Here is a 63,624-nt window from a genome sequence, read left to right as displayed (position 1 = left end):
TCAGTTACACCCGGGTCACTTGAAGACAGTATAGACCTGTCTCAGAGTTTTACTACCTGAAAGATGAAGAATCTGAGGGATTTATCACTCTGCTTCTACCTGCCAACGACTGATGCCTGCCACCAGAGAAATTATATGGCTCATACATAGACTGAACATATTCTAGCAGCAAAAATAAGCCCTCATTGTAAGAGCTGGTACTCTACACAGACAAAATGATTGCCATGGGTTTGTAGATAGGGTACCACTAGCCTATACAAGAGGGTAACTCCAGATCGAAAGAAGCCTATCTTCCTAGAGATCTAAACCAAAATTTTAAATTATCAGTATTAAAGTTGATTTAATTCCCATCTTTCTTCTCCCTGTGCCATATCTGTGTGTTCACTGCAAACCCATAAAAGAAATCAATTTATTGTCAGCCTCCTAACACTTGCAGTAGCCTGATCTTTGGCTAGAATATTTAAAAGAAGGAAAGGTGAAAAAGGAAAATGTTTTGTCCATAAAAACAAAATAAAATTTTAGTAGAGACTCTGATTCTAGGAAAGATTAAAGGCAGGAGGAGAAGGAGATGACAGAGGATGAGATGGTTGGATAGTATAACTGACTCAATAGACATGAGTTTGAGCAAGCTCCCGGAGTTGGTGATGGACAGGGAAGCCTGGTGTGCAGCAGTCCATGGGGTCACAAAGAGCTGGACACAACTGAGCGACTGAAGTGAACTGAACTGATAGTTCAAGTCTCAACAGTCACAGTAAATTAAATGGATTAAATCTGCTGTTCATGTACATAAATTACATCTTAATAAAATATGGGGGGGGGGTGACATGAGTTTCTGAAAAATGCATCCGTGTGCTCCTCAACATACCAAGCTATGTCCCTGTGGGCAGTTGAATTGTTTCTTCCCCAGATAAGTGAGGAAAGAAAAATTGACTGCTCTCATAGGACACCTGCTCCCCCAAGAGCAATGTACCTTTATAATTTTCTCCTGGCTCCCATTTATTAGTCTCTAAAATCTTATGATGACTCCACATGGCATTAGTTTTTAAAGGCTAGACTGAGCAGAGGCCATTTGTTCACTACTTATTTAGGTGAATGCTAATACATTTTAGTCAACACATTGGCCTTTCCTTAAGCTATTTATAGAGAGTCTTTAAAGATAGCAGGGGAAATGCCCTATGGTAAAAATTCTATTAATTCTTGTTTAAAGGAAGAGGTCTAAGGTCTTTTATAGACCAACTCTCATTTACTCTTTTTTTTTTAATTTAAATTTATTTATTTTAATTGGAGGCTGCTGCTGCTAAGTCGCTTCAGTCGTGTCCAACTCTATGCGACCCCATAGACGGCACCCCACCAGGCTCCCCCGTCCCTGGGATTCTCCAGGCAAGAACACTGGAGTGGGTTGCCATTTCCTTCTCCAATGCATGAAAGTGAAAAGTGAAAGTGAAGTCGCTCAGTCATGTCTGACTGTTAGTGACCCCATGGACTGCACCCTATCAGGCTTCTCCATCCATGGGATTTTCCAGGCAAAAGTACTGGAGTGGGGTGCCATTGCCTTCTCCGAATTGGAGGCTAATTACTTTATAATATTGTATTGTTTTGCCATACATCAACATGAATCCGCCACGGGTGTACACGTGCTCCCCATCCTGAACCCCCCTACCACCTCCCTCCCCGTACCATCCCTCTGGGTCATCCCAGTGCACCAGCCCCAAGCATCCTGTATCCTGCATCGAACCTGGACTGGTGATTCGTTTCTTATATGATATTCTACATGTTTCAATGCATTCATTTGCTCTTTATAGGTGAAATATTGCAAAGTATGTGGGAGTGACAATTTTATTATTTCTTTTTTAAATACCGTAAATAAAAAGGCTGAACTTGGCAGAAGATAAAGAACTCTTACAAATACTCAGAAAAACCCACTAGATGTGAGACTTGAACTCAAGCTTCCTAGCTCCATATTAATTATCTTTTCTTCATTTCTTTATGATTCAGGGACATTGGAACTTTTGAAGCAGATAGTGAGAGACAATCTCCCCAAATAATTTTGAGGATGACTTCTGACTTCAGATTCATATTTCAAGATTGCCTTTTCCTTTTCTCAAAGAACATGGTAAGCTCCTATATTCAATATTCATTTTTAGTGAAAAATGCAATTCATGCAGAAGCAGTCACACATTTTATGAGTTTCTGAGCTCATATTTGGCTCTTTGAATACTTTTCTGAAATCATCATATGGATCTAGTATTTAAATGCAAAAATATTTCAATCAGGAGGTAGTACAGTAATATTTAGGATATGTCAAGATGCTTTCCTTCAGAGACTGAGCAAAAACCTAGATTAAATGATGCTCTGATTGAATGGGTCATAAACACATGTTGTTTTTCCACGCCATACCCTCCTCCAGGGGATCTTAGGAGCTTATATGTATATGGATATGAATATGTATGCACAAACTCTCCTTCTCCTGTCTAATCTCCTATCTCTCCATCCGTCCATTCATCACCCAGTCATCCATCCACTATCCTCTATATTTCTATCTGCCTGCCCACTTGTCTGATTTCTGTCTAGCTGATAGATAAACTAGCACATAAGCATTATGTCAGAGCTGTCACTAATCCCCATAAATGTGATTTGGGAATGGATTCATTCTACATATATGACTTTGGACAAGTTAATACTTCTTTTTGCATGTCTGTTGATTAATAGACACAACTAGGAATTTGGCCACATGATCTATGAAGACACCTCAGATTCAATAATCTCTAATTCTATAGATAATTTATCTATTGCATACTTTTTCATTCCCATTGTAGCAGTCTAAATAATGGCTCCCAAATATGCCCATATTCTAACACTAGAAAGTGTGTTTATGTTCTCTAATGTGGTGACAAGTATTATGTGCATGTGACTAAATCGTGAATTTTAAGAAGCCATTACTTTACTGGATTGTCCTTTTGGGCCCAATAAGAATTGACCTGTCATCATAAAACATAGCAAATGCTAAACAAAAAATTACAGCTTATACTATGATTTGAGTGATGTGTTTATATACAAATACAATCAATTCAGACACATGAAGGAATGTGTGGAAGGACCAGGAAGAAAATGATAACAAGTAGTAGTTACCAGAAAATGCATGCCCTCGCAAAGACTTAGTGTACAAATTAATTGACTTAAAGCATTTGTCTTGCTCTTGAACAATCTGCAAGGTTAAAGTCAATGCCACAGACATGAATTTTCAGCCCTCAGCATCTGCAATCCAGCTAAAAGTTGACAGTAATGACTCTAAGAATGAGTCTAAGAAAGGAGTCATTCAACACAAGCTAAAGTGGGTATCAAACTAAAAAAAGTACTTAAAAGAAGTCTTGCAGATCCCTGGGTTCCTGCATAGAGTAGTTGACAAAGCCAATAATATAAGACAGGAAGACAGACTGGGAAACAGTGTAAAAAAAGAAAAGAAAAGAAAAGAAAGAAAGAAAGGTCCAAGTGGACATAGTGTATGAAAAAAGTAGAAATCAAAAATAAAACTACAATACTTAAAAACCCATCCATGCCTTAAAGCCCTGCATGTTGTCACCAACCTTTTCTAAATCAATAGGCTCCATCATTCTATCTTAATTATAAGATTATAGATAGCACTCATCAAGATTGCACTGAACACCCACATTATATGAATTGTTTGTCATGATTATTCCATTTAACTCTCACAAGAATTCTGAAGTAGATTCCAATATCACTTTCATTTTATTGATAGATAAAAAGAGCTTCAGGAAACTTAGTTTAGGACAAAGGTCTCCCAGGTAGTCAATGGTAGGGTTTATATGGGAATACATGTGCCTGTCTCCTCAGAACCCAACATCTTACCTTCTCTTTAGCCCTTATTTTGCAGGTTGTATTTGTCTCTAATGCTGCATGTATCTTACTGCATCTATGCACATATTTGTGACTTACTCTAGTGTGTCATCCCAAGCATAAAACTTGGTGGAATGGATACCATAATCAAATGTAAATTGAATGAGATTAAAACCAACTCAAATTCATTAATGTTGTTTACTTTGGAAACCATTCTGATGGCTCTAAAGCATTGCTGTCTCTTAATAGCCATGTAAACTTGAATCAATTACTCAATCTCTCTGTTGCCATGTTACTTATATATAAATAGTCATAACAACTATCAATTTAATAAGAATAATGAGAGTATTGGGGAAGGCAATGGCACCCCACTCCAGTACTCTTGCCTGGAAAAATCCCATGGATGGAGAAGCCTGTAGGCTGCAGTCCATGGAGTCGCTAAGAGTTGGACATGACTGAACGACTTCACTTTCACTTTTCACTTTCATGCAATGAAAGTGACTTAGCAGCAATGAGAGTATTAAATAAATACACATGAGCACTATAAAAGCATAAGCTCGTGGGCTGCTAATTCACTTCAGTCGTGTCTGACTCTTTGCAACCCCATCAACTGTAGCCTGTCAGGCTCCCCGTCCATGGAATTCTCCAGGCAAGAATACTGGAGTGGGTTGCCATGCCCTTCTCCAGGGGATCTTCTGCCCCCAGAGATCCAAGCGGCATCTCTTACCTCTTCTGCATTGGCAGGCAGGTTCTTTACCAGTAGCTCCACCTCTTGGGAGACTCAAAAATCTGATTTAGAGATCAATGCATTCCAGGCATATAACCTTCCAAGCTCATTATCCCTTCCTGTAACTCAGATTATTCATACAGAAAATTTACATGTTGGAAAGGTGTCCGTGAAGAATCTTCTCTGTGAATCCTATTGTAATAAATAATGCTTGTGCGTTTCAATTTCTGTGCAACTCTTCTTTCTGCATCACTCTCTCCCTAATTTTCATTACAAGAGCATCTTGTGATTCTCAAATCCATGAAGAATAGCACAGAGGTAACCGATTTCATCCTGCTCGGACTCACAGATGACCCACAGCTGCAGATTCCTCTCTTTATAATCTTCACCTTCATTTACCTCCTCACTCTCATTGGGAACCTGGGGATGACCACGTTGATCCTGCTGGACTCTCGTCTCCACACTCCTATGTATTTTTTCCTCTGTAACCTGTCTCTGGTGGACTTTTGTTACTCCTCCACTGTCACTCCAAAAGCAATGGCTGGGCTCCTAAAAGCAGACAAAGTCATCTCCTACCATGCATGTGCTGCTCAAATGTTCTTTTTTATAGTCTTTGCCACTGTGGAAAGTTACCTCTTGGCTTCAATGGCTTATGACCACTACACAGCAGTGTGCAAGCCCCTACATTACACCACCTCCATGACGAAAAATAGGTGTGCTTGTCTTGTCGTAGGCTCTTATGCGTGTGGTGTTCTGAATGCTTCTGTCAACACTGGAGACACGTTCAGTCTCTCTTTCTGTGTGTCCAACATGATCCATCACTTTTTCTGTGATGTCCCAGCAGTCATGACTCTCTCTTGCTCTGAGAAACGCATCAGTGAAATGATTCTTGTTCTTGTCTCAAGCTTCAATGTCTTGTTTGCACTTTTTGTAATCTTGATTTCCTACCTGTTCATATTTATGACAATTTTGAAGGTGCACTCACAAGAGGGGTACCAGAAGGCTCTGTCTACCTGTGCTTCTCACCTCACTACTGTTTCCATATTTTATGGGACTGTCATCGTCATGTATGTACAGCCCAGCTCCAGCCACTCCATGGACACAGACAAAATCACATCCGTGTTCTATACAATGCTCATCCCCATGCTGAACCCCGTGGTCTACAGCCTGAGGAACAGAGAAGTCAAGGGTGCATTTAACAAAGCTGCTGAGAAGGTGAAAGTTTCTCTAGATTTTCTCTTCATGTAGGTAGAGTCTACAAAAGCTATTTTACCCCTTTGAATCTGCTCCATGCAATGACTCAAATGACAATGGCCATTTGGGATGGTAGGATATAGATTTTGCCTCATATTTTTTCTCTCTTTAGTTGAGGAATAGTTCCAACCATTTAAAATGCAGACAAAATATAATAAAAGCTTTTAATGAAGTATGTGCTTTTGTTGGTGTATTTTATCTAGGGCTAAATAATTATAGCAGCTTAATAAACCAATGCTTCAGTCATTACTGAGTGATTTGGGGGGAAAAGGCACATTCATGTGAAATTTACCAAAGGTAAATAGCCCTATTAGAATAAGAGGATGCACATGATTCACTCATTTTTATCTTAATCTTATGGGCACTAACTCTTCACATTTTGTTTTGAAAATTTCACTGAAAATAATAATAATGCTATCCATTTTTGGCAATAAATGTCTTGAAATTGTTAATGCCACTCTGTCATTCATGTTCTAGTCAGCTATCTCATATCTGTATCTGTATCTGTATATTGACATGTATCTGTATCTATGCCATCCCTGCCTTTGTAGTCATATTAGGTTTCTCCCCTTCAGTTCAGTTCAGTTCAGTTCAGTCGCTCAGTCGTGTCCGACTCTTTACGACCCCATGAATAGCAGCACGCCAGACCTCCCTGTCCATCACCAACTCCCGAGTTCACTCAGACTCACGTCCATCGAGTTGGTGATGCCATCCAGCCATCTCATCTCTGTCGTCCCCTTCTCCTCTTGCCCCCAAGCCCTCCCAGCATCAGAGTCTTTTCCAATGAGTCAACTCTTCGCATGAGGTGGCCAAAGTACTGGAGTTTCAGCCTCAGCATCATTCCTTCCAAAGAACACCCAGAGCTGATCTCCTTCATAATGGACTGGTTGGATCTCCCCTTACTGTCTAATTTCATCTGCTTCCATCTCTTAGTTGATATGAAATGTAAGATTAAATTTAACAACTTTAAAGTGTACGGATTAGTGGCGTTTAGTACATTCACAGTGTTGTACAACCATCACATCTGTCTGATTCCAACGTATTTTTCACTCACAAAGAAGACTTTGTACCCACTTGGCAGTAACTCCTCCTTCCTTTGCGTCCCTCAGACTTTAACCGATAATTGGCTTTCAGCTGATTTACTTACGGGGGAGCCTGGTGGGCTGCCATCTATGGGGTCGCACAGAGTCGGACACGACTGAAGTGACTTAGCAGCAGCAGTAGCAGTAGCAGCTGTATCATATCAATGAAATGATACAGTATGTGACTATTATGGATCAAATGATTGCACCCTTTTCTGAGATTTTTTTGATGTGGACAGTTTTTAAAGTTTTTATTGAATTTGTTACAATATTGCTTCTGTTTTATGTTTCGATTTTCTGGCTGAGAGGCAGGCAGAATCCTAGCTCCCAGACCAGAGATCGAAATTACACCCCTTGCACTGGAAAGTGATATTGCAATCACTGGCCTGTCAGGGACATCCCAGTGGTTGTCCTCTTGAGTCTCCCTTGAGAAACAGCCAGAAATGGACATGAAATAACACCAAAATACAAATTTTAAAACCAGTTTAGTATCAAGTGCTGGCAAAGAAGTTACGCAATTGCAATGCACTGGTGGGAGAAAGTGCAAAATGTTAGTACAACCTTAGAAAACAGTTTGACAGTTTCCACTCAATTAAATGTATACTTATTGTCTACCCGGGCACTAGTGGTAAAAAATCCACCTGCCAATGCAGGAGACACAAGGTTTGATCCCTGCATCAGGAAGATCCTGTGAAGTAGGAAATGGCAATCCGCTCCAGTATTCTTGCCTGGAAAGTCCCATGGGCAGAGGATCCTGGTGGGCTACAGTCCATGGGGCCATAAAGAGTCAGACATGACTGACCAACTTAGCACATTATCTAACCAACAAATCTAACTCACATATATTTACCCCAATGAAAGTAACACCTATGCTCATACAAGTTTAGATGCTTTTCCTTTTTTAATCTCCAGACATTAGAACCAACTCAAATGCACTTAAATGAGAAAGGAATAACAATGTGCAGTTTCCATATAATGGAATACCATCTAGCAATAAGAAATATTTCTTAATTGATATACTGTGGGTTGAATTGTGTGCCTAAAATTTATATGTTGAAGACCTAATCCCCAGGACCTCAGGAATTGATCTTGTTGAAAATAGGGTCATTAGAGATATAATTAGTTAAGATAAGGTCATACCAAAGCAGAGTGTGCTCCTAGATCAATGTGATTGGTATGCTTACCAAAAGAGAAAATTTGGACACACACACACACATAAACTCATACACACAGAGAGAGAACACATGTGAAAACGAAGATGGAGATCAGGATGAGGCAGCAGAAGTCAAGGAACAGCAAAGATTGTCATCAAATACTACCCAGTCACTAAGAAAAACATAAAAGCATCTTTTCCCCTTCAGCCTTCAGAAGGAACAAGAGAACCAACTCTGCTGATACCTCAGTTTCAGATTTCTAGGCTCCAGAAATGTGACACAAGCAATTTCTGTTACTTGTGCCATCCAGTTTCTGGTACTTTTTTTATGGCATCTTTAGGGAATTCATGGGCTTCCCTCAGAGCTCACTTGGTAAAGAATCTCCCTGCAATGCAGGAGACCGGGGTTCAGTTCCTGGGTCAGGAAGATGCCCTGGAGAAAGAAATGGCAACCCACTCCAGTATTCTTGCCTGATGAATCCCATGGACAGAAGAGCCTGGTGGGCTACAATCCATGAGGTCGCAAAGAGTCAGACACGACATAGCGACTAAAAGAGAGAGAGGAAATTCATATAGGTAACCATATGGATATGGATAAGTCTCAAATACACCATGCTAACTGAATAAAGCCACAGTCAAAGTCAACCTACACTAAGATCAGATCAGATCAGATCAGTCGCTCAGTCGTATCCGACTCTTTGCAACCCCATGAATCGCAGCATGCCAGGCCTCCCTGTCCATCACCAACACCCGGAGTTCACCCAGACTCACGTCCATCGAGTCAGTGATGCCATCCAGCCATCTCATCCTCTGTCGTCCCCTTCTCCTCTTGCCCCCAATCCCTCCCAGCATCAGAGTCTTTTCCAATGGTCAACTCTTCGCATGAGTGGCCAAAGTACTGGAGTTTCAGCTTTAGCATCATTCCTTCCAAAGAAATCCCAGGGCTCATCTCCTTCAGAATGGACTGGTTGGATCTCCTTGCAGTCCAAGGGACTCTCAAGAGTCTTCTCCAACACCACAGTTCAAAAGCATCAATTCTTCGGCACTCAGCCTTCTTCACAGTCCAACTCTCACATCCATACATGATCACAGGAAAAACCATAGCCTTGACTAGATGAACCTTTGTTGGCAAAGTAATCTCTCTGCTTTTAAATATGCTATCTACGTTGGTCATAACTTTCCTTCCAAGGAGTAAGTGTCTTTTAATTTCATGGCTGCAGTCACCATCTGCAGTGATTTTGGAGCCCAAAAAATAAAGTCTGTCACTGTTTCCACTGTTTCCCCATCTATTTCCCATGAAGTGATGGGACCGGATGCCATGATCTTCGTTTTCTGAATGTTGAGCTTTAAGCCAACTTTTTCACTCTCCACTTTCACTTTCATCAAGAGGCTTTTTAGTTCCTCTTCACTTTCTGCCATAAGGGTGGTGTCATCTGCATATCTGAGGTGATTGATATTTCTACAGGCAATCTTGATTCCAGCTTGTGTTTCTTCCAGTCCAGCGTTTCTCATGATGTACTCTGCATATAAGTTAAATAAACAGGGTGACAATATACAGCCTTGACGAACTCCTTTTCCTATTTGGAACCAGTCTGTTGTTCCATGTCCAGTTCTAACTGTTGCTTCCTGACCTGCATACAAATTTCTCAAGAGGCAGGTCAGGTGGTCTGGTATTCCCATCTCTTTCAGAATTTTCCACAGTTTCTTGTGATCCACACACTCAAAGGATTTGGCATAGTCAATAAAGCAGAAATAGATGCTTTTCTGGAACTCTCCTGCTTTTTCCATGATCCAGCAGATGTTGGCAATTTGATCTCTGGTTCCTCTGCCTTTTCTAAAACCAGCTTGAACATTAGGAAGTTCACGGTTCACATATTGCCGAAGCCTGGCTTGGAGAATTTTGAGCATTACTTTACTAGCGTGTGAGATGAGTGCAATTGTGCGGTAGTTTGAGCATTCTTTGGCATTGCCTTTCTTTGGGATTGGAATGAAAACTGATCTTTTCCAGTCCTGTGGCCACTGCTGAGTTTTCCAAATTTGCTGGCATATTGAGTGCAGCACTTTCATGGCACCATCTTTCAGGATTTGGAATAGCTCAACTGGAATTCCATCACCTCCACTAACTTTGTTTGTAGTGATGCTTTCTAAGGCCCACTTGACTTCACATTCCAGGATGTCTGGCTCTAGGTCAGTGATCACACCATCGTGACTATCTGGGTCGTGAAGATCTTTTTTGTACAGTTCTTCTGTGTATTCTTGCCATCTCTTCTTAATATCTTCTGCTTCTGTTAGGTCCATACCATTTCTGTCCTTTATCGAGCCCATCTTTGCATGAAATGTTCCTTTGGTATCTCTGATTTTCTTGAAGAGATCCCTAGTCTTTCCCATTCTCTTGTTTTCCTCTATTTCTTTGCATTGATCGCTGAAGATGGCTTTCTTATCTCGTCTTGCTATTCTTTGGAACTCTGCATTCAGATGTTTATATCTTTCCTTTTCTCCTTTGCTTTTCACTTCTCTTCTTTTCACAGCTATTTGTAAGGCCTCCCCAGACAGCCATTTTGCTTTTTTGCATTTCTTTTCCATGGGAATGGTCTTGATCCCTGTCTCCTGTACTATGTCACGAACCTCATTCCACAGTTCATCAGGCACTCTATCTATCAGATCTAGGCCCTTAAATCTATTTCTCTCTTCCACTGTATAATCATAAGGGATTTGATTTAGGTCATACCTGAATGGTCTAGTGGTTTTCCCTACTTTCTTCCATTTAAGTCTGAATTTGGCAATAAGGAGTTCATGGTCTGAGCCACAGTCAGCTCCTGGTCTTGTTTTTGCTGACTATATAGAGCTTCTCCATCTTTGACGGTAAAGAATATAATCAATCTGATTTCGGTGTTGACCATCTGGTGATGTCCATGTATAGAGTCTTCTCTTGTGTTGTTGGAAGAGGGTGTTTGTTATGACCAGTGCATTTTCTTGGCAAAACTCTATTAGTCTTTGCCTTGCTTCATTCCGTATTCCAAGGCCAAATTTGCCTGTTACTCCAGGTGTTTCTTGACTTCCTACTTTTGCATTCCAGTCTCCTATAATGAAAAGGACGTATTTTGTGGGTGTTAGTTCTAAAAGGTCTTGTAGGTCTTCATAGAACCGTTCAACTTCAGCTTCTTCAGCGTTACTGGTTGGGGCATAGACTTGGATTACTGTGATATTGAATGGTTTGCCTTGGAAATGAACAGAGATCATTCTGTGTTTTTTGAGATTGTATCCAAGTACTGCATTTCGGACTCTTTTGTTGACCATGATGGCTACTCCATTTCTTCTGAGGGATTCCTGCCCGCAGTAGTAGATATAATGGTCATCTGAGTTAAATTCACCCATTCCAGTCCATTTCAGTTCACTGATTCCTAGAATGTCGACATTCACTCTTGCCATCTCTTGTTTGACCACTTCCAATTTGCCTTGATTCATGGACCTGACATTCCAGGTTCCTATGCAATATTGCTCTTTACAGCATCGGACCTTGCTTCTATCACCAGTCACATCCACAGCTGGGTATTCTTTTTGCTTTGGCTCCATCCCTTCATTCTTTCTGGAGTTATTTAAACAGAGCCTGCACTAAGGCTCTGTTTAAATGACATGACATTCTTGCAGAGGCAAAACAATATGGAGAGAAAATAGAGGTCGCCACAGACATTGGGCAGAAACAGTAGAGTACAAAGACAGTCCAAGGATTTGTTTAGATAATGGGCCTCTTCTATATCATGGTTATGTCAGTGGGTGTGTGATCTTAAATATCTGACCAAGCTAAGAATCTGTGCACATTGCTGTTTATGAATTATAATTTAATCTCAAAGTAGGAGGAAAATAAACAGCAAGTAATACGAAAGCATGTGTGCACCTTCAACCTATCCAGCTAGATCCCCACAGGCAATGTTTCTGCTAGGTTTTCTGCTAGGAAAGACGGATGAGAGCTGTAGATATCCTCTTTCGGGGAGAGGGGAGGCAATCCCCAAAGAGCTCCATGTCTCTGTAACTTTCTCCTGATTCCTAGGAATTAGCCTCTAAAACCCCAACATGACTCAATGTGATATCATTTTAGAGGGACTAGACTGTGTGCAGAGACCCTCTGGTCATCACTCATTTGTTTGAGTGTTAGTTGGTAGTATACACAGCGCTTTTTCTCCTACCCCTAAATCCTCACCTTAACATTTGCTATGCATCTCCAATCATGGCCAGGAAAACATTTCAAAATGAAAATATACTGATAGACTTTTAAATGATCACTCCTCAGTGACATGCTTTATAGAGCTTCCCAAGTTTGCTATTTACAGACACTAATCCTTGAATGATGTGAGAGAGGTCTTTGTATTCTGTTTTACAGATAATAAGATAAGAGACTCCTCCAAGGGTACTCAAGGAGTGCCTGGCAGATTTAGGTTCCTGGCTCCAAGTCATGTTTTCCCCTCCTGCTTACTTGGCTTAGAGCCTTGGAAATTTTTGACCATTAACCAATAGAGAACATGTCTAAGAGTATGTATGCATTATTCCACAGCTGAATTTCTGATTTCAGACTCACTGTTCAAAATTGGTGGTCCCTTCTTTTCCAACAACAAGGTAAGTTTCTATATTCCATATACACTTTTAGTAACAAGGATAATTCATGCAAAAGCAATGGGACAGCTATACCTACTATGAGTTATTTAAGAACAGAAATAGATTTTTCTGGATATTTTCCAAAGCAGTGACATAACAAAATTTCAAAATATATTTCTGAAACATTATCATGATGCTCTCCTCAAAGAGATTAGTGGGGGGGAAAGTGGATAGGTAATGCTCTGATCAGTTCAGTTCAGTCACTCAGTCGTGTCCGACTCTTTGCGACCCCATGGACCACAGCACACCAGGCCCCCCTGTCCATCACCAAGTCCTGGAGTTTACTCAAACTCTGTTCACTGAGTCAGTGATGCCATCCAACCATCTCATCCTCTGCCATCCCCTTCTCCTCCCACCTTCAATCTTTACCAGCATCAGAGTCTTTTCCAAGGAGTCAGTTCTTCACATCAGGAGGCCAAAATATTGGAGCTTCAGCTTCAGCATCAGTCCTTCCAATGAATATTCAGGACTGATTTCCTTTAGGATGGACTGGTTGGATATCCTTGAAGTCCAAGGGACTCTCAAGAGTCTTCTCCAGCACCACAGTTCAAAAACATCAATTCTTCAGCACTCAGCTCTCTATGGTCCAATTCTCATATCCATACATGACTACTGGAAAAGCCATAGCTTTGACTAGATGGACATTTGTTGGAAACGTAATGTCTCTCCTTTTTAATGTGCTGTCTATGTTGGTCATAGCTTTTCTTCCAAGGAACAAGTGTCTTAATTTCATGGCTGCAGTCACCATTTGCAGTGATTTTGGAGCCCAAGAAAATAAAGTCTCTGTTTCTCCATCTATTGCCCATGAAGTGATGGGACTGGATGCCATGATCTTCATTTTCTGAATGTTGAGCTTTAAGCCAACTTTTTCACTCTCCTCTTTCACTTTCATCAAGAGGCTCTTTAGTTCTTCTTCACTTTCTGCCATAAGGGTGGTGTCATCTGCATATCTCAGGTTATTGATATTTCTCCAAACAATCTTGATTCCAGCTTGTGCTTCATCCAGCCTGGCATTTCACATGAATACTCTGCATATTAGTTAAATAAGCAGGGTGACAATATACAGCCTTGACATACTCCTTTTCCTACTTGGAACCAGTCTGTTGTTCCATGTCCAGTTCTAACTGTTGCTTCTTGATTTGCATACAGATTTCTCAAGAGGCAGGTCAGGTGGTCTGGTATTCCCATCTCTTAAATAATTTTCCACAGTTTGTGGTGATCCACAGTCAAAGGCTTTGGCATAGTCAATAAAGCAGAAGTAAATGTTTTTCTGGAACTCTCTTGCTTTTTCAATGATCCAATGGATATTGGCAATTTGATCTGTGGTTCTTCTGCCTTTTCTAAAACCAGCTTGAACATCTGGAATTTCTCAGTTCATATACTGTTGAAGCCTGGCTTGGAGAATTTTGAGCATTACTTTGCTAGCATGTGAGATGAGTGCAATTGTGTGGTAGTTTGAGCATTCTTTGGCATTGTCTTTCTTTGTGACTGGAATGAAGAGACTAAAGAACTCATCTATAGTTGAGTCTTGCTTTTCACCAGCCATGTTTCTCAAACAAACATGTGCTGTGTGCTTAGTCACTCAGTTGTGTCTGACAGTTTGCTACCCCATGGACTGTAGCCGTCCAGGCTTCTCTGTCTGTGGAATTCTCCAGGCAGGAATACTGGTGTGGGTTGCCATGCCCTCCTCCAGGGGATCGTCCCAACCCAGGGATCAAACCCAGGTCTCCCAAATTGCAGGCAGATTTTTTACTGACTGAGCCACCAGGGAAGCCCCAAGCAAACATGGAGGCAATCATTTCACTTTAATTCTAATATTAAACCTAAGATAATCAGACTCTGCTCAATATCTGGCATTTTACTCACAGTTTTTTTATACATTTTATCTTGTTTAATTCTTGAGTTCTGTCTCATTAGTATTTTCATATTGTAGATGAAGAATCTGTGGGTCAGGCTCAGTGATTTCCAGGTAGTGAATGGTAGGGCTGTGGAGCTGCAAATTGAATTAAGTTCAATTCAGTTTATAGCATCCTTGGAAAATAGTACAGAAGTGACTGAGTTCATCCTGCTGGAACTAAACAATGCCCCAGAGCTGCGGGGCCCCCTCTTTATAACGTTCACTCTCATTTATCTCATCAGTGTGGTTGGAAACCTGGGAACGACCCAGTTGATTCTCTTGGGTTGTCGTCTCCACCCTCCCATGTACTTTTCCCTCAGTAACCTGTCTCTGGCGGGCTTCGGCTACTCTGCAGCTGTCAATCATAAAGTCATGGCTGGATTCCTTGTAGGAGACAAGGTCATCTCCTGCAACGTGTGTGCTGCTCAGATGTTCTTTCTTTCAGCCTTTGCCACTGTGGAAAATGCACTCTTGGCTTCCATAGCCTACAACCGCTTCACAGCCTACATTACACCACCATAATGGCGACAAGCCGGTGTGCACGCCTTGCCGTCGGCTCCTGCGTTTATGGTTTCCCGAATGCCTCCATCCATGTCAGGGACACATTCAGTCTCTCTTTCTGTACGTCCAAACTAATCCATCACTTTTTCTGTGATGCTCCAGCAGTCATGACTCTCTCCTGTTCTGATAGACATATTAGTGAACTGCTTCTTATTGTTGTGGCAAGTTTAAATATCCTTTTTTGCCCTCCTAGTTATCTTGATTTCCTACCTGTTCATATGTGTCACCATCCTGAAGATGCACTCGGCTTAGGGATACCTGAAGGCTTTATCCACCTGCCCGTCTCACCTCACCACAGCCTCCATCTTCTATGGGACCGTCATCTTCATATACTCCCAGCCCAGCTCCAGTCGTTCCATCCACTCAGAAAAAATGGCGTCCGTGTTCTATACGGCAGTCATCCCCGTGCTGAATCCTGTGGTCTACAGCCTAAGAAACAAAGTCAAGAGTGCTTTCAAGAAAGCTATTGAGAAGGCAAAATTGTCTCTAAGTTTCATCTCTTAAAGATATAGAGTTGACAATAACCTACATATTTTCTGTCAGAGCATCTCCATGCATTAAATCATATTTTACTGCTCACACTGCATTAAAATTACTGAGATAATCTTTCTTCCCAAAACCTGTCTCTTAGAAAAAGGAAAATAATATATCCAGATAAGTAATATCTGAATGAGGATGGCCAAAGGAGACTATGAATTTTTTTAGATCTCATTTGTCATAAATTTTATTAATTATCCTTGATATATTCTTATGTTCATATTTTCTCTACCATATTCTATGCAAGTGTTTTTATAAGACAGGGCTAAAACTCATCAATAGGAGCACATGAAAGGGTCGTGTGTGTACACATACAGGGGTGAGAAATTTGTTAAAGGAGTCAAATGGACTATGGCCAGTTTTTAATTAAAAAGTTAAAAATAACTATGCTATCAGAATATAAATTTAACATTTTTCACTTCTCTAACTTAAAAAGCTAGAGAAATTCTAAAATGAAGAAAAACATGAGACATGGATTTTTTTTTTAATAAAGGTATACATTTTGGCTCTTTTTTGTTGTCTCGTGTTTTTTTCTTAACTGAAGTAGAGTTGATTTACAATATCATACTTTATTAACTTCAGGTGTACAGCACAGTGATTAGCATTTTTCCAGAGCTATGCTAGTACAGCATTGTAAAGGAGTTCATATTTCTGCCTTTAGTAAGTCATTTGGTTGAAAAAGTATGGTCACATGATAATTTTCAAAAGCAAGAAAACCAGAGAGCACACACTAAATATAACTTGATACTGAAGTCTCTGATATAACCCATTTTGTTTCCGCCTTCCTTCTTATTTGTCTGACCAACTCTTTTTTATGTATTTGTTAACTCTAATACCAGGTAAAGCCATTCCAGCATTGTCAGCTGGTACCCCTGAGCAACAATTTTAACACTGCAATTCAGGCTTGTTGTAGAGTTCCTTTTACTTTTAGACTATGGGGTTGACAATTTCCAGTCAGTATATATTTTTTGACATTAGTTAAATCAGCTCTTTTTGCTCCTCCCCTTTCAGTGACTTAGATTCTTTTGTAATAGTGTTCATTCTATCCTGGGGTTGTCCAACCTCCAAATTGATTCCCTTTGTTTGTCTGTAAATGTTAATAGGTCCCTCTTCATGACGAGCAGTTCTATGGGCCTTGATGAATGCATACATTCATGTATCTGCCACCTCGAAAATATACAGAATAATTTCATCACTCAAAAAATTCCCATAATGTCCCTTTTATAGACAATAGCTCCCTGTTCCCCTAGCCCCTGATTACCACTGAATTATTTTCCATCTCTACAGTTTTTCCTTTTTCAAAATGTCATATGAATAGAATCCAATGATGTGTACTGTTTTCATCTCTTTTTCTTATCAAAAGTGAAAGTGAAAGTCTCTCAGTCGTGTCTGACTCTTTCCGACCCCATGGACTATACAGTCCATGGAATTCTCTAGAACCGAATACTGGAGTGGGTAGCCTTTCCCTTCTCCAGGGGGTCTTCCCAACCCAGGGATCAAACCTAGGTCTCCCTCATTGCAGGCAAATTCTTTACCAGCTTAGCCACAAAAAATACACTTTAAATTCATTTATGTTTTGTAGAAATCAATAGCTCATCTCTTTTTTATTATTTGATAGTATTCCATTTATATCTATTAATACCACAGTTTGTTTAGCCATTCACCTTTAGGAGTATATCTGTTTGCTTCTAGTTTGAGTGAATCTTGGTAAAACTGCGATAAACATCGACAAACAGGATTTTGTGAAACATATGTTTTCAGTTCGCTATGGGAAATACTTAAGAGAGCAAACACTGGATCACACGAGAAATCCATACATGATGTTATACGAAATCTCCAAACTGTCATCAGAGATGATTGTACCTTTTTGCATTACCACAACAAATCAATGACTGAGATTCAAATCTTTACTAGTATTTAACACTATAAGGATTTTTTGCCATTTTAACAAATGCAGAGTAATTTATCTTTGTGCTTTCAATATTTATTTTCTTAATGAAAAATTCTATGGAGCACAATTGTGTGTACTTCTCCTCTGTATATCTTCTCTTGTAAAGGTTCAGATCCTTTGTGCATTTTTAATTGAGTTGATTTTTTTTTTTTGCCTTTAAAGGACACTCTATATATTCTATAAAACAAATCCTTTATACAGTGACAACAAGATAAGAGAGTATCTTTATCCTCCCAAGTAAAACAACAATTAGATGAATAACTGCAGACAGAAATAGCTCTAGGAGGGCTCAGGAGTCCAATTAAGAATCTGCAGTAACACAGTGGAGGAAAAAAATAGAGAATAACTACAGAGAAAAGGTCATGGGGGAAACTGGCAGAGATGAAGCATCTGGCTGGGAACAAAGGGAGTGTTGATGTCAGGGTCAGGCACAGGCTGAGGGCCACTGGGCTGCAGTGCCCCCTGTGAGGACCCCACACAACCTCTGCCACTGAGGGTCTCAGCAATGATGCTACCACTCCCCACAGCTTTTGCAATGGGGGAGCCCGGTGAACCCCACAGTGTTCATTAATGTAGATTCCACTGAAGACTCCTACCACTTAAGCCACTGAGGTAACCAGCAGCCCCTGCAGCTGCAGACTCTGGAGAGGAAGATGCTGACCCCACCCCCAGACCCCTCACCCAGGGAAAGAGCCATGGCTGGACTTCTCTGGGCCCTGGGCTCACTCCCCACTCCAACCCTCCGCTTGCCGTGGACCTTGGAGCCAACCTTACTTGGAACACTGGTTCTGGGGCAATTCTCCTTGTGTCTGCACTCAAGATTCTGGCTGCATAGCTGCTCTGCACACACCCACATTCAGTCACCAGGACCACTGTCAGTGCTGACTAACCTGTACCCAGGACTTCAGGACTGTGAGCTCTGCACACGCCTGCACCCCAGACCCCAAGTGCACAGCCACTTAGGGAGTGCCCACATCAAAGACGCCTAGAAACCTCACTGCAACGGGAATGTCCCCACTCATATAGAGCTCTGGGCACAACCCTGAGCGAGTAGACCTCAAGTGATCTCATGCAAAGAAATCAGTGGTAACTATGTGAGGTGATGGATATGCTAATTATCTTATTATGGTAATAATTTCACAATTTTACACATACATAAACATTACATAGTACCCCTAAAATATACTGAATTTTTATCTTTCATCCTCAATAAAGCTAGAAAAAATGTAAAGAACCATTTATATGTAAATTGAAAATATGATATGCAAAGACATGATTTGCAAATATTTTCTCCTAGCCTATGCTTTCTTTTATAGAACAAAAATTCTAATTTTGATAAGTAAAATTTGTCACTTTGTTCTTTCCTAGACCATCCTTTAGACGATAAAGAATCCCCCTGCCATGTGGGAGACTTGGGTTCGATCTCTTGGTTGGGAAGATCCCCTGGAGGAAGCCATGGCAACCCACTCCAGTGTTCTTGCCTGGAGAATCCCCATGGACAGAGCAGCCTGGGGCCCATGGGGTAGCAAAGAGTCAGACACGACTGAGCGACTAAGCACACAGCACGGCACCAACAAATTCAATGCCAAACTCAGACATTTCTGATTTTCTTCTATATTTTCGTTTAAAAGTTTTATAATTTTATGTTCCACATTTCAGTGGTATCCATCTTGAATTAATTATTGTTTTAGGTAGAAGGTATACTTTGAAGCTCATTTGCTTTTGTATATAGACATCGTGTTGCTGCACGAAAAAGAATATCACTTTTCCATTTAATTGCTGTGGCAAAAACTGGTTTGCTATATTGTATGTTTCTATTGATGAAATCTCTATTCTGTTCAAATGATTTATGTGTCTATTCTTTCACCAATATACACTTTCTTGATTAATGTAACTTTAGAGTAAGTCGTGAAATCAGTTAAGGAGCATATTTCAACTTTGTTCTTCTTTTTAAGTATTACTTTAAGTATTCTAGTAGCTCTACCTCTTCATATGAATCTTTCAGCTTGAAAGATTGTTTCCAAAATTCTTGCTTAAATTTTTGTTGAGATCAGATTGAATCTGTAGATAAATACGAAGAAGCTGATATATTAAAGTCGTCCAATCCATGAAAAAATATATCTATACATATATACACACATACTTGTCTTCTTACTATACAGTTATAATATTTCTTATCAGATACATGATTTGCAAATATATTCTCGCATCCTTGGGTTATATACTCACTTTAGTGATGGTATAATTTTAGACACAAATGTTTTTACTGTCGATAAAGTCCGATTTACTTTTTCTTTTATTACCTAAGTTTCTGCTGTTGTATGTAAGAACCAACTCCCAAACTCAAAGCCACTGTATCAGTTATCTAGGGCTGCTGTACAAAGCACCACAAACTCTATAGTTTAAAACAACAGAAATTTCAGCTATCACACAGGTCTATATGTCTGAAATCAAGATGTCAGGAAGACTACATTCTTTATGAAACCAGTAGGGAAACGTGTCCTTGTTCTTCTTAGTCTCTAGTGGTTTTATGGCAAACTGTGGAGATCCTTGGCTTGAAGTTGCCTAACTACATGGCCTGAGCCTGGGCACTGATGGAGTGGGGGCACTGGCCAAGCCACAGCAGCTCCAGAGTGTGAGGCGTGGGCACTGGTACTCTAGATATGGGTGCTTGCCAAGCAGTCACAGAGCTAGTGTCTGGGGAAAGACCAGGCAGGGAGCAAACACTGCTCTGGGGTCCAGTGCACGGGCATTCCTTCTGCAACTTTGGCTCCAGTGTCCTGCGTGTGGGCACTTACGGAGTGGCTGTATGATTACAATAAACATAAAATAAGTGGAAAGAAATTAAAGACCTGAATAAGTTGAAAGGCATCTGATGTTCATGGGAAGGAAAACAATATGATTAAGATGTTAATACTACCCAAAGTGATCTCAGTTCAATTCAGTTCAGCCACTCAGTCAAGTTTGACTATTTGTGACCCCATGGACTGCAGCACACCAGGCTTCCCTGTCCATCATCAACTCCTACAGCCTGCTCAAACTCATGTCCATCAAGTCAGTAATGCCATTCTAACATCTCATCCTCTGTCATCCCCTTCTCTTCTTGCCAGCATCTTTCCCAGCATCAGGGTCTTTTCCAATCAGTCAGCTCTTCACATCAGGTGGCCAAAGTATCGGAGCTTCAGCATCAGTCCTTCCCATGAATATTCAGGACTGATTTCCTTTAGGATGGACTGGCTGGATATCCTTGCAGTCCAAGAGACTCTCAACAGTCTTCTCCAATACTACAGTTCAAAAGCATCAATTCTTTAGCACTCAGCTTTTGTGGTCCAACTCTCGTATCCATACATGACTACTGGAAAAGCCATAGCTTTGACTAGAGGGACCTTTGTTGGCAAAGTAATGTCTCTGCTTTTTAGTATGCTGTCTAGGTTGGTCATAGCTTTTCCTTCAAGGAGCTAGCGTCTTTTAATTTCATGGCTGCAGTCACCATTGGCAGTGGTTTGGAGCCCAAGAAAATAAAGTCTGTCACTGTTTCCATTGTTTCCCCATCTATTTGCCAAGAAGTGATGGGACCGGATGCCATGATCTTTGTTTTCTGAATGCTGAGCTTTAAGCCAACTTTTTCACTCTCTTCTTTCACTTTCATCAAGAGGCTCTTTAGCTTCTCTTTGTTTTCTGCCATAACAGTGGTGTCATCCGCATATCTGAGGTTATTGATACTTCTTTCAGCAGTCTTGATTCCAGTTTGTGCTTCATCCAGTCCAGCATTTCACATGATGTACTCTGCATATAAGTTACATAAGCAGGGTGACAATACACAGCCTTGAGGTACTCCTTTCCCAGTTTGGAACCAGTCCGTTGTTCCATGTCTGGTTTTCACTGTTTCTTCTTGACCTGCATACAGATTTCTCAGGAGGCAGGTAAGGTGGTCTGGTATTCCCATCTCTTGAAGAATTTTCCATAGTTTGTTGTGATCTACACAGTCAGTCTTTGGCATAGTCAAGAAAACAAAAGTAGATGTTTTTCTGGAACTTTCTTGCTTTTTTGATGATCCACTAGATGTTGCCAATTTGATCTCTGGTTCCTCTGCCTTTTCTAAATCCATCTTGAAGATCTGGAAGTTCTCAGTTTATGTACTGTTGAAGCCTTCTTGGAGAATTTTGAGCACTACTTTGCTGGCGTGTGAGATGAGTGAGATTGTGCTGTAGTTTAAACATTTTTGGCATTGCTTTTCTTTGGGACTGGAATGAAAACTGACCTTTTCCAGTCCTGTGGCCACTGCTGAGTTTTCCAAATTTGCTGGCATATTGAGTGCAGGACTTTCACAGTATCATCTTTTAGAACATGAAATAGTTCAACTGGAATTCCATCACCTCCACTAACTTTGTTTTAGAAGACCAATATAATGTCTTTCAAAATCCCAGTAGCTTTTTTTTTTTTTTTTTTTGGCAAAAACTGAAATGCCAATCCTAAAATTCATATGGAATTGCAAAAAAAATCCAGAAATGTCAAAGCAATAGTTGTGAAAGAATAATAGCTCTAATACCTTGCTGGTGGGAATGAAAAATGATGTAGCTGCTGTTGAAAACCATTTGGTGGGTCTTAGAAAGTCAAACACAGAGTCACCATATAACCCAGCAATTTCACTTCTGAAAATATACCCAAAGAGAACTGAAGATATATGTTCAGCAAAAACTTGTATATGAATATTCATAGAAACATTATTAACAATTGTCCAAAGGTTAAAAGACCCCAAATAGTCATCAGATAATGAACCCACTGTGGTATATCTATACAATGGAATATTATTCAGCCATAAAATGACATGAAGATTAAAAAATGTTACCACATGGAAGATCTTCAAAAGCATTACGCTGAGTGAAAGAAAATGACAAAAATTATATGTTCCCACTTTAATAAAATATCTAGGCTAGGAATACAAATAAAAACAAAGTTTTGATTACTCAGTGACAGGGGATTTAGGAATAGGAAGAATGGGACTTACTAACATATATGGGGTTTATTTTTGTGGTGATGGAAATATTCAGGAATAAGATTCTTGTGATGATTGCATAACATTGTAAATACAAAAAAAAAAAAAAAAACTTTGATTGTACACTTTAAAATGGTGAATTCTATGTTATTCATAGGAGAGTGAAAACGCAAGTTTAAAACTCAACAGTCAGAAAACTAAGATCATGGCATCCAATCTCATCACTTAATGGCAAATAGATGGGGTGAAAAATGAAAACAGTGATAGATTTCATTTTATTGGACTCCAAAATCACTGCATATGGTGACTGCAGCCATGAAATGAAAAAATGCTTGCCCCCTGGAAGAAAAGCTATGACAAACCAAGATAGCATCTTAAAAAGCAGAGACATCACTTTGCTGACAAAGATTCTATAATCAAAGCTATGGTTTTTCTAGTAGTCAGGTACATAAGTGAGACTTGGACCATAAAGAAGGCTGAGCACTGAAGAATTGATGTTTTTGAATTTTGGTGCTAGAGAAGACTCCTGAGTCTCTTGGATAGCAAGGAGATCAAACCAGTCCATCCTAAAGGAAATGAGTCCTGAATATTCATTGGAAGGACTGATGTTGAAGCTGAAGTGCCAATACTTTGGCCACCTGATGCGAAGAGCTGACTCATTTGAAAAGACCCTGATGCTGGGAAAGATTGAAGGCAGGAGGAGAGGGGGACAACAGAGGATGAGATGTTTGGATGGTATCACCAACTCAATAGACAAGATTTTTAGCAAACTCCGGGAGATCGTGAAGGACAGAGCAGCCTGGCGTGCTGCAGTTCATGGAGTCGCAAAGAATCGGGCAGGACCTAGCTACTAAACACCAACATCTAATGTAATCTTTAGCACTCTCATATGCGTATGTGCTAAATCACCTCAGTTGTGTCCAATTCTTTGTGACCTTATGGACTGTAGCCCACCAGGCTCCTCTGCCTGATTCTCCAGGCAGAAATACTGAAGTGGGTTTCCATGCCCTCCTCCAGGGGATCTTCCCGACCCAGGGATTTAACCTTCATCTCTTATGTCTCCTGCATTGGTAGATGGAGTCTTTATCACTTGCACCACCTGGGAAGCCCCTACTCTCATATGAGGGATATTCAATATTATTGCTCCTCTTTTTATAGGTGATATACTGATTTTTGGAGAGATTGAAGAACTTGGCCAAGGTCTCCCTGCAACAGATGATAGAACTAGGATCGGAAGGGAGACCATACTACCGCAGAGCCCAAATTTATAAAAACTGTACCTGACAGCACTGATGAAACAGAGGTAATTCTGCCTGGGTGTTTAGGGACAGAGAGGACTATGCAGAGGAAAGAATGAATCCTTCTTCTTAGTTCTAAAAAATAAGAATAAAGGTTTCCCAAAATATGTCCAGTCCAGCCCTGTAGTGGTAAAACAAATGGGTATTTTGTTTAAAAGAATTGAGAAGACAGATTTCCAGGTTTTTATGAAAGAGATAGAGAAAGCTTGCATAAGGTTCTGACACCACATAGGCCAGAGATTTTAAGGAAGTTTTAACCTGCGTTGCCTAACTTGTCTGTGAGGCTTCCCTGATGGCTCAGCAGTAAATAATCTTTCTGCCATGCAGGAGCCGCAGGAGACTCTGGTTTGAAACCTGGGTGGAGCAGATCCCCTGGAGAAGGCATGGCCAATGCACTCCAGTATTCCTACCTGGAGAATCCCAAGGGCAGAGGAGCCCGGTGGACTACAGCCCACGGGGTCACAAAGAGTCAGACACGACTGAAGTGATTTAGCATGCACGCATGCAACTTGGCTGGGGCGCTGCTGACTTGCTGGCTAGTTGCTCCTCCTTCTAAGTTTCCATCCTCCCTTGCCTTCATAAACACTCTTAGCTAAAATGCATACAAACATTATCCTCTGCATATCCCAGTCAGGTTCAGGTTAGGAGGACCAATCTGGGACCCGGAGCCTCATGAGATATCCACTCACTTGATACTATATGTTTCCCCTGAGACTGATTGTGTGACAAGGTCGTTTTCTCTGCCTTGATATTTGCAAGAGCACAAACCCAAGTTATGTTCCACCATACAGAGCTCTGAGGGTGGGGAGGGAGCTTCTCCAGCATGAAGCCTTCCTGGATGGGGACTTCTAGTCAGTAGCCTGAGCAAGAAGGTTGTCCTTACTGTCTGCCTTGTACCTTCATCTGTCGAGCCTAGGACAAAAGTAAGTATCAAGAAATCACACCATCACAGCTGATTAGAACGGGAAGGACCTCTAGAAGTTTCAACTGTTTTAATTCTTGCAAATGAGGATGGGAAAGGCCCAGAGAGTTTAAAGTTAGAGCTAGGCATCATCTCACTCCCAGTTCACCACTCTTTCCACTCTGCTGTGCCAGCCTCCAGGATCCATATTTCCATGCTCATTATAATCAGCTGTCTTATATAAATGGTAGAGTGATGGTTAGACTCAAAAAGGGAGACTGCGTCCCCTAATTTTTGTTTGTTTGTTTGTTTGTTTAGAATGTACTACAGGACTAGGTAGAAACATCTTAGCTCCCTTTCTGAATATCAGGGCTTGGAGGAAACTTTCAACATCTGTTTGTGATCTCAAATATAAAGCCATTTTCCTTAGAAACATCAAAGTTTAGACATTCATTATTATTGACTGAATACCCTGCAGTAACCAAGAAAAGGTGTAATAGACTACAGAAAGCAACTTGTCTCAAACTGTCTGATTTTAAAATGTTAGTACCTTTAGGGTTTCTAAAGAGTTTTTATATCTATTGTCACATCAGAGCAGGATAACAGCTTACAAGAGAGATAAAGAATGTTTTTCATCTTGTGAAATAAGGAGATCTGGCCGTGGCAGGCCTACACCCAGCTGGTTGTTGATAGAACTAGGATTAGAATCGGTCTTGTGTTTGTGGTTCAATCCTATCCACACTCCCACACCTCTGAATTTCTGGATCAAAAGGAGATATTTTGTGTCCATTTGTACCTGTAAGTAGTATAAATAATGTATTTGGTCAATACAAATGTATTTGGACATTCTTATCACATTCAGTTCAGTTCAGTAGCTCAGTCATGTCCGACTCTTTGCGACCCCATGAATCGCAGCATGCCAGGCCTCCCTGTCCATCACCAACTCCCGGAATTCACCCAAACTCATGTGCATCGAGTTGGTGATGCCATCCAGCCATCTCATCCTCCGTCGTCCCCTTCTCCTCCTGCCCCCAATCCCTCCCAGCATCAGGGTCTTTTCCATGAGTCAACTCTTCGCATGAGGTGGCCAAAGTATTGGAGTTTCAGCCTTAGCATCAGTCCTTCCAATGAATACCCATTAGTGAAATACAAAAATTAACTTTATTTTTTTTTTCAAAAATAGATTTAATCAGATTTACATGTTTATGCATTTGGGGCAAATCTGGCAACTCTAGCAAGCACAGACATAAGAACTGATGAATAATCCTCAGGAGAAAGTAATTCATGGTGAGTAGGGTATTCTGGCATACTCCGTTACTTCACTGATCATTTCACTAGATTTATACACACTTTTATTATATCACTTATCACGTTGGGGAGGTAATTTGTGGATCTGGTTGTCTCTACCTCCTTTAAAAGTCAGGAGTCGTGTTCTTCATCTCGTGACCCTTGCTCCTGGCACAGAGCTGGTTTATGTGCAAAGCCAACTGGGAAGAGAAGGAGACAGAGAGAGAATTGGCACTGAACACAGTCCACACACTGGCATTGCATTAGCAGGGCTCCATATGCCACTCAACCTCAACTTCTCAGATCGCTAAAATAAGTACTTTGGGTATTACAAGAATCGAGTATTCCACAGACAATCAGACTGAGATTCACAGAGTGTAAGTAAATTTCCCGTAGCCACATCCTATCCAAGTTACTAATTACTGGCTGCTGCTGCTAAGTCGCTTCAGTCGTGTCTGACTCTGTGTGACCCCAGAGACGGCAGCCCACCAGGCTCCCCCATCCCTGGGATCCTCCAGGCAAGAACACTGGAGTGGGTTGCCATTTCCTTCTCCAATGCATGAAAGTGAAAAGTGAAAGTGAAGTTGCTCAGTCGTGTCCGACTCTTCGTGATCCCATGGACTGCAGCCCACCAGGCTCCTCCATCCATGGGATTTTCCAGGCAAGAGTACTGGAGTGGGGTGCCATCGCCTTATCCATAATTAGTGGCACTTATTGTCAAAAGTAAACATTTTTTGGAGTTGTGACTGTGCTTGCTCTTTTGTTGAAACACAGTTGATTTTCAGGGTTGTGTTAGTTTAAGGTACACAGCAAAGTGATTAAGTTTTTCATATAATACAAGCGTATATTCTTTTTCAGATTCTTTCACATTATAAGTTATTATAAGATATGGAATATATTTCCCTGTGCTACACAGTAGGTCCCTGATGTTTATCTGTTTTATATATAGAAGTATGTATCTGTTAATCCCTAGCTCTTAATTTATCACCCCTTTCCCTTCTGGTAACCATAAGTTCATCTTCTATGTCTGTGAGTCTGTTCCTGTTTTGTAAACAAGTTCGTTTCTGTCATTTTTTATGAGATTCCACATATAATAATATCATATCATATTTATCTTTCTCTGTCTGACTTACTTCACTTAGTAATGATAATCTCTAATCCCACCCATGTTGCTGCAAATGGTATGATTTCATTCTTGTTTATGGCTGAGTAATATTCTACTGTATATATGTGCTACATGCTCTTTAATCACTGATCAGTCCATGGATGTTGGGGCCATTTCACGTAGTGCTGCTGTGAAGACTGAGGTGCATGTATCCTTTCAAATTAGTGGATTTTCTTCCTTTAGCTATATACCCAGGAGTGGGATTGCTGGCTCATATGGTAACTCTATTTTTAGTTTTTTAAGGAACCTCCATAGTGGCCCACCAACTTACAGCCCCACCAACACTGAAGGAGGGATTCCCGGAAAAAATATATTCTTGTTATATTTGATCTAAATAGTCACTTTAGACTCTGCTAAACAGTTGTATTATATCTATAATCTGATACATTTTTTCTCTTTTAGGTCTCAATCCTAGTTTCATGTCTACCAATTACTTTTGTACATCACTCTCAATTGAGATTTGATTTAGTAATACTTATATACTTATAACTGTCTATTTATACAGTGGTGTTTGCCAGTTCCTACCTTTATCCATGATGTTTCTTCTGCCTGGTATAGTAGTAGTAGCAGTAATAGTAGTAGTGACATCTTAAACTCTTTGAGTAATTGCTATGCAATTAACATTGTTTTCAATGTTCTACATGATCTAAGTTATCCTACTCATCTACCTTAAAAGTTGAAAACTGAATTTCCCACTTGGAAGATGAAGAAACTGAAATATAGGAAGATTAATGAACTTGACCTACTGTTTCAAGAAGCATGCTTAATATTGCAGATTTTAGATCATGCTGCCTGGATTCCAATCCCAGTTCTACCATCAAATATGCTACTTGAGCAAGTAATTTACCTCTTTAAATTTTGGTTCCATTTGAAGCAAAATGGGGGTGATAATAGTACCTGCCTAACAGAATTGCTCTGGAGAAGGCAATGGCACCCCACTCCAGTACTCTTGCCTGGAAAATCCCATGGATGGAGGAGCCTGGTGGGCTGCAGTCCATGGGGTCGCTGAGGGTCAGACACGACTGAGCAACTTCATTTTCACTTTTCACTTTCATGCATTGGAGAAGTAAATGGCAACCCACTCCAGTGTTCTTGCCTGGAGAATCCCAGGGACGGGGGAGCCTGGTGGGCTGTCATCTATGGGGTCGCACAGAGTCGGACACGACTGAAACGACTTAGCAGCAGCAGCAGCAGCAACAGAATTGCTAACTGAAGTAAATGAGTTAATACATGTGATCAGCTTAGAACAGTTTCCTGACCCAAAGTAAATGTTACGTGTTTGCTGTTATAATAACTAATATATTGTTACTATTATTTCTTTAGTTTCCAAGACACAACTGAGGAGTCCTGATCTCCAGAAATCCTTCCTGAGTTCTTGTGTTGGGCAAACCAAACGTGCTTTCTAATTCCAAAGGCCACGGGTGTCCCTCCACTTCAGAAATACATTATGACTAATGTATCTTTTGGATGCAGGTCTCTCCCACTAAGGAATCCTTAAAGACAAGGGCTACATCACATCCTCCCCTGAATATTTCATAATAGTTAATCCAGGAGGAATGAATGGGACCTAATATGCCAGAGTCAGAAGTGTCTCTTGGGTCAAGACAGTCTCTCATACTGTAACTACAGAAGCTACAATAAGCTATCTGCTGAGTTACCACTGGAGGTGAGAGCAACCAGATATACTACGTGCTATGGCAGGAGGTCTGTGGTCTGGTTGATGGTACAGAGTCTCTAGGTGAGGACAAAACTAATCCTTCCATCTCCCCTATTCTCTTCACCTACAAATAAGGCAAAGGTGTAGATGACAGTGGAAGACAGAAACTGAGGGCCACTCAGCTGAGGGCCCCATGAATTAGAGAGAAAAAGAAGGTTGGAATCACTGTAGATCACCAGTGAAGTGAATGAGGATCCCTCAGAGATGGAGGAGGCAATTGAGGAGGGCTTGTCAGCGTTACACACCAATGACTGACAAAAGGTTTCCTGTATCTTACTTTCTGTTGATTTAAGCCTTTGATGTATACCTTAGACAAGTGTGCTTGTAAGAGATGAAATAAGAAGAGTCCTACATGGTTTAATATAAGAGATATAACATACAGCAAGCAAGCAAGCTGAAATGTGACCCAGAGTCATCATATGGTCTGCTCTTGGCAGCCACATACCACTTCTAGATGAACAACCTCAGTCAACCCAGCACTACCCATCTGGCTCAGCTTCTCACTCACGAGCTCCTTCCCTCCATAAGAAGCTGACAACATGACTAAAGACTCCATTTACAGTGTACTTCCCATGAAGACGATCGGATAGCATCATCTTGTACTTGCTGAGCTTGTCATAGGTGCTGCTCACGTTGACTCCCCAATTGATGGAGAACCTTTCAGAGGTGACTGAATTCCTTCTCGTGGGGTTAACAGATGCTCTAGAGATACAGGTCCCTCTGTTTACAATCTTCGCTCTCATCTACCTCACTACTCTGGTTGGGAACCTTGGGATGATCGTGTTGATTCTGTTGGACTCTCGACTTCACACGCCCATGTACTTTTTCCTCGGTAACCTCTCCCTAGTGGACTGTGTGTATGCCTCCTCTGTTACTCCTAAAGTAATGGCGGCGATTCTCACAGGAGACAAGATTATATCCTACGATGCATGTGCTACCCAGATGTTCTTCTTTGCAGCCTTTGCCACTGTTGAAAGTTTCCTCCTGGCCTCAATGGCCTTTGACCGCCAGGCGGCCGTGTGCAAACCCCTGCATTACACCACCACCGTGACGAGAGCTATGTGCGCCTTGCTGGCCACCAGCTCCTATGTTTGTACAATCTTCCGTCCATGTTGCCCTCACTTTCCACCTCTCCTTCTGCCATTCCAACGTGGTTAATCACTTTTTCTGTGACATTCCCCCACTGCTGGCTCTCTCTTGCTCTGATATCTACACAAACGAGATTGTGCTCTTCACACTGGCAGCGTTCAACACCTTGTTCGCTCTTTTGGTTATCTTGGGCTCGTACCTCTTCATCTTTACTGCTATCCTGAGGATGCGCTCATCTGAAGGACCCCAGAAGGCCTTCTCCACCTGTGCTTCCCACCTCACCACTGTCTCCATCTTCTATGGGGCAATCATCTTCATGTACTTACAGCCCAGCTCCAGCCACTCCATGGGCACAGACAAAATGGCGTCCGTGTTCTATGCCATGGTCATCCCCATGCTGAATCCACTGGTCTACAGCCTGAGGAACAAGGAGGTCAAGAGTGCCTTTAAAAGGGTGGTTGGAAAAGCAGTCTTCTCTAGGCTTAGCTTACTAATTAGAAATCGCATGCAAACCATGTGAATCTTCTATTGGACTTCTGTGGCCAAGAATGCTGTTTGAAGGTTAATTCTTTCTTGTCTTTTATTTCTTTGAGCAGTTCCTTCCCAGACAAAACTGATTGTATTCACTCTTCACGACTGTAACTGGGTAGAAGAAATTCCAGATGTCCCTTTCCAGAAATATAACATTGCTTCTATCTTAAGATAAAGATTATAATCCTTGATACCATAGGATCCCACATTACATCAGTTTGTTGGTTTAAGGTGCTTTGCAGGTAAATCTCATAGGTGTTTGACACTAGAGTCCCATTTTCATTTTCTAGAATTAAGAGAACCCGAAGAATCTTCCACACAGCACAGGGCCATGTTTCTTAGACATTTATACTCCTAAGAGTTACCTTGAATGACTGATGAAGAAATAGAATTTAGGGATCTAATCCAGATAATATAACTTAGCATACTTCTGGTAGAGCTCAGAAATCTTTAGAATTATGCCCCGTTATCCACATATACATGGATCCTGAGCTTAGTGAGAATGCCAGTTGTAAATCTGGATAATGAGGGATAGTATACAAGCTAGATCTATTTTATTCTTGAATCTCAGAGAGAAAAACATGCTTCAAAAGGCTGAAATATATCCATACCTATTCCTTACCTGAGTTCTAATAGATAAAATTCATATAAGAGTCTGGCTAGGGAGAACTACCTGCATTATTAACAAGCTTCCCCTGTATTTCAGATGCGGTCGGGGTGCAGATTACACTTTGAAAACTGTTTCCCTGGAACAGTGGTTCAAAAGCATCATTACCAAGCCAGCAGCATCAGCATGACCTGGAATTTTTTAGAAATGCCAATTACAGGAACCCTCATCCCAGACCCACAGAATTGAAACTCCAGGAGTACAACCAAGCTATCTGTGTTTTTTAACAAGCCCTCCTGGTGATTCTGAAGCAGACTCAGGTTTGAAAACCAATGCATTCAAGCAACCAAGAAACATTTAGCCTACGGCTGCAGTCCATGGGGTCGCTAAGAGTCAGACACAACTGAGCGACTTCACTTTCACTTTTCACTTTCATGCATTGGAGAAGGAAATGGCAACCCACTCCAGTGTTCTTGCCTGGAGAATCCCAGGGACCGGGGAGCCTGGTGGGCTGCCGTCTCTGGGGTCACACAGAGTCGGACACGACTGAAGCGACTTAGCAGCAGCAGCAGCAGTGGTTCTCAAACTCAGCTGCACATTACAATCACCTGGGGGAGATTTTTAAAATATTACTGGCCAGATCCCACTTCCAGAGAGTATGATATAATACTGATTCAGGAAATTTTGAAATTCAGGAAAATTTGATCTGGGATAAGACCTGCACACCAGGAGATTGTAAGATGCAGTCACTTCCCTGGAGCCTGATATATAGAAAAGATTAGGACCAAAAAAGAGGTACTATTCATTTAGAATCTAGTACCTTTCCAAGTATTGCATATGCTATCTCATTAAGGTCTCACACTAACTCTGAGAGAGTCAACCAGGTAGAGAGGAGGAATGGAGTCTCAGATATGGGTGTGTGGGTAATGCGTTCTCAGTTGCTCAGTCATGTCTGACTCTGCAATGCCATGGACTGTAGCCCACCAGGCTCCTCTGTCCATTGGATTCTCCAGGCAAGAATACTAGAGTAGGTTGCCATTTCCTCCTCCAAAGGATCTTCCTGACTCAGAGATTGAACTGGCATCTCTGGCCTCTCCTGCATTGGAGGCAGATTCTTCACCACTGAGCCACCTGGAGGATGTGGGTAGATGGTGGCAAAGTAAGAATTTTAGGTCTGCGGAATCCTGAAGTAAATCCTTTCCAGCTTGGTTCAGCTAACAGTTGTTTGACACCAGGGCAGACTGTAGGACACATAAAGTATATTAAGACAAAAACATCTTTTTATCAAAGAACACTAGTCTTCTCGGTATAACAAAACTATCATTTTTTATTGAAGTATAGTTGATTTGCAATGCTGTGACAATTTCTTCTGTACAGCAAAGTGATTTAGATAGCATAATTATCTTTATAACTAAGACATTAGAAGGACTGAAAGAGAGAAAGTCAGAATATTATTAATTTAGCATCTTTCTTGAATCTGTTTAAATCTCCTTCCTTGTGGATATTCTGAAGACTGCCCGAATCCCCATCACTTGATCACAGGTCTAAGTAGGAGCACACTAAACAACACGGTTTTTGAGGTCATCAGAGGTATATAAAGGGGACTGAAACTCTTGTGCTCTGTCCACGTGTTGCTATGTTCTTGCAGTGAAGCCCTTGTTAACTGAGAAGACTTGCCGTCCCTGTTTTCTAGACGTTTTGAACTGCAAAATTCGAAGCTTCACTTGGATAAAAAGTTAAGCTAGAAACGTGCACACTCCAGTGGACATCCACGTTTAGGAGGACTGCAGACCACAGGCCTCGTAATATGATGTGCTCACCTGCGCCAATTCCCAAAGGTACCCTTGCGTCACTGAGAAGACGTAGAAAAGAGCAGTAAAAGACAAATGCACGCCCGGAATGCCCCCACGCCCTGACCTTTGCAGTCTCAATGCGTCGGGGTGTGGCATTAGTCACACTGGTGCAGCACCCACAGCCGACAGGTTCAGACAGCGGTCTAACCACGCTGGACCCTCGGTGTTGGGCAACAGTGGAACACTCTAACAGCTCATCCACCTCCAGTCAAATACGCCACGTAAGCTTTTAAATGTGAGTAATGAACATATATTAATACAATTGAACGTTTCTGTCTGGATTATTTCTGAGAATAGATGTTGCTGTAGACTGAATATCTGTGTGTCACCAAAATTCCTATGTTAAATCCTAATGCCCAGAGTAGTAGGAGGTGGGGTCTTTGAGGGGAGGCAGATCCAGTGTCTGGGAGAGCCTCCATGAGTGGGCTTAGTGTTCCCCTGAAAGAGACCCAGAGAGCTCTTTTGTCCCTTGCACCACGTGGGGATACAGCAAAGAGACGGCAGTCTATAAACCAGCGCCTTGATGCTGGACTTCCTAGCCTCCAGAACTGTGAGAAATACATCTTTATTGTTAATAAGCCACCCGGTCTGTGGTATTCTGAAGCATGGACACACCAAGACGGAAGGCTTAGCAGCAGCAGAACGAGATCAAACCTGCCCCAAACTATGATGATTTTGATTCTAATAAGACATTGAACTCGGGATAATCAATGAGGGGAAAGAATTTTAGGCAGACTGCAGAGGAATTAAATAATTTCCTTATTCTTCATTCAGAGGAGGTCAATCAAGCTAAAACGGAATTTATTCTAGTTAAAAAATTCTCTCTGAAACTGGCATTAATGGGAATTTTACAGTCCTGAGACTGGGATGAGCTCATAAATCAGCCCTCTTATTCTCTACCAGCCTGGGGTTCTCATGGGTAATCAAATGTTCGTTCAATGAAAAAAATAATAAATGGATGGATGAGGATATGTGTGCCTGTATGATAGCATTAGTTAGTAAACAAACAAGTGAGTGAACTGAGGTTGAATAAATGAGTCAGCACCAAGCTGGGTACCTAATGGCCAATTACAGGATTCCAGATCCACTCTTTCTGTGCCCAAAATGAGGACATGTTTCAGATCATCCCATAGAGTTGTCTCTTCCATCATCCCATAGAAGTACAAACCATGCTCCTTTTCACTAACTAAACCCAGTTGGAGTTGGGATATGGTTTAATCACTTTGGTGACAAAGATTCATACAGTCAAAGCTATGGTCTCCAGTAGTCATGTATGGATGTGAGAGTTGGACCATAATGAGCACTGAAGAACTGATACTTTTGCACTGTGGTGTTGGAAAAGACTCTTGAGAATCCCTTGGCCAGAAAGGAGATCAAATCAGTCCATCCTAAAGGAGATCAGTCCTGAATATTCATTGGAAGGACTGACGTTGAAGGTGAAGCTCTAATACTTTGGCCGCCTGATGCGAAGAGCCGACTCACTGGAAAAGACCCTGATGCTGGGGAAGACTGAGGGCAGGAGGAGAAGGAGGTGGCAGTGGGTGAGATGGTTGGATGGCATCACCGACTGGATGGACATGAATTTTAGCAAATTCCATGAGACAGTGGGCTTCCCTGAGAGCTCGGTTGGTAAAGAATCCACCTGGAATGCAGGAGATAGTGAGGACAGAGCAGTCTGGTGCGCTGGAGTTAGTGGGGTCACAGTCAAACACAGCTTAGCAACTGAGCAACAGCAATGGTCTAATGGGATAGAACATTTTATATACTTAGCATGGTACTCAGTGTATTACAAAGAAGAAGGATTAAATATTTTTTATTTTATCTTTAGCAAAAATAGAAGAGAGAGAATCAGAACTATATCTCTCTGCCTTTCTCCAATTTCAGGACCACCTAATTTTATTTGTTCTCTCTTTCATGTTCTTGGATTTTATGAACCAAATCTATGTTCTTATACTGTCTCCATCTGAGGACATCTTCCTGAGCCCAAGGACCTATGGGGAAAACATAACAAAGACCAATTTCTCGGTCTGACTTTTTTTAACCCAAACAGTCAAGATATGTTTAATATTGTGAGCTTAGCCACAGAATTGTATAATTCTTCTCTCTCTTTTGTGTCCAGGAAATGCATTGAGAATGGAAGAAGTTAGTGCCTTCTCATCAGCAGTACTAACATTCAAATGTTTTAAAATAATGATGAGATTAGTGATATTCTTGTGTCACATGTACTCAAAACATATGCACACTCTCAAGGCTCTTTGTGAGTTACTTCACAAACTTAGCTCTCTCCAATGTCCTAGTGAGAGAGAGTCAGATGTGCCCTGCAATAGTGTATATGCATTTTATCAGCAGCTTTCCCATGAGAGTACTATATAAGATCATGTAATCTGCAGATACAACTTTATTCCTTTCCGATATGAATTGCTTTTTATTTCTTTTGCTTTCCTAATTGTTCTGTCTAGGACTCCCATTACTATGTAAAACTGTAGTGGTGAGAATAAGCATCCTTGTCTTGTTCCTGATCTTAAAGGAAAACATTTCCACCACTGAATATGAAGATAGCGTAGGCTTGTCATACAAATGGCCAACAGGTACATGAAAAGACGTGCAACACCACTAACCATCAGGGAAATGCAAATCAAAAGCACAATACCATATTAACTGGCAGTACTCAAAGTGGCTAGCATCAAAAGGTAAGACAACAAGTACTGGCAGAGATGTGGGGATAGGAGAACACTTGGACACTGCTGGGATCCTCGCAGTCCTTGGAAGAGAAGTTATGACCAACCTAGACAGCATATTCAAAAGCAGAGACATTACTTTGCCAACAAAGATCCATCTAGTTAAAGCTATGGTTCTCCAGTGGTCATGTATGGATGTGAAAGTTGGACCATAAAGAAAGCTGAGTGCTGAAGAATTGATGCTTTTGAACTGTGGTGTTGGAGAAGACTCTTGAGAGTCCCTTGGACTGTAGGAGATCCAACCAGTCCATCCTAAAGGAGATCAGCCTTGAATATTCATTGCAAGGACTGATGTTGAAGCTGAAACTCCAATACTTTGGCCACCTGATGCGAAGAGCTGACTCATTTGAAAAGACCCTGATGCTGGGAAAGATTGAGGGCAGGAGGAGAAGGGGGCAACAGAAGATGAGATGGTTGGATGGCATCAGTGACTCAATGGACATGAGTTTGAGTAGGCTCCAGAAATTGGTGATGGACAGGGAGGCCTGGCACGCTGCAGTCCATGGTGTCGCAGAGTCGGACACAACTGAACTGAACTGAACTGACTGTACAGTGTTGGTGGGAATGTAAAATTGATGCAACTATTATCGAGAACAGGATGGAGGTTTCCTCAAAAAAATTAAAATTAGAACTGCCATGTGATCCAGCAATCTCATTTCTGGGTATAAATCCAAAGGAAATGAAGTCAGTATATTGACAAGATGTCTGCACTCCAATGTTTATTGTTGCATTAGTCTCAACAGCCAAAAATGGGAATGATCAAAGTGTCTGTTGATGTACACACAATAGTATATTATTCAGTCTTTTAAAAAAGAAGGAAATCCTTTCATCTGTGACAACATAGATAATCCAGAAGGATATTATGCTAAGTAAAATAACCCATACAAAGACAAATATCATATGATCACACTTGTATGGGAAGCATTTTTTAAAAATAGAAACTCCAGATAACAGTGTTGATTACCAGAGACTGAGATGTGGGAGGAAAGAAACAATTTTTTAAAAGAAGAAAGAATGTAGAATTGGGGTTGCTAATAGGTAGGGGGAGGGGACCACGGAAAGCTTATTGTTTAATGGATACACAGTTTTGGTTTTGCAAAATAGAAAGAGTTCTGAAGATGGGTGGTGGTAAGGTTACACAATATGCATGTACTTAATTAACACTGCAGAGCCGAACACTTAGAATGGTGAGATAGTATTATGTTATGTGTGTTCTACCACAATATAAATGAATAAAGTGAGTTTACCCTTATAAATAATAAAATATGTACATTTTTTCAAATTAATTATATCTCAATTTAATTTTTAATTATGTGCATTTTTTAAAAGAAGGAAAAAAATACTCTAAGATCAAAGGGTGGAAGCCAGGAGACCAACTATGAAAAAAGATGCAGAAATTCAAGCAATAGATGATGATGCATTGGAGCAGACCTGCAGAGATGATGCAGGAGAAGCAGTCACATTTTGAATCATTGGGAGTCGGGAGCTAAAACCTGGAGCAGGTTGGATGTGCAGGTGGAAAAGAAAGAAATGACTCTTACAAAAAATTGTCGTTTCCCTCACAAAGGTAGAATTGGAAGAGGAGCAGGTTAGTGAGAAAAATCAGGAGCTAACTTAGATACCGGAGAAGGCAATGGCACCCCACTCCAGTACTCTTGCCTGGAAAATCCCATGGACAGAGGAGCCTGGTAGGCTGCCATGGAGTCGCTAAGAGCCGGACACGACTGAGTGACTTCACTTTCACTTTTCACTTTCATGCATTGGAGAAGGAAATGGCAACCCACTCCAGTGTTCTTGCCTGGAGAATCCCAGGGATGGGGAGCCTGGTGGGCTGCCGTCTATGGGGTCGAACAGAGTCGGACACGACTGAAGCGACTTAGCAGCAGCAGCAGCAGCAACTTAGATACGCCAAGTTAAAGTTTGACGTAGAGAAGAAGAGACAACATATGCACTTTCCAAAGTTCACGAGGCAGGTTTGAGACAAAGCCACAATTCTGTGAATTGTTAGCACGTACTAGCATTCACATCAACACTGTCTTGCTTTTCATCCTACCTGAAGGGTGCTGGCTCCTTCTCACTCTGCTTGCTTCACCCTCAATATCTTCCTGAACCTTAATGTCGGTGTGGCCCACGGCTTAATGTTTGGACCTCTTTCCTCTGCTCTGTCACCTAGATTTCAGCCAGGTTCATGACTCACAATGTATCCAGAGGCCTTACAGTGAATGTCTGACTCGTAAATACTACACATTCTGCGCAATCTTTATATGAATCGCTGATGACAGACAGGTTCCACAGTACCAAACAAGACAATTTGAACCTTATAATAGTCAATTTGAACATAACTAATTGTTTTTAAAGGACATAATTAATTTTTAAGAACATAACTAAGTTGTTTTTAAAGTATTATGGATATTGTAATATATCTGCTGCTGCTGCTAAGTCACTTCAGTTGTGTCCAACTCTGTGCGACCCCATAGACGGCAGCCCACCAGGCTCCCCCGTCCCTGGGATTCTCCAGGCAAGAACCCTGGAGTGGGTTGCCATTTCCTTCTCCAATGCATGAAAGGAAAAGTGAAAGTGAAGTCGCTCGGTCGTGTCCGACTCTGTGCGACCCCATGGACTGCAGCCTACCAGGCTCCTCCATCCATGGGATTTTCCAGGCAAGAGTATTGGAGTGGGGTGCCATTGCCTTCTTCCCATCCATACCTAAATATTACCTATAGGCCATCACCTATAGGCCACTTTCCATTTCTAGGGACTTGCATACATCTGGAGCCTGCGTATTCCTATTTTACTTCATCATTAAAGACAGGATACATAGGGTCAGAAAGCATTCCAAGAGAGCTCTCTTAATCATCTATGGCAGAAACTCTTAGCATTTCAGAAAAAAAAAAAAAGTTTGTTTGTATGAATATTTTGATGGCTGATAGAATGAAGTGAATTTCAAAAAGGTAAGGGAACACGTTCAGAAACTTTTAAAGACTAATTAGCTATCCTTTTTCCTAATTGATCTTAATTTACTGTGTATAATAATTTAGACCAAGGGCAGACAAACTAGATGTACAGATCACATTTAGTCTTTTTTTTTTTTTTTGGTATGGCCCTTGAGCTAAGCATGTGTATTATCCTTAAAGAGAAAAGAATGTAAAAAAGAAATGAAGGAGATGAGAGAGATAGAGATCAAAATAGAGAGTGAGAGGAAGGAAGTGAGGAGTGAACAGAGGGAGGAAGAAACGAATTTTAAAAGAATTTAAAAAAGAAAAGCTGACTGTGACTTGCGGTGCCTAGACTATCTGCATCTGGCCCTTTACGTAAAAGTCTGCCAATCTACTTTAGAGAGTGAAGATAATTTGCGAGTGCACTCAAGAAGAGCCGAAGCAGTCGAATTACATGATGGATTGGATAAATACCCATACTTCCCAGATGCGGAAAACAAGGCTTACATTGTGACTTGTCCAACCCCGTATAACCGCAAGTAGTGAAACCAAGGTTCAGACTCAGGTCTGTCTTTTCTGGACCCAAAATGCATAGACTTGAATCTTGATTCCACTGTGGGCTAGCTGTTTAATCTCAGACCAGTTAATCTGTCTTTTCTGTGTAGGTCTGTCTTGAATAAGTTGCAAAGCAATTGGTAAAGAATAAGAAATGGAATTAAAGAACCAGAGAGTATGAGTGGACTGTCTTCTAAGAACCAATCTTGTTGGACTGAGGTCTTATTTTGCGTTTAACTCTGTCATCTTCCGGGCTTCCCAGGTGGCACCACTGGTAAAGAACCCGCCTGCCAATGCAGGAGACACAAGAGACGCAGGCTCAATCCCTGGGTGGGGAAGAGTCCCCTGCAGGAGGGCATGGCAACCCACTCCAGTATTCTTGGCTGGAGAATCCCAAGGACAAAGGAGCCTGGCGGGCTACAGTCCATAGGGTCGCACAGAATCAGACATGAGTGAGCATGCATGCAAGTGGTCTAATTCCTTTCTGATTTCGCTTCCTAAGAATGTAAATTTGGGCGGTCTGAAATGAATTTCAGTATACGGTAACTTAGGGAGTTCATGGCTAAATGAGTACTACTCCATTATTCCATACCGTGGTTATTTGAAACATACCTGAGTAAACATTTACTGAATGCTTATAGGGACTGGCACTATATTAAGTGCCTTTCATTTATTTTTTACTTTATCGTCACAGAAACCCTATAGGGCAAGCACACTTGTGATCACATCCATTTATAACATAAATGAGGAGATCGAGTTGTAGAGATTTTATCTGTGTCCAGTACTACTTTGAACCCAAGAAGTCTAACAGCAGAAAGCAGTCTCTTCACCCCTCTGCTATGCTGCCTTGCCTTTATCATGTTTTGAAGACTCATATGTTCATGGGTATTTTCTGTTTTATTGAAATATCTCCCTCTCCCGCACTTATTTTTGAGTTGATATAATTTAAAATATTATGTATTTCTGACATATGATAATAATATACTACAATTTAGTATTTAATGTAAGCCTCACTCATTTAATGTAAGCCTCACTCTTGTTCTTTCTTTGGACGTCTATTTATTTTCACTTGGTTATTCTTCCAAATAAATTTTAAAATCACATTATGAAGCGCATGTACATGCCCACACACAAAAACACACACAAATACATTCTACTTCTCTTGGGATTTTATCAGATTCACTCCAACTGTACACATTACTTTGAAGATAGATATTTTAAAGTATAGAGTTTTCCCATCCCCCCCCCCCAATAAAAGCTTTAGTGGTTGATTTTTCTTTAATTTTTGGGAAAATATTTTTCATACAATTGGAAAAATACATTTTACTTATATTAATATTAAGTGCTATTAAGAATATGAGAAAAAAAGCTATGGTTTTTCCAGTAGTCATGATGGATGTGAGAGTTGGACTATAAAGAAAGCTGAGCACTGAAGAATGGATGCCTTTGAACTGTGGTGTTGGAGAAGACTCTTGAGAGTCCCTTGGACTGCAAGGAGATCCAACCAGTCCATCCTAAAGGAAATCAGTCCTGGATGTTCTTTGGAAGGACTGATGCTGAAGCTGAAACTCCAGTACTTTGGCCACCTCATGCGAAGAGTTGACTCACTGGAAAAGACCCCCTGATGCTGGGGAAGATTGAAGGCAGGAGGAGAAGGGCATGACAGAGGATGAGAGGGTTGCATGGCATCACCGACTCAATGCACATGAGTTTGGGTGGACTCTGGGAGTTGGTGATGGACAGGGAGGCCTGCCGTGCTGTGGTTCATGGGGTCACAAAAGAGTCAGACACGACTGAGTGACTGAACTGAACTGAACTGAACTGAAGAATATGAAAAGAATGAACTTTCCTCCAATTATACACATCTAAATAATAACATGATTTTTACTGAATCACTCTTTATACAGTTTGAGGAAATTAATATACTTTTGCCTGTCTCTCTTTTCTTTTACCCATTTTTTGCATTTTTTTATCACTTGAAATTTTAGATCTAGATTGCTATTAAAATTGTTTTCATAATGAATTTTTTATAGAATACTAAATACAATTATTTAGATACAAGTGTGTTTTACTGTCTTAATTCTCTTGACTTACATTTTTTAAAATTCCCCACAATTAATTTTTAATTATTTATCAAACTAGATTTTTTTGAGTTACTGAGTTACTGTTTCCAACATACATGTAAACAATATAAATCCACAGCATTTGCAAATCTGAGAAAAAAATTTTTTGATCTTATATCCAAGAATAATGAAGGCTTCCTGGAAGAGTCAGTGGTAAAGAATCTGCCTGCCAATGCAGGATACGCACGAGACGTGGGTTCAATCCCTGAATTAGGAAGATCCCCTAGAGGAGGAAATGGCAACCTACTCCAGTATTCTTGCCTGAAAAATCCCATGTACAGATGAACCTAACAGGCTACAGTCCATGGGATCTCAAAAGGGTTGAACACGACTGAGTGACTGAACAACAAAAATCTGAAAGCATTTTGAAAGCAGAATCCCTTTCTTATTTTTTAATTTTTAATTTTTTAATTTCTTTTTAATTGTTTAATTAATTTTTCAATGTTGTGTTGGTTTCTGCCACACAACCACATGGAACAGTCATAATTATATATATACATACCCCCTCCCTCTTGAGCACCCGCATCCCACCCCTCTAGATCATCACAGAGCCGTAGGCTGGGCTCCCTGTGTTGCACAGCAACTCCCCACTAGCTATGAATTTTAGTGGTAATGTGTATATGCAATGCTACTTTCTCAAGATTCCCCTTCTTTTCTCTAAGTATCTTTAGTCAATCGGATGAGGCCCACCCACATTAAGAAGAGTAAGTTGCTTTACATATAGTCTACTGATTTCGTTTTATTGTACTTCATTTTTTTTCATGTTTTCTAACATTTTGTCATGAAAATTTTCAAACAAGTAGCAACATTGTTAGAATTTTATGGTGGACACCCACATTCCCAGCACCTAGATTCTGCTATTAACATTTGATTATACTCGCCTTATTACATAACTAAAAATTCATTAACATATCTTATTATTTGTGATGTGCTTCAAAGTAAATCAAAGACATCAGTACACTTCCCCCAAATCCTTCTGAGGCATATCATTAATATTAGAGTTTAATATTTGCTGACATTTTTCTTTTGATGTAAAATTTGCAATGAAATGCACCATCTTACAAGTACATTCACTGCATTTTGACAAACATATACAAATATAAGCTACCAGATACAGAATACAGGTAGTTCCCTCACTCCCCTTTCTAGTGAATCCCTCCTCCAAGCCCCAGTGGTAACCCCTGTTCTAATTTTTTTGCACAGTAGATTAGTTTTATATATTTTGGCATCATGTCAGTGAAATTACATAATATATACTCTTTTGTGCAACACTTCTTTCAGCCTGCGTAATATTTGTGAGATCTACCCATGGTCTTTCATGTATCAGTCACTTGTCCTTTTGCGTTGCTGGATTCATGGTTCACCATCATGTATTTATCTGTTTTTCTCTTGACAGACTCTATGGCTCTTTCTAGTTATTGGCTATATGAGTAAAGCCATTGTAAATACCTTGAGTCTTTTTTGTGAATGTATTTTTGTTCATACTGGATAGACATCTCTGTGAGGAGCTGCTGGTCATAGAGTGGGTGTACGTTTCACTCTAGAAGAAGCTGTCAGACCTTTTCCCAGGGTGGTTGTATCTTTTGCCCTGCCGCGGACAGCCCTGCTCCAGGGGCTGCGTCCCTTCTGCCATAGACGGCTGATGTCAGCCTCTCTGATGGCCTACTAATTTAAATGTGAATTATATCTTAAAACAAAAACACATACATAAAAAACCTTAGTGCAGCAACTCCACTGGCATTTGACCAAACTGCTGGGCACCATGGCCTGGTCAAGCTAACGTGTAAAATGACCGTCACAATCCACCCCTTGTCAGCTCAGCACCCCTACTCATCTCCTGAAACCATGCCTGATCTCCAAGTAAAGATAGTAAAAAGCGTATTTCTGCCTAATCTGATACAATGATATTGCATATAACCAAAAACACACAAACTGTTTCCACATGAGGGGAATGCAAAGTCTCTGGGTGATGGTCATCCTTCTCCTTGATAGTCTGTGTATTAAATACTATGCTGTAAAGTTAGCGATACTAAACACTATGGTGCAAAGTCAGTACATTTTGTTATATGGCAAAGGTTTAAGAGATGGAAGGATACACACACCAACATATGGATTAAAAAATAAAGAAGAAATATGCATAATAATTACACCCCTCATTTCTGTAACTGGCCATGTACTCAAAATTGATATTTATAAAGCACTTCTTCCAATACCCATTCCGTATTCCCTTTGTCCTCAGAAAGCACCACAATATTTGGCAGTTTTGGAGGAGGGAGATTGGCAGTATCGGGGGCTTCCCTGATAGCTCAGTTGGTAAAGAATCTGCAATGTAGGAGACCCTGGTTCCATTCCTGAGTTTGGAAGATCCACTGGAGAAGGGATAGGCTACCCACTCCAGTATTCTTGGGCTTCCCTGGTGGCTCAGCTGGTAAAGAATCCACTGCAATGTGGGAAACTTGGGTTCAATCTCTTTGCATTGGGAAGATCCCCTGGAGAAGGGAAAGGCTACCCACTCCAGTATTCTGGCCTGGAGAACTCCATGGACTGCAGTCCATGGGGTTGCAAAGAGTCAGACATGATTGAACAACTTTCATTTTCATTTCCTTCTTTATGAGGACCCAGCCTGCCCTTAATACAAGGAGTTCTGGGTCTATAAACTAGCTGAAGTCTGAGAATTGATTCTCTGTTTTATGATTAAAGTTGAGACTTTTAATCACTTGACCTAAAGCTCTTCCACTTAATAGACTTCCCATATGTTTTACTTCCAGAACACTATGATCAACTAGCCAAGGTCATTCACAGAAGTCTGAGTCATAATACCCTGACTGCTGCTTTGACTTCATGTGCATTAGGACAACCCTATCACCTTACCTTTGGCAATCAAATACCACACTTGGACCTTGCCACCAAGAATCCAATTATCCCCATTACATTTAAGCTTCTCAAGTCAGTGGCAGAAGATCCCACTGTAATTTCTGAGAAGAGCAATCACAGAACTCTTCAGAGACTCTGGAATTCCGCTTGTGAATTTGTTCCTCACGGTCATAGTGAAAAGTGTGTCCTCTGGACCCTCCTGGGGTGGGTGAGCAGGTCTTAAATGACAAATCCTCTAACTTTCTAAGTTCTAAAGTGTGTGAATTGCTCTCTCAATGTGATACCAAGGCACTCTGGTATTTCTACTTTCTCTGGTGTAAGCCACCCTGTGGTCCATGTTTCAGCCAAAAAAGCAAACGGTTAAAGTCCTTTATAGCACCCCAAGCTGCCACATTAATTTCAAAATCTACGCCTAGTGCTGTTGTCCAGTTGCTAAGTCGTGTCTGACTCTTTGAGACCTCATGGGCTGCAGCGCACTGGGGCTTCTCAGGTAGCTTGGTGGTACAGAATCTGGCTGCCAGTGCAGGAGACACAAGAGATGTGGGTTCTATCCCTGGGTCAGGAAGATCCCCTGGAGTAGTAAATGGCAATACACTCCAGTATTTTTGCCTGAAAAATTCCACGGACAGAGGAGCCTGGGCTACAGTCCATGGGGTCACAAAGAGTCAGACACAACTGAGCAACTGGCATGACTGGAATATATTGATCATGGGAGTAAACAGTGTTCAAAATAAGCTCAGAAACTTAGGCTTGAATAGGTTATTACAAAGATACATGTGCCATGCTTGTAAGACTAGCCTTTATTCCAAAAATGACAAAAAACAAATAGATTAAGCAGAGCAGTATCATGATTTGGTTCTTAGTGGGCTCATCTCAATAAATTCAGCCCAGTTCAGCTTTGTGTTTCTTTCATCATTAATCCACATATTAAATATGCATTTCCACACATATCCCTCACTTTTGTTTGTGTAAAATGGTGGGGGTGGGGGGAATTGTGATTCTGTTGTAGTTTTGTGTAACTCCTCCTCAGTCAAACTTTGTATTTCACCTTTTGGAGCCTGTGGCGAGTGGAGTCTAGTTTTAGGTCCAGAAGTAAAAAGGGTAATGAGTGGGAGTCCCATGGAGAATTACCAGGGTTTTGTAAGGCAAATGCCACAAGAAAGGCTATTATAAGCAAAGTAGGATTGATCTCTCTTGCAATGTTCCCTTGATGTCTCCAGTTTTCTTGAAGAGCTCTCTAGTCTTTCCCATTCTATTGTTTTCCTCTATTTCTTTGCATTGTTCATTTTAAAAAGGCCTTCTTATCTCTCCTTGCAATTCTCTGGAACTCTACATCCAGCTGGGTTTGTCTTTCCCTTTTCCCCTTCTATTCCTCACCTATTTGTAAAGTCTCCTCGGGCACCACTCTGCCTTCTTGCATTTCTTTTTATTCGGGATGGTTTTGGTCACTGCTTCCTGTAATGGTTTTGAATGGTGGTACTGGAAAAAATTGAGTCCCTTGGACAGCAAGGAAATCAAACCTGTCCATCCCAAAGGAAATCAGCCCTGAATATTCATTGGAAGGACTGACGCCGAAGCTGAAGGTCCAGTACTTTGGCCACCTGATGTGAAGAGCTGACTCACTGGAAAAGACCCTGATGCTGGGAAAGATTGAGGGCAAAAGGAGAAGAGAACACCAGAGGATACGATGGTTAGACGGCATCACCGACTCAACAAACATGAATCTGAGCAAACTCCTAGAGAGAGTGGAGGACAGCGGAGCTTGGCGGGTTATAGTTTATGGGGTCACAAAGGGTTGGACATAATTTAGTGACTCAACAACAACAAGGATGATCTCAGATGGGAGTGAAGCAGCTGCTGCTTCTAGCAAAGAAGACTCATCCCAGTTTTCAGATTATCTCATTTGTGCCCCTTGCAATTTTCAGGATCCCATTCTTTTACAATTAATGCCCTTAGTTAACAGTAGAAGCCCTGTGAGGTTAGGAATTGAATTTGCATTGTAAATCAGCCACTCAAAGAATGAAACTCTGGGTTGGGTTTTCAGCTCTGCGACTATAGGATGGTTAAGTCATCCCTTAGTATTTGCAGGGGATTGGGTCCAAGACTCCCTTCAGATAGCAAAATTAGTGGGTGCTCGAATCCCTTAAAAGAAATGGCATTGGCTCAGTTTAGTCACTCAGTCCTATCCAACTCTGCGACCCCATGGATCACAGCATGCCAGGCCTTCCTATCCATCACCAACTCCCGGAGTTCACTCAAACTCATGTCCATCGAGTCTGTGATGCCATCCAGCCATCTCATCCCCTGTCGTCCCCTTCTCCTCCTGCCCCCAATCCCTCCCAGCATCAGCCTTCTCTAATGGCATGGTATTTTCATATAGCATGTGCACATTCTCCCATAATCTTTATATATATAAAACTTCATATATATTATAATATATTATATATATTCTATCAGTTCATTTCAGTTCAGTCTCTCAGTCATGTCCGACTCTTTGGGACCCCATGGACTGCAGCTCACCAGGCTTCCCTGTCCATCACCAACTCCCAGAGTTCACCAAAATTCATGTCCATTGAGTCTGTGATGCCATCCAACCATCTCATCCTCTGTTGCCCCCTTCTCCTCCCGCCCCCAATTCCTCCCAGCATTAGGGTCTTTTCAAATGAATCAGCTCTCTGCATCAGGTGGCCAAAGTATTGGAATTTCAGCTTCAACATCAGTCCTTCCAATGAGTATTCAGGACTGATCTCCTTTAGGATGGACTGGTTGGATCTCCTTGCAGTCCAAGGGACTCTCAAGAGTCTTCTCCAACACCACACTTCAAAAGCATCAATTCTTCTGTACTCAGCTTTCTTTATAGTCCAACTCTCACATCCATACATGACCACTAGAAAAACCATAGCCTTGACTAGACGGACCTTTGTTGGCAAAGTAATGTCTCTGCTTTTTAATATATATTTTATATATTATTTCATCTCTAGGCTACTTATAATACTTAGTACATATAAATGCTATGCAAATTGTTGCCATCATGTAACAAATTCAAGTTTTGTCTTTTGAAACTTTTTGGAATATTTTTTCAATAATTTTGATAAGTGGCTTATTGTATCTGCAGATGTGAAGCCAATGCATATGAAGGGCTTACTATGTACTAGTGTCTTTCAGGACAGACATAACAGTCTCCAGATCATTTACTCAGTAGTTGAGCTGAGAACGTGAATCCTCCAGCTTATCCTTTTCTTTCTTACTTGCTGCTGCTGCTACTGCTGCTAAGTCGCTTCAGTCGTGTCGGATTCTGTGCGATCCCATAGACGGCAGCCCACCAGGCTCCCCCATCCCTGGGATTCTCCAGGCAAGAACACTGGAGTGGGTTGCCATTTCCTTCTCCAATGCATGAAAGTGAAAAGTGAAAGTGAAGTCGTTCAGTCGTGCTGACTCTTAGCGACCCCATGGACTTCAGCCTACCAGGCTCCTCTGTCCATGGGATATTCCAGGCAAGAATACTGGAGTGGGGTGCCATTGCCTTGTCTGTTCTTACTTACTCTTGTACAATTAGAAGCAACCCACCAATCTCATTACATTTGTCACTTTGACAAAAGCATTTGCAGGTATCATATGCATGCTGACCCCAAATCTCTCCTGCTGTAAGCATTTGATCATTGTACCCAATGTCACATTCTGTATATCTCTACTCCCATTATCTACCACGCCCTCTCAGTGCTCTGCTACCGGAAATAGAGGCATTAGTATCTTTAATCATAAGAGAGAGCCATTTCCACAAAACCCAAAACCAATTCAGACAACTCACTCTTAAGATTTCTTTCCTTTAGAGACAGTTATTGCCATCAAAGGGCTTCCCAGGTGGTCTAGTGGTGAAGAACTCACCTGCCAATGCAGGAGACGCAAGAGACAAGGATTTGATCCCCAAGTTGGGAAGGCCCTCTGGAACAGGAAATGGCAACCCACTCTGGTATTCTTGCCTGGAGAATCCAATGGACAGAGGAGCCTGATGGGTCCACAGGGTCACCAGGAGTCAGACATGACTGAAGTGAATTGGCATGCACTCGTGTGTTGCTGTCAAAAGCTGTATTAGTCAGGGTTCTCCAGGAAACAGAACCAACAGGATTTATTTAGAGAAAAAAAAAGAAAGAACATTTGATGTTAAAGATTTTCCTTTCTTAGTTGAAGAATCTGGCAAGTTCAAAATGTGCAGGGCAGGCCAGCAGGCTGGAGACTCAGAGAAGAACTGATTCTGCAGCTTGAGTGCAAAAGCAAGCTGGAGGCAGAATTTCTTCCTCTTCAGGAAACCTCAGTTTTTCTTTTTCTCCTTAAAGTTTTCAACTGATTAGATAGGGCCCACCCACATCACTGAGGGTAATTTGCTTTACTCAAAGTCTAATTTTTTTGTAATTGTAAATCTCATTTGTTAAAAATACTTTCACAGTAACATGTAGACTGATATTTGACAAAATATTTGGGTACTGTGGCCAGCCAAGTTAACACATAAAACTGACCATCACAACCCAGGAAATAAGAAAATATCTGATATAACTTTAAATCCCAATTGCGTTATGTTTCTATCTCAGAAAACTGTGATGAAATGCTTTTAACAATATTTTATTCTGTCAGATACTCATCATACAAGCATTACTTCAAAACACATAGTCATCTTCTGAGCCTTAGAAATAAGTACATGCATGCTCAGCCGTGTCCGACTCTGCAACCCTATGGACTGTAGCCATCTGGCTCCTCTGTTCATGGGATTTTTCAGGCAAGAATACTGGAGTGCTTGCCTTGCCCTCCTCCAGGGGATCATCTCAACCCAGGGATTGATCTTTTATATCAGATCTTTTCTTATTTCCTGGGTTGTGATGGTCAGTTTTATGTGTTAACTTGGCTGGCCACAGTATCCAAATATTTTGTCAAATATCAGTCTATTTTGTCAAATATCAGGGATCGAACTTGCATCTCCTGCACTGGCAGGTGGATTCTTTTACCACTGAGTCATCTTAGAAATATATTTAATTTCAAACAAGTTTGTACACTAATTAGTTTTAATTGTCAGAAAAAAGGGTAAATCCTTGGTCTAACGAGTTATTGAAAGTCATATGATATTCTCTTAAAAATAGATACTTATTGTCCACCCACTTCCTTGGTGACCCTGAAGAGCTGATGGGTTTTATCTCTTGATAATCAGCAGACAGGTAAAAAAATTTTCATTAGCAATTTTAATATGGCAAAATAGTAGTTGAAAAGGAACATGATCATGCCTATGAAATCTATTTGGTACATTGAGTGAATATCTCTATTTTCTTCACATTCTGGAAGACTATAATAAAAGTTGTTTTTTTTTAAGTAACAGAGAAGAGTTAACTATCTGCCTAGTGTTCACCTTCACTTTGTTCCCGTAAGCATGGCCAAGATCGCCAGTGCCCCTTTTGCATAAAAACATGGGACGCAGTGTCAGTGCTCCTGCGCAACAATAATGCAAGACCTGGGCTGAACCCGGCTATGACAAATCTGGTGAGAACTAACTCCAACTTTATATTTTGGGGGAGATTATTTTGACTGAGAATGCTGATAAAAGCTTTAATACTGGCCTTTACTTGGACGAGCACGTGCCAAACCTTCCATTGACAGCCGATCATACAGGGGAGAACAGATTTAGTTTGGGACTAATTATTGGTAACAAGGGAGAAGATGAGCAAACACCAAAATACCTTCTGGGAGATGTAATTTATGAGACAAAATCCTAAATAGCAAACCAATTTTCTGCTTCCACTGCTTTTGTTTGGGGAGATTACTGAAGTCTCGGTCTCACGGTCAATCTCTCCAGGCTCACGCTTCTCCCTTCTTTACCCACCAGAGCAGTCAGATATCACTTGCTCGGTCCTGTCCTTCATGAATACAACTAAGAAGACTGGTTCAGTGTACTCCTTTCTCTTCTGATGGTACAACCAAGAGCTTCAAAGTCTTTGGCAACATCCTTCTTGATTTACAAAGTTCCAGGTGCCAACTGACATTGAGTTAGAAAAGTGAGTAATGGCTTTACAAGTCAAGACTCCAGTATTTCAGAACTAGTGCAGACCATGACTTGCAGTATTTTCTCTGAATCCGCTTGGAAGCCCAGTTTATCTGAATAGAATGGCAATAGCTAATCTCAGTCAAAGAAACAGCAAGAGAATAAATAATATATACTGTGGTATAGCTTAAGATTATTAAAAAAAAAACCCTCTCTTCATATGGTACGTCATTTCATCTTGACAGAAAATAAAGCAGATATTATCTGTTAATATTCACTTTTCTATACAGTCAAAGAAATAAGGAAAGAATCAGCATTTTATGCAAATTAATAAGTTTCCTACTTCTGAGATTGCTCAGTGGTAAAAGAATCCACCTGCCAATGCAGGAGATTCAAGAGACTCCACTTCGATCCCTGGGTCGGGAAGATCCCCTGGAGAAGGATTTCCAGGGGAATCAGAGATGAAGAGCAAACACACACACATTAAGCCAAGTGTTCTAAAAACTTTATCTCATTTAATCTCATCAAATTCTGGATACGGTAAGATTTAGTATTTGCATCTTTTAAACAAGGCAACCAAAAGTAATGCAAGGTGATCTCCCCAGAGGATAATGCTATTAATAGGAAACTAAGATTTTAGCACAGATCTGTTTATTGCCACATTCTCTAACTCTCTTTTAAAATAATGCTAATTAGACTGCAAAGAGATCAAACCGGTGAATCCTAGAGGAAATCAATCCTGAATATTCATTGAAGGACTGATATTGAAGCTGAAACTCCAATACTTTGTCCACCTGATGTGAGGAGCCAACGCTTTGGAAAAGACCCTGATGCTGGGAAAGATTGAAAGCAGGAGGAGAAGGGGACGGCAGAGGATGAGATGGCTGAGTGGCATCACCGACTCGATGGCCATGAATTTGAGCATACTCTGGGAGATAGCGAAGGACAGGGTAATTTTTCTCCTAACATCCTACCAACTGGGGCTGGGCTGGCTGGAGAAGTAAGAAGGAAGGAGGGTATGACATGGGCTGTGACTTGGACTTGCTGATATGCAGGTGGAACCATGAACAGGTATCACTCTGGGCAGATTTCTGGAGATGGTGCTAAAGTGCTCTTACCTTGCCGAGGTTGTATGCAACGTATCTGAAAGCAACTTGGGTGAACAAGTTGATGACATGTTGATATAATAGGTTTTACTTCTGGGAACCATGACTACCCCTATTTCATCTGTCCAGAATATGGACCCCATGACTCAGCCTGTCCCTCTGCTCCTGGTTAATTTCTATTCTTCAGATCTAAGCTTAAATATGATTCCCTCTAGGAAGACTTTTCAGAATTGCTTAATCAAAAATTTTGTCAGAGCCCCATGTTGCAGTCTTATAACACACTATTTTTTTTTTTATATTTATTTGGCTGAGTCAGGTCTCAGTTGTGGCACTTGGGATCCTCAGTCTTTGTCGTGGCATGCATGCAGGATCTTTAGCTGTGGCATGTGAACCCTTAGTAGGGGCATGTGGGACCTAGTTCCCTGAATTGAATCCCAAGCCCCCTGCATTGGGAGCATGAGTCTTAGCCACTGGACCACCAAGGGAGTCCCTATTTTTTCTAGATAGCAGTTAATTATAAACATATATTTATATATATATGCCAGATTGTTTTATCAACAGTGTCTGCCTCTCATTAGGATAGACTATCCAGCTGAGAAGCAATCATCCCATTTGTATCACCATTGTATGTGGTGCTTGACACTTAATACATAAAAATTAAATGTGAGTGACTTCAAAAAGGTAGCTAAGACATGAAGTGGATTATTTAAAGTCTCAATATTGGCAGACTAGAACAATGGGCCAGTGTTAGAGGAATGGTAGACGATGTTCTGATGCTCTGAAAATGAGAAAAATAATTAGGAATTTTAGCACTAATAAGTTAATATCAGTCAAAGTGTGAGCAGACCACCAAAACCATCAAACACAAAGCTATAAATTAACCTGATTTTTATTAGATTGAAGATGTGGACTGCCTATTATCATATTTTTAAATTAATTTTACTGGAGTATAGTTGCTTTATGATAGTATGTTAGTCTCTGCTGTACAGCAGAATGAATCAGCGATATGTTCACATACATCCTCTCTCTTCTGGATTGTCTTCCCTGTAGGTCACCACAGAGCACTGAGCAGAGTTCCGTGTGCTATAGAGTAGGTTCTCTTGAGTTATCTATCTTACCGTGTCTTTTTAATGATGATCATGTCTGTGGTCTGCCCCTTCCAGCAGTGTGATAGTTCTATCCATTGCTTTTTCCCATCACCCCTACCCCCAGTAAACACATTTTATTTACAGTCTCCAAGGGCTTGACTACTTCGGATACTATCTATAAGTGGAATCATGCTGCAATTTTCTTTTTGTGACTGGCTGGTTTCACTTAGCATAATGTCCTCAAGGTTTAACCATGCTGCAACATATGACAAGGTTTCACTTTTTTAAGGTTGAATAATATTCCTTTGTATATTTATATCACAGTAGCTTTATCCATTTACTTGATGGTAGACAATTACATTGCCTCCACCTCTTGGCTATCATGAACAGTGTTGCGATGAACACAGGTCTGCAAATATTTCTTCAAGAAATTCATTTGTTTTAGAAATATACCAAGAAGTGAAATTGCTGGATCATATGGTAATTCTATGTTTAGTTTTTCTGACGAATTTCCATACTGTTTTCTATAGTGGCTACACCATTTACATTCCCACCAAAAATACAAAAGGTTTCTAATTCCTCCACATACCTGCCAAAACTTGTTATTTTCTGTTTTTTTATATTGGCCATCCTAATGGGTGTGAGGTAACATTTCATTTTGATTTTGTAAACCTTATGATTAGTGATGTTGAGCATCTTTTAACATGCCTGTTGGCCATGCATGTGTCTTCATTGAAGAACTGTGTATTCAAGCCTTTTGCCCATTTTTAATTGCATTGTTTGTTACTGAGTTAGGCAAGTTTTTTGTGTATTCTGAATATTAAGCCTTTATCAGACATACAGTGTGCAGATATTGTATCTGAATCCATCGGTTGACGTTTCACTCTGCCGGCTGTTCTCTGCGGCACACAGCACTGCTCTTTCTCGAGCAGCACTCTGATGATGTCATTCCATCACTGCTACTCTTACCAAATGGCACATACCCTCCTACCATACTACACCCAGTATTTAACCTTGTAAAAACTTGTGGCAGTCTCCTCTTTCCATTCTCCTTTGTAGCATCTTACACTCCATCCAGAATGAATCAGTTTCTCATGACCCTCCCATTGCTACAATTTTAAATTGTGTTTTCCATAAATTTCCTTTCCTCAGTCATCCTTCCATGCTTTCTCTCCCATGAAGTCTTGACTGACTCCCAAAATTGAAAATGCATTCTATCTATAAAACTTAATTGTCTAATTTATTCATCTCTTATGACTCTATCTAGTTTCTATTACAATCTTGTTACATATATTTCACACCATATCATGAACTTATGAATATTGTACCCATATATCTCCAACTGAATGTCTTAGGAGGTACTGAGTACACATACAAATGAATTAAGTGATGAATAGCTTCTGCCCTCCCCTTCATAATCTCTGAACTTTAAAAGTTGTTGACAGTTTCTTGGGAGTTAACTGAAATAATCTTCATTCCACTTCTACTGAAAATAGTTTGAAATTTCACAAACTTCCTCTGACTCTTTTCCTCAAAAAAGTCTTACACAATTTAGCCCAACTTTTGGCAGTTAGAAATATAATTGTAGATATTTAAGTGAAGAAGCTTGTTAAAGGGGGGAAGAAAAAGACAGTAAGTCTTAATTCTTGTAGTTTCTAACTCAGTTAGATTACATCAGGGCTCATGTAATATAATCTTAGATTACATCATCATGATGCAGATTATATCATACATCATGGGAGTATGAACTGATGTATTGTTAGTCTGATTCTTTCTTTGTATTAATAACTCTCAACAGAGAAAGTCTGTTAACTCAATGTCCTGGGGAAACCACTCATTGTGGATGGAATTCGTGTTCCTGGCCTATCCCTCCCAGTCAGAGCCACGCATCTTGTCCTTCCTTGGGGTCAGCCTGGTTTATACATGGGTCATCACTGGGAATGTCCTCATCATGGTGGCCATCCAGACCGAAGCCCGCCTCCACACACCCATGTACTATTTCCTGGGCAGCCTCTCGGGAGTAGAAATCGGCTACACTGCTGTGGTGGTGCCCCACCTCCTGGCCAACATCCTACAGTCAGAGAAGACCATCACCCTGCTGGGCTGTGCCACTCAGATGGGCTTCTTCATCGGACTGGGCAGTGCCGACTGCTTCCTCCTGGCTTCCATGGCCTACGACCGCCACGCTGCCGTCTGCCACCCGCTGCAGTACCCTCTCATCATGCCTCGGATGCTTTGCGCCCGCTTGGTGGCGGCCTCCGTGGTCCTCGGCCTCTGCCTGTCCTTCCAGCTGGTGGCTTTTGTCTTCTCTCTGCCCTTCTGCCCAGCTCGGGGCATTCAGCACTTTTACTGTGATGTGCCCCCAGTGATGTGTCTCGTTTGTGCCCAGAGCCACAGGCATGAACAGTCAGTGCTGGTGGCGGCCACACTGGCCATCGCGGTGCCTTTCCTCCTGATCGCCGCCTCCTACGCCTCCATCGTGGCCGCGGTGTTCCGGGCCCACTCGGCCGCGGGCCGCCGCGGGCGTTTTCCACCTGCTCCTCCCACCTCGTCGTGGTCCTGCTGCAGTACGGCTGCTGCGCCTTCATGTACCTGCGGCCCAGCTCCAGCTACCACCCCGAACAGGATCAGTTTGTCTCCCTGGTGTACACACTGGGGACCCCGTTGCTGAACCCGTTTGTCTACACCCTGAGGAACAGTGAGATGAAAGAGGCCATAGCAAGAGTTCTTGCCAGGAGTTGCCTCCCCCGGGAAAGCTAGACCACCCTAAAGGACATCATTCCTGAGTGTTCACTGGAAGGACTGATGCGGAAGCGGAACTCCAATATTTTGGCCACCAGATGCGAAGAACTGACTCATTGGAAAAGACCCTGATGCTGGGAAAGATCGAAGATGAGAGGAGAAGGGGACGACAGAGGATGAGATGATTGGATGGCATCACCAACTCAATGGACATGAGTTTGAGTAAACTGCGGGAGTTGGTGATGGACAGGGAGGCCTGGCTGGCTGCAGTCCATGGGGTCACAAGAAGTCAGACACGACTGAGGGACTAACTGAACTGAAAAACTAGGAGAGGGTCTTACCTCTCAGACAAGGGTTAGTTTCCAGCTCGTGCAAATTCCCATGCAACAAGGATTTCTCTCAGTTGATATTAAAATTATCTTTTAAAAGGGTACAAGTTATTTGGACACTATTTAGCTAAGTGTACCAGAGACCTTTAAAATGTTTTTGCCATTTGACTCAGTAATTTCTTTTTTTTTTTTTTTAGCTTATATGGCTGTGCTGGGTCTTAGCTGCAGCACACAGGATCTTAGATCTTTGTTGGGGTATGCGGGATCTTTATCTGCAGCATACAGAAAATTTCATTTTTTTAATTGTTCATGTGTGATCTAGTTCTCTGATCAGTGATAGAACTGGGGCCCCTGCATTGCGAGCAAGGAGGCCCAACCACTAGATCACCAGGAAAGTCCTGACTCAGCAATTTCTATGAATGAAATACATAAACATCATAAAGTAATATAGACTGGTACTTATAAGGCAATATCCAGGTATCAGTTGGAAGCAGATGGCCCATTCAGTAGATTTTAACTGAAAAAAAGGTATTCTGATTATATGGAGACATATGAGTAAGGGAACCAATAATCGTGGTCAAGGCACTTACGTACTAGCAACAGCAGGAAGCCATTATCACCCTACACCTAAAAGGCAAAAGGATGATAGAGTATTATCTGAGACCAATAAGAGCAAGATTTATCGAAAAGAGACTCTTGGTGGAATTCTGGCCTCAGAGGGAAAGCCTATTATAGAATAATGGCCATGCAGGGAAAGAGCAGGGAGATAAATACTTAACCCACTCTCTGCCTGCATCCTCCCGTCTCTTGCCTTTTCTCCCATTGGCTGAGTCCATCTGGAAGCAAGAGGGCAGAGAGGCTGAGTGATTCAGTCCACAGGAGTGAGACTTTGGGGACAGACGGGAGCACAGAAGGTCCTTGAGAGCTGGGACAAGAAGATAATAATCAGAACAGAAGTTGGTCGTTAGCATATTAGAAATAACAATGAAGATACATTAACAGTTCAGTTTCCCCAAAATAAAGGATTGGTTAAACAATTACTTATGAGACAATATTACGTAGCCTTGAAATATGTTTTCAAACGCTAGTTGTCAGTTGCTAGTTGTTAGTGATGGCTAACGTTAAGTGCCTTCTGTCTGCCAGAATCTGTGCTAGGGGGCTCACTTTCTCTCCCTTTCCTTCTCCCTCTCCCTACCCCTCTCCGTCTCAGTCTATCTATCTATCCATAAAAGTCGGCAGATGGAGGAGGTGATGGACTCGTGTCCTCAAGAACCATCTTAATTTGGGGTAGAATTTAAGCATCTTTCCTTGTTTTTTCTGAGGATAAAACTGAATCAAAGAGATTAAATAACTGGTGGATGTCAGACAGCTCACGAGTGGCAGAGTTGGGATTTGAACCCAGATTCCAACTTCAGAGGCAATGTTAACACTTACAACTGGTGAAAGCTGTAAAACCACTTCTACAGCATGACCCAATGTTTGAAAAATACACCATGTGCACATTTTAGGAAAAAGTGGCCACAAATGTACCAAGATGTTAACTATGGTCATCTCCAGTTTGAAGGATAATGAATGATCTTCATTATATTCACTCTCCATCTTTATCTTTTTCCACACTTTCTATATTACAAAGCTATTATTTTTAATTCAGAAAAAAATAACTGTTGAAAAGCATTTTCATAAAGAATCTGATGTTTATGCATTAGCTTGAACCATGTGAAATGACTATCATTTGACCACTTGTGATCTACAAGACAGTGATCTCACATGTTGCAAGCTCGTGCATTTATGTAGCTTAAATCTTCTATTCCTACAAGAATGCCCTTATACTTTTCATATAACCCTGTATTGATAGTGTTTCCTTTTTTCTCTTCAAACCCTTGATGATTTCTTAAAATGAGGATAATTATTTTAATATAATTTGACATAGAAATACTGAGAAGGACTTTACATTTTGTAAAGTGTAAGGCATTCTCCTCCTACCCTCTCAAGACATCATGCATCAATTTTATCTGTAACATTTATCTGGGCATTGAGAAGAATGTAAAAAGGTAGGGGGAGGGAAGCAGGGAAGGAAGGAGAAGGTAAGGTTTTCAATTACATTTCAGTGTGACATTTGATGTCATGAATCATATTTCTCATTAACTTATAACTCAAAACAGGTAAGTCAAGAAAGAAAGGATGAATTATAAGGCCAGTGGAGAAACGTCATTGAAGGATTGATTCCAAATTATTGAGTACTTCCAGTCCCCCATCCCCAGACGTATAATAAAGGATGAGGTTTACTTGCTTATCGAAAATCACTTGGCAAACTCATGTGTCTAGTGTCTAGTTAACAAGAGTCCTTTCTTAGAATCATTAGCCATCAAAAGTACATAGTACAATAGAATCATGGGAGAAAACATGCCTATGTCTGCCTGGAGGTATTTTTTTTTAACTAGGTCCTCATAAAGCCTATATTTTGCCAATCATAATAGGTGCCCTAGGATTCTTTTTCTCTGACTGGATAAACTAGACACCTATGATCATAAATGCCTGAAAAGCACTTCCTCTGTCTAGAGATGGGGCCATAAACACATAACTAACGGGCTCTCTGACTGTGTATCAGTGCCTCCTGCTCTAAATTCTGCTTCTTATTATTTCCCTTGTCCCACGTCTTCTGGGATGTGTATCACTGACCCTCACCTAAATTACTGTACCTTGTGGAGCTTCCCAGGTGGCGCTAGTGGTGAAGAGCCTGCTGCCAATGCAGGAGACGTGAGAGACATGAGTTCAATCCCTGGGTCGGGCAGATCCCCAGAGGAGGGCCTGGCAGCCCACTCCAGTATTCTTGCCTGGAGAATCCCATGGACAGAGGAGCCTGGTGGGCTAGGGTCCATAGGGTCTCACAGAGTGGGACACGACTGAAGTGATTTAGCATGCATGCATGTAAAGCTTATTTGGACTGACTTTCTGAAGTACTCTTGGGCTTGATGATGCTTTGCTTCAATTGTCTCTAGTGATTATCCGTGGGTCTTTATCTGTGGTTCTCTCACTCCTTTCCTCTGTGCTTCAACTCTCAAATCGCAGCAGTTTTATCACCCAAATCCCATTAGTCTGGAAGGGAATACTCAATGAGAAGTATAGCCAGTGCCCTGAGGTAACTAAAGAATAAGCTTTTCATCTATCTCTGCATCAAAATCACATTCTCTTAATCACTGTGGATTCACAGTAATGCCTGATAGAAAGTAGAGCAAGCCAACTCATCATGTTTTTCTTCAAGAATGCATGAGCTCTTCTTGGTCCTTCAGAAATCCTTAAGATTTTAAGATCAACTTGTCAAGTACCTGCCTCTCTCTCACTCACACACACATGCACACACCCACATACACACACCCCTACTGGAATTTTTATTCAGATTGTGATGCACCTACAAATCAATTTCAGAAGTCTTATCTTTAAAAATAGTATACTATGATCCATGACCATGGCATATGTTTTCATTTACTCAGATTTTAACCACTGTTTTTCAGTGAAGTTACATACTTTTGCAGACAAAGTCTTGCATTTCTATTATTTTGGGTTAATGGTCCTTTACTGGGATATAGCATCTTTGCCATAAAATTCACACATTTAAAATTTCAGAGCTCAATGAACTGTGATAAGTATATCCAGCTGTGTAAACTCGGCTCAGCCCAAGATAACACAGAAAGTTGCTTTGTACCTCTTTCTAGTCAATTCTCCACTTCAGAGGCAACCACTATTTATTTTATTCTTCTCATAGAATAGTTTTACCAATTCTTGAACTTCATAATTTAGAGTAAACAATGCAACAGTTATCAATCTCTTGCCCCTCAGCTCCCAATTCACTCTTTTCTATTCTGCTTCATGACGTCCCATGGCTGCTTTGCTAACTGGCAGAACATGGAGTGTCCTCTGTAGAGAGTTTCCTTAGAGGGACACATTGGGAGGAAGCAGCATCCTTCCTGGTTCTGGTAGGCTCTGCTCTGCTGATGCTCAGCCGTGTCTGACTCTGAGTGACCCCCTGGACTGTAACCCACTAGGCTTCTCTCTCCATGAGATTTTCCCAGCGAGAATGTTGGAGTGGGTTGCCATATCCTCTTCCGGGGGATCTTCTCGACCCAGGGAGTGAACCAGTGTCTGCTGCACCTCCTGAACCGGCAAGTGGATTCTTTACCACCGAGTCACCAGGGAAGCCCTCTGGTAGGCCGTTTCTGTTCTGTTCCTTAAGTCAAGGCTGCCAGTGGTGTGTGGGACACCCACAGACACTCACGTTCCAGTGGCTCTTGCCAGAATTCTAAAGGATGGTTTTGCACTGAGTTTTTTTCCAACATCCCAGCTGCTTTCCTAGCAAGTATCACCAGTGCCTCAGTGGACAGCTTCCCAAAGACTTTCACCTGCATTTCAAGGAGTATATTTCTGTGACTTCAGCAAACTTCTCAAACTTTCTAGAAGGCTACAATCACATACTCTCCAGGTAGGTCAGAATCCCAGCCTTGGGGGTAGGGGGATGCCTTCCTAAAGTTGCTTCTTCTTTGATTCTTTTTGTTCCAGTGGTGCAGGCCTTTTGGTATCCACAGAAAGGGTGGATAATTGGGTGGGTGTATAATGTGTGGAGTTTTTATATTTTTACTGGAGTGTATGTAGTTCCTTCACAATGTTGTGTTAGTTTCTGCTGGACAGCAAAGTGAGTCAGCTATACAGACCCTTCAGCCACCTGCCCCTCAGCCAGGTGACTCCCAGGGGGATTTCTAAGTCTTCACGTGCCTTTCTTTTCACCAGACAAGTAGGGATTTCTTTTCTCTTTTCCATCTGTAAATAGGCAATACATGTCCATGTACACAGTGACCCCCTGTCACCCTCTGTCCAGTCTGCACCAAAGTAAGCATCATTTTACTATATATATAACATCATTTATATATATATATATATATATATATATATATATATATATATATACACCCCCACACACACATATATGTATATATATTTACATGTGTATCTCTTCCTTGGGGCTTCCCTGGTGGCTCAGATGGTAAAGAATCTACCTGCAGTGCAGGAGATGCAGGTTCAATTCCTGGGCCAGGAAGATCCCCTGGAGAAGGAAATGGCAACCCACTCCAGTATTCTTGCCTGGAGAATCCCGTGGACAGAGGAGCCTGATGGACTAGAGCTCATGGGGTCGCAAAAGAGTCGGACACGACTTAGCAACAAAACAATAACAAAAGCATACATTTCTTGATTCTTTAGCCTTGACTCTAGAAGCCAGGGATACTCCTTTTACCTTCAATTCCTGTATTAAAGTTCCCTTTGCCCTTTTTACTAGATAACCCACTGTCACTAGACTAATAATTCCTTTTATATTAAGTTTTCCGTGTTCCAGCATTAGTCTGGTTTCCGTCTGCAGCCTGAATCTTGACTGTTGCATGTAGTACATACTCTTTTGCTTCTGGTTTATTTTGCTGATCAGTGTTGCATTGTGTAAACAGGTAAAAGGTTATCTATCCTTTCTCCCGGAAACCATACAGAAAGACATTAAAGGAACAAAATAGGCATAAGCCCTTGGGATAATGAGCACAGATGAGGGCAGGCAGCAAATAAATATGCTTTTTGGAAAATGTAAGACAAACAGGTAATTTGTAAACAAGTTAGTAGAAGAGAGAGAAGTATTAATACCTATCAGCTTGAAAGGAAAGAACCCAATAAAAATAAATCTTGATTGCAGAAAATCTGGATGAACACAGTAATTGGAACCCTCAGGTTCTTCAAAAAAATTAGGGAGGGACTAAAAGCAAGAAAAGTAGTTGAAAATCTGTATTGTTATAGAGACTATTAAGTACGTTGAGGAATAAAGCAAAGACATGATTATGTTTGTGTCATAGAATCTTGGAAAGGAAATACAGATAGAAGGCTGAGGTAAAAGCTGGATAGTTCTAAATTTGAATGTGAGAAAAGAACATTCCTGTTCTCCGAAATCAAGAAAGAAAACGACTGACTGCTTAGAGGTCGCATGGGTCAGTGGTCCAGTGATCAGCAAGATGTTTGATGCTTTGCTAGAAGGACTCCTAAGATTTAGCTTATAACTGTACTCATGGCTGACATCTATTAGACTCAGCAGAATGCACAATAGAAGCAGAAAGGGTGTAACAGTGCGGGCTTCCGGCGTTCTTCCTGATGGAGTCGCACAGAGAACACTTCCTTCCACAGAGGCTAAAGGCAGCAACATGTGTGCGATGCTTCTGCCCGGGGAAGCCCACTAGAGACTAAGAGCCCTACTGTCTTATCTGGGGCTGGTCACACAGACATGCTACACTTGTATGATAAGGCACAATTATCAACATTGCAGGCTCGCAGTAGGAAAGCAGGTTGCCTGAAAGCAGAAATATGTCAAAGCATCCCATTCAGACTCTGTGACTAGAAATCACCTCTCTCCATCATTTCTGGATCAACTGATATCTCAAGAGAAACTATATATCTGAAATTTTTTAGCTAGTGATTTAAGTGCTTGCCTAAATCAAGAATGACTCCTCCTCCAAGCTAAAATTATTTTTGCTTCCTTAAAACTCATCTACTCATAAGACCATCTACTTATAAGGACTTCCCTGGTGGCTCAGACGGTAAAGCATCTGCCTACAACGCGGGAGACCCAGGTTCAATCCCTAGGTCAGGAAGATCCCCTGGTGAAGGAAATGGCACCCCACTCCAGTACTCTTGCTTAGAAAATCCTATGGACAGAGGAGCATGGTGGGCTACAGTCCATGGAGTCGCAAAGAGTCAGACACAACTGAGCTACTTCACTTTCTTTAAAACCAATCAGTGAAACAGAAATTTCCATTCTTCAAGGGACTCAGATATCAGATTTTAAAAGTGTTTTCTTAACTCTTTATTCTCTATTTGAAGAATATGATAAAACTTTATAATTGCTGCCTGTTATCCATGAGATAATCACCTTTAATATTTTTAAGCAGAATTGGATATGCATTCTGGGGGGAAGCAGACACAGAGGATTTTTGCCAATAACTGAATGTCTACTTTACAGAGGGGAAGCTTTGTACTCCATGTATAAAAACACCTGCATCAGATACCATTGATGATAAAAAAAAAAACTCCCAATCATAACCTCATTGTCTCATTTTGGCCACATTTAATAAGCTATTTGCTGTCCAGATTTCTCATGGGACTTCTGCAAGCATTACACTTCTTACAAATAATATTTTGACAAAAGTGAATGCACATTTGATGAGACATACTGAAGCAGAAAAGAAAACACCAACAATGTGCATCTATATATTTTCCTGAAATAAAGGGGGGGAAATCCAGGAATATGTGGTGGTCGATGAGAGGGAGGGAAGGCCTGGGTCTATAAAGGAGGATTTAATCAAGGATATCCTAGAATAACAAATAATTATGCTTTCTAAAATCTCCGGTTGGATGAGTAGTGGAGGTTGGGAGGTGGAAGGAGATGTATCTGCATGCAATTTTGAAGCCAGTTTAGAGTTTGAGATTAAAACATATATAATTTTTAAATTATGAAAATTTACCAATTTATAGAGAGTATTCATCAAGTCAAAAGGAAAAACATATTCTAACATCTAGTTCCCAAAATAACAAATTCTTCTCCTCCAGACATTAGAGAATCTAGAATCAACAGACCTCTTTGTTTTGTATTAATTTAAATGATTCCAAAGCAAGACAAACGAATATACTGAAATCCGGAAAGGAATGCCTCCTTGAAGAAGTACTAGACGCAGGACATCCCTCAGTCCCCAGTGTTCAGATGCCAGCTTGGAGTCAGGACTGATGTCTTCATCCTTGGCTCTCCTCAAGCGCATTATTTATCACTAAGAGGTGATTATTTGACGGCACGCCACAATCACGTTGGCATCCATTCTTCATGTTGCCCAGTGTCCTGCCCGCAAGATGAACTTGACAAATGTTGCATGCATGTTAAAATGAAGTAAAGTCAGGCAAAAATCAGAATGATGACATAAGTATTTCTC

General features: G+C 41.1%; 2 protein-coding genes and 2 pseudogenes across 2 annotated transcripts; all 4 read left to right on the top strand.

The window, feature by feature from the left end:
* The first annotated feature begins 4,879 nt into the window (after window positions 1–4,879).
* On the top strand, window positions 4,880–5,830 carry LOC147358809 (olfactory receptor 5B2-like). Its single transcript, XM_086338226.1, has one exon. The coding sequence runs from the start codon at window positions 4,883–4,885 to the stop codon at window positions 5,828–5,830; it is 948 nt and encodes a 315-aa protein (XP_086194352.1). The 5' UTR covers window positions 4,880–4,882.
* Window positions 5,831–14,654: 8,824 nt separating this feature from the next.
* On the top strand, window positions 14,655–15,756 carry LOC147358808 (olfactory receptor 5B3-like; annotated as a pseudogene).
* Window positions 15,757–29,679: 13,923 nt separating this feature from the next.
* On the top strand, window positions 29,680–30,774 carry LOC147358807 (olfactory receptor 5B12-like; annotated as a pseudogene).
* Window positions 30,775–54,369: 23,595 nt separating this feature from the next.
* LOC147358806 (olfactory receptor 10W1-like) lies at window positions 54,370–55,313 on the top strand. Its single transcript, XM_086342146.1, is given in 2 exon segments — window positions 54,370–55,069; window positions 55,072–55,313. Coding segments are annotated over 2 exon segments (942 nt in total).
* The last annotated feature ends 8,311 nt before the right edge of the window (window positions 55,314–63,624 follow it).

This window comes from Bos grunniens, chromosome 15 (genome assembly GCF_055505025.1).
Source record: "Bos grunniens cultivar Pamir isolate PY7600 chromosome 15, Bosgru_T2T1.0, whole genome shotgun sequence".
NCBI classification, from domain to species: Eukaryota; Metazoa; Chordata; class Mammalia; order Artiodactyla; family Bovidae; genus Bos; species Bos grunniens.
This window is presented reverse-complemented; position numbering and strand designations above follow the sequence as displayed.

Excerpts from the sequence above, each read along its gene's own strand:
- LOC147358809 (XM_086338226.1), top strand. The coding sequence starts at position 4,883 with ATGAAGAATAGCACAGAGGTAACCGATTTCATCCTGCTCGGACTCACA.